Below are 72,089 nucleotides of genomic sequence, written 5' to 3'. Positions count from 1 at the left end.
AGAATGGTAGCATATGACAAAATTTTTAAAAAGTTCATTTTAGAAACTAGGTCACTACTTACCGGAGTGAACTTGTTGAAAAGTGGCGCAATTAAAACTGGATAAATTGTCATCATAACAAGAGATACAACAAGCATAAATGCCCACAGATATAATGCCAAGTACGGACCTCCTATCTGCAGTAAAACAGTTATTTCTCAAGGCTGTCCATATGTGAATAGTCACAGAAAGAAAACAAAACTACATTGAGCATAAAGTAAATAAAAAATCAAATATAGCTCCAATGCAGTAATTAATCTTAAGATGCTTTAATCCTTCCTTTTTCTCTTTTGGGTACCACTCTTTAAGGATGGTCATGAAGTTATACATATGTACCTGAACTATATATATGATAGCAGCAACAATAGGGGGACCAATCACAATAGTTAAGGCAATTCCTTTGATCATATCCCTAAAGAATAACCATATTGTTTGCTGCAAATAGAGTAAGGAGTTCAAGGTGAGGAATGTCAGACGAAAAAGTAGCATTACATGCAGAAGTTTGATAAATAGAGGGGAAAAAATGATATGATAGATGCAAATATGACCAAAAGTTTAATGCAGATAAATACCTTGTTGAAACCATGTCGAGCCTCAATCACAAAAGTGGAGTATAAAGAAAATGGCAAATCAGTTATCTGCAGGGTGCACACAGGTTTCAAAACAATTACATAGCTGAAACGACATGAGAATGCATCCTATCATCGAAGTGGGGAGAATATCGGACGCAATATGTAGTGATCTGATAAACAAATCCATAAAGCATTTGCTTAATCTTCAAAAAAAGAGTTGAAGCTTAGGCTTATACACACCTGTGACCAAAACATAACACCAGCTAAAAATGCAAGAGTGTGCAAAATCTCATTTTCGGCATTGAGACCAGCATATACCAAAAATTCTCCAGATCTCTGCAGTTAAAGAGACAATAGTACACAATAAATAAATAAGTTACTCAAATGGAGGTTCCAAATCATCAAAGAAGGCTTGTTGAAAAAGCATTCACCTTCCAAAACCAGGGTAAGATCCTAAAGTACAGAATTCCGGAATCCATGACTATGGTTAAAAATTCATGCACAAAATGGAAATAACTGTCAAAGACAAAATAGAAATACCAAAGATCAGTTATTCACATAGAAAACAAGTGTCACTATCATAATCTAAGAGGAATGCATAAACAACTGCTCAAACCTTTTGTCAAGACTATAAGCACGAGATTTTTCGAACTTTTCTTGACTGATTACTCCTAACAGAGGTTTTGGAAGAGTTGGCAACTTAAGAGCAGCATGCTGCCGCCGATCAAGATATGTCTCAAACATATACATAAGTATCATAAAACCTGAACCATCCAAAATTCAAATCAGGAATAAGAAAGCAAGTAACCCATTTCAGTGCATTTATGAGCTGCAGATTATCATCACTTCAAAAACAAAGTAAAATTATTGAAAAATGAAAACCAGAAAACAAAATGAAAGAAATTTCTAATAAACACAGTAGTACTATATTATCTTGCAGCTAAACCAACTAAAAACTTTGAACTCATGTGTCCTAAATCCACTCTCATTCTCATGTACATTAGAATGCCGCATATTCGATAACTCAGTAATTTTTACCCAACAAGGACCAAAATTGTCCCATCAAGAATAAACTCATAAGCATTCCAAACTGAAATATAAACCCACTTCACTAACCCTAATATATATAAATAAACGAGGCTCATTAAATTCAACAAACGACAAGAGCTGACAATCCCACGCTGGCATACATGGACAATAAAATAATAAAAAACCCTAACCCCCACTACCCAAATACAATCACACGCACACGCACAAAAACCGACTAAAGGGAAAATATCCCAGCTCCCGACGGGGAATAAAATGTCACAAAAATCCTAAAACTAATTGCTGCAAGCGTGTAGAACCCTAAGCTCATCCAAGCTGCGGTAACACAAAATCAAAGAAAAACGAAGCTGAAGCGCGAATATGTGCGTGCGTCAATAAGTATTGAGTATGGAATAAGCATTCGAAAGAGAGGAGCAAGTGGATTGAGGGATGCCATTCATACCGACTACTGCCTCCATGAAAGGAAACGCCATGACGATTGACAGGGAGAATCGCTTGGAGTGGTTCTGGCCTCTTTCTTCAACTTCTTTTCAGTTTATGCAGATTTTCCAAGCCAAGCCAAGTATTTAAATTTTTAATTAATTAATTAATTAATAATGATTATTATTATTAGGAACTGCCATAGTCGGTGTGATTCGGATCGGATCCAAAATGATAAGGGTAGGCTTAGGAACGGTAACGGGTTGGGTCTGTATGACCGGACCCGAGACCCGACTAATTAGATGAAACTATATCCGGATCCCACCTAGACTCGATAGACTTGAGGGTGTTTGATAATTATTTATCGGCTGGGGCTCAATCTCATTGTGCTGAACCGTACACGCTAAAGGTTAGTAACAACATATTATTTATATTAATATAATACAAACACAGCATATAAATTAACAGTATATATATAGCTAACAAACAACACACGGTAATATTAATGATACTATATTATTTATATTCATATAATACAAACACAACATATGAATTAACAACACATCATAGAGTCTCACACAGTACATGCAATAATTAATTTCATCACATAATATATACATGTACAACACACATGTAATTATAAACAAACAACACATGTCATTATTACAAACATCACATGTCATTATTACAAATATCACGTGTTCGACATACTTTTAGTAATTTTTGAGTATTTTTTTCACATTTATGTTTCATTTGAGATGTAGATATATGTATCACCTATAATTAGAGACCTAATTTGTTCAATTTGGATATACAATAAATTTAAGAAATTTAATGTATATATTTACTTTTGGCACAAATTTTGAAAAATAATGATATTTTAATTATAATATTCAATTTTAAAATATTACATTTACCTATAATAATATATTTATTTTTTGCACTTATTTTTTGTGTAAAAGTAATGATGTAATTTGATCTAGTTACTTTTTAATTGGACAACTCAAAATAGAAAATAAAAATATGTATTTGTGAGTAACGAAAAGAGTATAATTTTCTAAAGTTACACACTTTATTTTTTGATGGAAAGTCTGTTTAGTTTGTGTAACTGGTTTTATGCTCTTTCTGAAGTTGTTTTTGTATTTTTATTTAATTACGAATATAGACATATGTGTTAGCTTTACTTAAAGAACAACTTTGTCCCATTTCAGTGTAAAAAATATTTTTAATGATTTTTACAATAAAATTGTTTTAGTTTTCGGAATTGAACAAATTGTGTGAGTTAAGATGATATTTTAGATGATTCAAACGATTAATTGAATTTTTAATCTTTAAAATAAAATTTAGGGATGTTAGCTTCGATTTGGAACAAATTTCATAATGGTTGGGCTAACAATAAATTTACGGTGAATTTTTATAAGATTTGTGTTAAATTAGAATAAGTTGATTGATCATGCTTAATGATTAAATGAAGTCCGATCGAATCATATTCTACGAGTACATGAAAATTGAATTAGTTAGCTTAAAATTGATCAATGAGACATTCTCATAATACTACAACTTTAGGGTTATAATAATGCTTCTACCTAAAGAATTAGGTCAATACAATAGTTATATAATTAACTAGTGGTTATACAACGGTTTCTATAAACTATTGAAGTGATATTATGAGATACTAATTTATTTTAATTTTAAATAACAAATAAGTAATAATAAAACTATCGATTTAAAATTATAAAAGTATTAGTAAATAATCAAAACATCAAATCGAAACTATAAAATTACAAATATAGCAAAACAAATAATTACATGCACAATAAATAACAAAATATCTGCAATATATATACATAGTATTAATAAGTATCAAAACAACAAAATCAAAATGGCGGAATTATTAGTAGATAGTTAAAGCACCAAATCAATATGGTAAAATACAACAAAATAAAAAAAAAAAAAAAAAAAATTACTTGTCGAACAAATGACGGACTATATGCAAAATAAATATTTAAAAATTTTGAAATAATTATTAATTTAATGTATAATATTTAAATTCACATTTACAATTATAGTTATTAAATTTTACATACAATAAAAAATAAAATATCAAAATTAAAATTAAAATTAAACTGCTAAGTATTTTTCTTTCTTTCTTTTGCTTTCTCTCTTCTTCTTTCTCTGCATTCCCTTCCTTCCTGCTTTGAAGGTTTGGTTTATTTTATTTAGTTTATATATTTATACATATATTATTATATTACATTATTATTATTTTTAATTAAAGTCCAAAATAACATATCTAAATATTACTCCTTCTGTCCCATATATTTTGGGTGCGTTAATGTAGATACGAGAATTTAGGTAAAGTATAATTAATAGATAATTAAGAAGTGTATTAGTAGAAATAATTGTTATTTAGTAAAAATAATTATAAATTAGGATTAAGATAAGTAAATAGTTTAATTAAGATTTAAAAAATTATAAAAATTAAAAATTAAAATGTGATTAAAGTGGATAATCATATTTCCAAAAAAGGAAATAACAAGTGATGTGGGACAGACGAAAATAGAAAAATAGCGTTTTTCACTTACCGGTCCACCACCGTACTTCTGGTTTCTCTTTGACCTATGTGATTAAAATAAATAAAAAAAAAGGAAAAGAAAAATACAAGACAAATATAATAGTTAAAAATTTAGGAAGGCAAATTCAATATAATTGTAGTATTTTTTATTTTTATATTAAAAATATTTAAAAATAAAAAAGTAGAGTTTAAAAAATTTAAAATTTAAAGGAGACAAATTCAATATAATTATTTTATTTTTTTACATTAAAAAATAAAAAAGGATAATTGGGGCTTAGGGGCAACTACCCCCAAGTCCCAATGTAGCTACGCCAGTGGTTCCAATTGCACCTCTACACAACGCAAGCCTCCAAATAAATAGAGACCCTCAACAAGTTCCCCCGAGACGAGCACCTGTGAAATAGCGTATGAACGTCCGCCTGAGCCAGAATGAGTTGACCATGAGGCCATTGCGGAAATAGTTCAACAGATTTACGGTCATCCTTTGCACATGTGTGCACGGCCACACTATCAATGGTCCTAAATGACGTATTAGACAAGCATCTTCTCCTACAAAGTGTACTTATTACAGAGTTTACTTTTGTAATATTCTATATTTTAAAGTATATAAAATAATATTATTATATCGAATAAGCATTTTGAAAATTTTAATAAGAATAATATATTTCTAATATGTCATAAATTTTATTAATATTTTATATATGAAGTATAATTAATGAGTAATATTCTCTAAATTTAATGCTCAATATAAAGAAGACTATTATTTTGGAATGAAAAAAAATATTATTTACACTCTTAAAAATTATTTAATAGTTAGACATATCAAATACAGTGTTTACTTTCCAAATGATAAATTCAATCAAAAGCATAACAAATTTTACACAATATAAACTCTTCCAATTAAGAAGGTAATAAAAAAATATATATGGTTAAGAATGAGAAAAAATATTCCGCCAAATTTTACACAATAAATAAACTCTTCCAATTAAGAAGATAATAAAAAAATATATATGGTTAAGAATGAAAAAATATATTCCGCCAAAATTATGTCAATATTATTTATTTATTGTTTGCTAAATATATATATAATCTATTTATAATAAAATCTTTTATCCACTAATAATTCTATTAGTTTACATTACTAAATAATAACAATTTTGGCACTATATTATTCACCCATTTTTATTTTTTTTACCAATCTCTTTAATAAATTTTTCATGATATACTCCTATTACTTTTAGGAGAATGTATTTAATTATGATTTTATAGGATTTTATTAGACTTTTTTTCAAATTTTTAGAAGTCTTTTATAATCCGGAGGTATTCAATTCAGATTTTTAAATTTTTTTTAAAATATGGAGGTATTCAATTCAAATTTTTAAAAGTTGTTGTATTCAATCCATAGACTTTAAAAGCATGTGAATTTTATTGGATTTTAAAGGAAAGTTACGTATAAATTGTATAGTATAAAATCTCTCATGATAAGCAGAAATTTTGACAATGAGATATTATTCATCTCCAAATCCATTTTATCTTATTGTCATTTTACATTTGTTAAAGTAATAATACATACACATAATAAAATTATGCTAAAATTCTAATTTATTAAAACAAATTAATATATTGAATAATAATATAATAAAAAGGGTAAACTGTTTTTTTAGTCCCGTAACTGGATCTTATTATCATTTTAATCCCGTAAGTGGAGCCTGTCGCAAACTAGTCTCATAAGTGAAAAATTTTCGTTGTTTTAGTCCTCCGGCGCCGGAGACGCCTGCGTGGCTCGCTGGAGACCACGTGTCCGCCAGGTCAGCGACACCTGGGGGACACGTGGATTTTATTTTTTATTTTTATTTTTTAATTTTTTCTAAAAATTTATTTTTAATTTATTTTTAAATTTTATTTATTTGGTCCAATTAAAAAAAATTAAAAAAATTAAAAATAAAATAAAATTCATGTGTCTGACAGGTGTCGCTGACCTGGCGGGCCACCTGGCAGACACGTGGCTTCCGGCGAGCCACGCGGGCGTCTCGGGCGCTGGAGGACTAAAACAACGAAAAATTTTCACTTATGGGACTAGTTTGCGACAGGCTCCACTTACGGGACTAAAATGATAATAAGATCCAGTTACGTGACTAAAAAAATAGTTTGCCCCTTGTATGCACTCACCAAAGGGTAATAGGATTATTCACAAACTCAAAGGAAGCTAAAGAGTGATAAATAGGACAATGGAGCTTTTATTTTCATGTTTGGAAGGATGAGTATTTTAATGTAATCTTCTATCCAAACTCCAACATTGTTTCCTTTGAAAAGCTCTTTGTTGAAAATCAATACAACTATAAACTGTAGTCTCTGTTAGTGTTTGTTCCTTGTTTCACTCTCTTTTCACTTGCTATATAATTTGAAAATAATATCCATTTACATTTGGATCGTGAGTGTGCGAGATTTTTCAAATGCAGGTTAGAACTTTATATGAGAAGGCTAAGGAGGTGCTAATGTTTGAAAGTAATGTCCAGGTATCTTTTCTTCATGATTTTTTTGTATTGTTAACATTATTAGTGGATGAAAACAATGTTATGGGTATGCCATCTTTAGCTAATGCATATACAAATTAGTTGATTCTGAACTGCAAGGTCACATATTGTGTATTGGTTTTTATTAATCAACTCAAGAGCTAATGTCTTTGATTTATAGAAATGTGATATCCCATTAGTTGGCCATGGAGCACATTGCTCTTAACAATGACAATCCTTGTGGGTTAAACAAACTATGGAAAAAACCTAGGTAAAATGAATAGCATTGTTAAATACTCAGGAAATCCAGTGGATGTGGGCTCATGGTGATGAAATGTATATTTTAACCCAATTTTGATAAATGTAAAGAGTATTTGAATGTAAGATAATTGCCACAATTATGCGTTTTATCCTTACTTTTGTTTTTGTGTAAAACTATTTGCTTTGCACATGATTCCACTTGTTTATCATGTACTTTCCAAAGATTAAAAATCATTATTCTTGATTCCATAGAAGTATGCTTTCTGCCTATATATTTTATTATTTGTAATCCCATTAGGGATACTATATTGATATTTTCTATTGTGTTGAATGCAACATGTGAAAATCCATATCACAATTTTTGGTAATATACATGCCCAGTTCCATGATCTTGCTGAACATTTTTGCATTGGATTAAAGGTATTTTGGATGTTTTCGACATTTATGAGTTATTATATTTCTTTCCCCCCCAATTTCTATGTGCTAAACTAGAATAGGTGAATCTTTGAGGGCAACAAAAGGATTGGACTTGAGAATGGGCTCTTTATTGTCAAATGATAAAGCGTTGAAATTGTATATAGTTATTTTTCTTGATAATGGACGCGTGGTTACTAACATTCTTGTTGCATGAATTTTTTAAAAAGAAAAATTCCTACTTTGTCAAGTCCCGGAAAACAAGAAACTAAAATGGGATTATTACTTACAGTTCAAGACTTTAATAATATGATTGTGATGATTCCTTCTGAAACCTTCTCATCTTTCCTTGCTATGATTATTGTTTAGGTTCTTTGATACGCTCACCACTATATCTGAGTTGTTATCCTCTTATATCTTTTTCAAATTCTAATAATAAAGGTTTTAGATTTTTTTTTCTTATTCTGCCTCGTTAAAGAGGTGCAAATACAGTGTTATTGTTTATATCTTATTTTGGAAGTTCTGATTTTGTCGTCTTTCTATCCCTTTAACTTGATTTTGGGGATTTTTGTTACTATTAATGTCTCTTTTTTAATTTATTATCTTATTACTTAGTGTTGCAATGATAATGTCTCTTTGTAATTTATTATTATGCAACTATGAGGAATTGTGAAGCGCAATGTTATGTTACATTGACTTACAAATCTTAATTACCTATCCTCTAACTTATCACTATAGCAACATAATTCAATTTTTGTTATATTGTTTATTTTACATTTGAGTAATCTTAAACTATTTGTCATTTTTTTCGTCTATTGTACTTGAATCTATATTTCCTTTTTGAAGTAATGGGATTACAACCCTTGAGGAACAACTTATCAGATTTAGTTATCACTGTGTCAACGAGAGATTATCAACACTAGGAAACATTCTGAATCTTGACAAGGTAAGCAATTGGTTAATTGTTGAATTGCATTTTAGCTCATGGTTTAGTTATGGTAAGTTTGAGGTATTCATTCTTATGGATGAATATATAATCTTTACTTTAGATTTCTACCTTATGTGTTTCTTTTAGGTTTATATTTAGTTTTTTTTTATTATTATTATTTGGACTCAATATTCTTAGAAAATATACACTTGTTTTTTTTAACCGTATCATGCTATTTGAAGAAGATAGTATTTGGTTTTTGATAGGTAGGCTGAATTTTAACTTTTTAAGATTAGAGTTATAAATTGAAACATGATTATCTCTCTACCCATGCATTAAGTGGAATGAAAGTTTTTAATGAAGTTAATTCCAATTCACCCTACTTAGTTTTAGTTGTTTTGTTGTAAGCTTATAAAGCAACATTATAAAGTGTAGGATATGATATTTAAATAAAAAATAAATTTTTATTCTATTTTTAAAAAATTACAATAAATTGCATAGTACGTGACACAATTAAATACATTATGGTGCCACCGGATCGTAGCTCATTTACTAGTGATGGTCGTACGCTTTGTGCTCAAACAAATAAGGAGAGTCAGCTAGTGCACTTCAAGGAGCAGTTTGATCGTTTTGAGAGTTACGCCCTGACTATTATGCAACATCTTGAGAGGATGAATGTCTGACAGGACCGTTGTGACATCAATAGCGATTCTGATGCACCACATGTTTGTTGATTTTCATATTAAGTATTTAAACTTTAATAATGTTTGGATTTTACTATTTCAAATATACAGTTATGTTAAACATATGAGTCAAGCACTTAATAAATATATTTAAACCCATTAAAATTTAATAAAGCACTTAATAGACTTAATTTGATTGATAGCCCAAATAATTTATATTTAACCCACAATTGAATTTTTAATCAAACACAATCTTCTAAGTTGTTCAAGTCTTGACAGATGACCTCCAAATATTTCATGGCCCAAGGAGAACAATTTCTTCGTTTTTTTTTTATCGGAAAAGAGAACCATTTCTTTGGCCTATTGGGATGGCCCAACAATTTCATAATTGTGCTAACAGTGGAGTGAACTTATTACGATTCCATAACTCTATTGCCAAGACTTTACGGAGTTGGCCTCTTTATCATGAAGTTCAGGCCATGGTGTTTCAAATAATGTGAAAGGGAATTTGTTGATTGTGGCTTTGCCACCAAAAGAGATAAAATAATATAAAAAAGGAATGAATGTTGAAATATCGTCACACTAGTTGAATCGAATTTTCTAGGTAATATGTTGATTTTTGGGAACACCTAAATTCATATTCATCTGATTAACCTAAAAGAATTCACAAACTGAATTATATCATATAAGGTGTGGCGTAGGCTGGGTAACTGATAGCGCCAACTCCTGGCACGTCTTGTTATGGCCTTTTGATAGCCATGGGAGTTCACATTCGATACTGAAGATTTGTGGAATGACATCATATTGGTTGTTGTTAGATTTTCAAAGCTCTCAATTTTCTTTTCAATATTAATTATTAGTATTTTAAAGTAAAATTAGCAAAAGTGGTTAGTTATACATATAGGATGGAAAATATATCTTAATTTTTGATAACTTTGATAAATTCTCTATTAAATATCCAAAACATCAGTTTTCACTCTCATATCAACTATATAGTTACAAACTGCTTGACTTCTCCAAGAAAATTGCGCATTCACAAAAACAACATCAAGAAACATTCATGGCATCTTATTCTCCATCTAAACGTTCTTCATCTCGTCGTGCTGTAAGTTCTCTTCACTTTTCTTGTTTCCCACTCTTATCTCCATATCTGTTTATTTCGATCTTGATAACTTTCGATACATTGTATCATTCTTCCAATCTGTTCGATCATTTTCTTATTGATTGGATTTGCACATTCAGTCTGACTTATCTAGTCTCAATGCATTTCGTTTTCAGTTTCTTGAGAATATGGTATCTTGTTCGAAAGATTGTATGTTGCAATTTTCTTGAATTTTTTTCAAGGTATGGAATCAGAGAACATATGAAGTTAACCCCCTTCCCTTTACTAACAATGAATGACTGCCAATATGATTACAACAATCTGGTTTTAACTTCTGTCGAAAATCTTGATTGGATTTGCACAACACCGCCTGACTATTCTTATTAAAACACAATTTATTTTTTAAGTGCATTGAGAATGGTTTTCGTTCAAATGCGGGTTAATTTCAGCCGTATGTATATTTTGATTTCATGTTTCTAAATGTTGTAGCAGAGAATGCATGATATTGAGCCTCCATACATTAAGGACGACGAATTGCTGCCCTCAGCTACTTCCATTCAGCTGTCTTGCTTACCAAAGGTCGATGCCATTGTCATTCCCCAGTATCCGAGTGTCATTGCATCAGTGCCGCCATAAAGGTTTTCGGTTCTTTTTAGGATAAAGGCGCCATCAATGTCAGAATATTCAGATTATCTTTCCCTGAAGCTGCTATTGATCTTTTCATAGTACTAGATTTTAATTGATACCTCGACAGGCAGTCATTGGACCATGTCAGAAATGTTGTTGGTCTTGTTATTGATCACTTGAGTTCCTCAGACCAACTTTCCATAGTGTCGTCTTACCCTGAAGATTAGAAGGTTTTTCCCCTCCGTTTAATGACCGAGAAAGGAAAGGAAAACATCAAACGAACTGTTAGTAACTTGTCTTTGGAGAAGGTCCAACTGACGCTGTGAAAGTTTTAAAGATGGCAACTCGGTTTCTCGAGAAAAAGAGATTTAAGAATACAATAGCATTTTTTATGCTTTTCAAATATGGCATCTTTCCCGTTTATGCCTACGGTATTGGTCCATACCACAAGCCAGTTGGGTTGCAAGCGTTATGTTCAGCACTTACTTGTTATTGGAAACCTCTGAGCTTCTGCTAGATGTGACCGTTTGTTGCCTCGGAGGCCTTCTCAGCGTAGTGACGGTAGAGTTTAGTATGATGTTCACACAAGAAATAGTCGATGTTGAGATTCTCGAACTTAATGCCAGGGACTTCTACAGTATCATTCACGATATGGAAGGGACTTCAGCCGATATCAAAGTAAGGAACCTCTTCGCCGATGAGGTGAAAGAGTTTCTAATCCAAGTATCACTCCCTACACATGAAATTGATGTCCTTCAATATGAATCGATCCTAAACTTTCTTTGGGCATAAAAAGATGCAATGACATATAGCAGTAAAGTTCTGCTGGAGAAATAAAGTGGAGTGAATGAAAATAAGAATAAATAGAATTTCACAGGGTATACATGATCTTAGATATACTTTTGAGTCACATTGATTCGATTTCCTTATAGGATTGTTGAGATCTTTTAAGTATTCGGTTTTAGATTTAGTATATTTATATTTAAATTTGGTCTTATCTATAGATTATATTACTTAGATTTGAGTCTATCGAGTCTGTTTTGTATTTCCTATATATAGGCCCCTTATTTTGATAATCAATAACACAATCTCATTATTTTTCTCCAAAAATTCTAACATGGTATCAGAGTTCGATTTTCCAAAACCAAAACCTAGCTGCCGCCGCTGCTTTTCGCCGTCCATCGCCGCTCTCTGGTCGACACTGCCTATACCGTTGGATCCGCTGTCGTCTAACAACCTTGCCATCGAAAAATCAAATCGCGGCGGAAAACACTTTCGCCGCCGCCGTCATTTTTTGGCCGCCACCTCCTGCTTTGGTCCCTACGTTATGGTGTGGTTGGTTTTGTTATCAGAGTTGATTTTATTTTGCAGCTGTTACCGGTTGGATTGTTTGATTTGATTTCTTGATTTATACCGGCGTGATTGGTTTTGTCATCGGAGTTGATTGGCTTCCTCAGTCCAGAATCTTGTGACTCTCTTGCATCAAAATCTTGCTTCCAACTCCCCTTATGACTGCTAATGAGAGTCGCATGGATATCACTCATTCAGATTATGTATCTCTACCATTTATATCTCTTCCTGATACTTATTGTATTTCTAAATTGACTTTAAATCTTGTATCAGTTGGCCAACTAGTTGAGCAAGGACTTACTGTTACGTTTTATTCTTCTGGTGTGCAGGTTCAAGATCCACGTACGGGTCAAATTCTTAGGATAGGTCGAAAAGTGGGTCAACTATTTGAGGTACAATCTTGGAAAATTCCTCTAAGTAATTTCTCAGTTGCTACTACTCATACCCCTCTTAATACATTTTCTTCCCCTAGTCTTCAATAACACCTTCGTCTTGGTCATGCGTCTTCCTCTAAAATTCAATTTCGTTAGTAAGGGTCATTAGAGTCCTACTCATTTGAGTTATTTTATTTCTTACACTGTCATTTGGGAAAACAATCAGCCTTATCTTTTTCAGAAAATATGTCGGTCGCAAGTAAACAGTTTTTCTTAGTTCATTATGATATTTGGAGTCCTTTCCATGTTCCCTTTGTGGGTGGGTGTCATTATTATGTAATTTTCATAGATGATTACTCCCGTTTTGCATGGATATATTTTTTGAAACACCATCCATAATTACCTCAAACATACATTCAATTTGCTCAAATGGTTCGAACTCAATTTTCTTCCTATACAAACCCTCCATACTGATAATGCCCTTGAGTATAGAGATTCTACATTATTAAATTTTCTCTCTAATCAAGGTACATAGATTCAACGTTCTTGTCCATACACCTCTCAACAGAATGGTCGCGCTGAACACAAACATCATCACATTCTAGATACTGTTCGTGCGTCCTTTTTGTCTATTTCTTGTCCTGATAGGTTCTGGGGAGAAGCTGCCCTCATTGTTGTCTATGTCATAAATTATATTCCATCATCTATCTTCTATAATAGCACCCCTTTCGAGCGTCTATACGGTCAGCCACCCGATTATAATACCCTTTGTCCCTTCGGTTGTGTCAGTTTTGTCGCTATCCCTCCGCATAAACATTCCAAATTGGAACCTTGTGCTCATTTATGCTATCTTTTTTGTTATGGGTCAGAGCATAAAGGTTATAGGCTTTGGGATCTGGTTTCTAAACGGTTTCGTATATCTCGTCATGTTACCTTTTGGGAAAGTGTCATGTTTTCCACCATGTCTAAATTCATGTCTCATATATTCTTGGTTCACCTTCCTTCCTGTCGGCATGTCCTCATTTGTTTTCTAATCCTGATCCTACGGCTCCATCACCGCCTCCGGATCCTATTCCAGTTGAGGCTTCTGATCCACCTCCAGTTGAGGCTTCTGATCCACCTCCGACTTTGTCTCTAGATGATAATCCGTCTGCGATCCCGGGACCTGTCATACCTCGTCGATCGCATAGGGTAGTCACCCTCCTCCTCATTTGTGTGATTATCATTGTTACTCTGTCTTATTATCTCATCATAAGCCTAGGTCATTTCGTGAGGCGAGTGTTGATCCATTATGGCAGCAAGCTATGACTGAGAAATTGGAGGCTCTGGAAAAAACTCACATTTGGGATTTAGTGGATTTGCCTTCTGGAAAGACACCTATTGGGTGCAAATGGGTTTTCAAAATTAAGACTAATTCTGATAGTTCCATTGAGCGCTACAAGGCTCGTCTGGTGGCCAAAGGTTATTGCAAGGAGTATGGAGTTGACTATAAGGAGACTTTTGCTCCTGTTGCTCGCCTCACTATTGTTCGTTGTTATTTTTCTGTTGTTGTTGCTCTTCAAGGGTATCTTCTTCAATTAGATATCAAGAATGCATTCTTACATAGCTCACTTTCTTAAGAAGTTTATATGACTCCCCATCCACGATTCTCGTCCTCTGGAAAGGTTTGTCGCTTACATCGCACTTTATATGGGTTGAAGCAGGCCCCTCGGGCTTGGTATGCCACATTTAGTGTTGTCCTATTGGAGTTTGGTTTTACCACATGCGCTTACGACTCTTGCCTATTTCTTCGTCGTTCTTTATCTAGGATAGTTATACTCTTGTTTTATGTTGATGATATGATTATCACGGGAGATAATCGTTTGATATTTCTGATCTATAGGCATATCTTAGCCAGCAGTTTGAGATGAAGAGCTTGGGTCCCCTTCGTTACTTCTTAGGGCTTGAAGTCTTTGATTCTTCCGACGGTCTCTTTCTCCCTCAGGCTAAGTATGCCTCCGATCTCCTTGCTCGAGTTGGTCTCGCTGACAGTCAGGTAACCTCTACACTACTTGCCTACGACGTTCGACTTACTCCTCATGATGGATCTCTTCTTGATGACCCTACTCTTTATCGTCAACTTGTAGAGAGCTTGATACACTTGATTGTCACTCGACCAGACATCGCTCATGCAATTCATATTCTGAGTCAGTTCATGGCCGCTCTGAGAACCTCTCACCACTCTGTCATCTTACATATTCTTTGTTATGTGAAAGATACTCTCTTGTATGGTTTACACTTTTCCTCTCACTCGTCTTTGACTCTCAGCGGTTACTTTGATGCGGATTGGGCTGGTGATCCTACTGATCATCGTTCGGCCACTGGTTTCTGCTTTTTCCTGGGTGATTCTCTCGTCTCTTGGTGCAACAAGAAGCATACTTTAGTTTCTCGATCGAGTGCCGAGTTAGAGTATCGTGCCATCGCTGACTTTACGTCAGAAATTTTATGGCTTCGTCGATTACTTAATGATCTTGGTGTTCCTCAGTCATCTTCTACGGCTCTTCACTTCGACAGTCAAAGTGCTATAAATATGGCCCACAATGATACCTTTCACTAGCGCACTAAACATATTAAGCTTGGCTATTACTTCATTCGACAACATGTCGTCAGTGGTGTTGTCCATTTCGTTTCGGTCTCCTTCGCAAATCTGACAACAAATATCTTGACTAAGTCTCTTCTTCCCAGTCGCTTTTGATTGCTCTTGGACAAACTCAAGTTGGTTTCTATGGCACCTACTTGATTTTGAGATATTTTAAATATTCGATTTTAGATTTAGTATATTTATATGTAGATTTGGTCTTATCTATAGATTATATTACTTAGATTTGAGTCTATCGAGTTTGTTTTGCATTGCCTATATATAGATCCCTTATTTTGATGATCAATAATACAATCCCATTATTTTTCCCCCCAAATTTCTAACAACGATATTTCGACCCTATTAACACCATGGGTTACACGAAATTTGTACGATAATAAAACAAAGCAAGATTCGAATTTTAGGAAAAAAATCGAGCAAGTAAAAGGTTGGAGATTATTTGCGTATGAAGAATATATTTTCCACAATTCTGGAGAAAGAAGAAACCTGAGAGTATTTCTGCGTATTTTACCTAGTGACTTTCTGTCACTGTGTTTTCTCACATTTTGTTTCTCTTCTCAATTATGTGAAGACTAGAATATATTAATAGATTTTGAAAGTATTTTTTCTTAAAAGATTTGAACTTGAATTTTAAATCCAAAAGACACAATTTTTTCATAAAAATATGCAACTTTAATTTTAAATTGAAAAGATTCAATCTATTCATTAAAATACTCAGTTCAAATTTAAAATCAATTAAATTTGAATTTTTTGAAGGTTAAATGCAAGAATGAATTAATTAAATTCATATATTGAAAATAATAAATTTCAAACAATATGTATCATAATTTTCACCTTCATCATATTATTTCACACTCTGTTCAATATTGTATAGGCTTTTTCGACCCTTCCCAAAAATAAATCGATACAATATTTCTTTTTTTCGAATAAATCCAATAACAAAAAAATAACGATTTTTCAAAGGAATTATTAAAAGACCAAACCTCAACCAAACTTTCTTGCAAGTCCGAATACACTATTTGGGATGAATAAATCACGTGTGTTTCAATCCTTTAAACGTGAGCTTTACTCATTGAATTCATCTCTCAGTGTTGTATTAAGAGGGTATTGAGTGTCTCACGCTAAGACAATTTAATGGACTTCAACCATCTCGATAACATATTGTATGTAGTTTCTGGGCCAATGCATGTGAGTGATTCAACTTTATACAAATTGACATACAAAGTTCCGGCTTCATGATAATTCAAATAGTGCTAACATTACAAATGATAAACGACGGCCTCACGCCTAACTGCAATTTGCCATTCTCATGAGCCATCAAAATATTACTTCCAACTTTGTGCATTAGTAATAATCCCAAGAAATCTTATTATGGTCAAAGCACATTTGACATACTCCACATTTAATTGAAGTCAAATTATATTTGACAATTTTTAAAATATGCCCAAGTGATTATTAAATAATCACTAATGAACAACTCTCGTAAAAGAAATTGTGAACCAACCCTTTACAAATTAATTGATACAAAATTAATTCTAGAGACACTAAAATTTATTCCATGTGTTTTGAAAACACATCAATTAATTTAGTTAAATTTATTACATGACAATTTGGTAAAACAAATATAGGTTTAATTTATAATATTCATACATATATATATTTATAATATTCAACCATTGGAATTGTAATAGAAAAATGCGGAATAGATCAAAAAGTTTATTAACGAAATCGAGTAATGTCGCAAATATTAGACTAGTTTGGTTAGGCTCAGCCCCTAACCACTCAAAACAGTCAATCGACACACAAAATGCACCTACTAGCGACTACACACTTTAAACCGGCCCGAAACACACAACTCACGCAAAAATCAACCCCCACAATCACATACAAGGCGAAACAAAAGAAAATACAGACACCTACAAGTCGAACGAGCCCTTTGCGACTACGAACAAAAACCAAGGGGTGAAACACTACGCCAAATAACCTCCACAAGTTACATGAGGGAGGCGCCGCCGTAAAACCGCCGGAAAAAGTCACCGGAAAGGCAAACAGAGAGGTCGAGAGGAAGAGAGAGGGGAGAGTTAGAGAGAGAAAGCTGTATAGAGAGAGAAACGTGAGTGAGTGGAATAAGAGAAACCCTTATCTCTCTCAGTATATATATTCAACCCACTTAAGCAACGGACGGACCAGATCAAGATCCACAATCAGACGGCCAAGATCAAGGCTAGGGAAAAAGACGCGGATCCAAGACAGATCGGGTCGTGGGTCGCGGGTCGCGGGTGCAAGGTCCGGGTCGTGGGTCCAGGCGGTTCTGGATGGCGGGTGCGGGTCGTGGGTCGGGGCCAGGTATAAAGCGGGCTGCATAGTAGGTGTGTATCTTGTATTGGGTTAGATCTAATTGGATCAAAAAATCCAACAAATCCTCTACTTGATTTTTTGTCTGAGTAGAATAGGGGTTCATCATTGCCCATAATTTTGGATTATTTACCTGCACAAAGAAAAAGATAACTAAGTTAGACAAATAATACATTAATTTAGCCTACCATCTACACATGTGTAGAACACAGCTAATCAAATGTATCAAAACATATAATTTTCAAACAAGATACAAATTTCTTAATTTTCCACAGTATTGTGTCTTCAACAGCAGGAATATATTCAAATCCAAACTTCGACAGAACTATATTACATTGTAAATATGTCATACAACCAAAACATGTAGCACAAAATATACAAACAAGAATAGTAGCAAACTTCACAAGTTTCATATCATTGACAACCAATGGAAACACAACGCAAAGAAACCAATGACTAAACCTAGAAACTGATTTCAAACAATTATTATCAACTAATGAACTCTTATATTCTTTTACCACTAAACATTGAGACTTACTTTCGGGATTAAACAATTTTCTATCACTCATAGGTTCATCCACATCTAAGTTCTCAAACATAATTCTAGATAAAGAAGATAAATTAAAATTACCGAATATAGAGAACACTTTAGGACTATTCCTAACCCCATCTCTAACAAATAGGTAATTTTCAATCTCATTACTATTATTTGAAACAATTCCAACATTGCTTTTAATTTCAGAAACTGTATTTTCAGATTTATTCACAACATGCTGGCCAGCAACAGATAAGATTCGAAAATCACCAACAAAAATATCAGTTTCATTATATAAAGCAAACTCCACCTCATTTTGAACACTAACAAAAACAATATTAGTTTCTCCCTCAAATTTGATATTATCAATTTCAACATCAATTTGCACAACTTCAGCAGATTGAGCACAATCAGAAACTGAATTAATATCATCACATTTAAAAACATGATCTCTCACTCTCTCCACCTCTGCATTTTCGTTTCTTAGAACAGACACACTTTCAGCAACATTACAGTTAATTACATAATCAATTTCAGCAATTTCAATGTCAACAAATTGCACATTTTTAGATTCACAAACAACATGTTGAATATCAGTAGATTCAAAATGAAAATCAGATTTTACAGATTTAATTTCTCTGTTTTCTATATCAATCAAATCATACTCCACCTTATTTCCTCACACTGATTAATTCTCAGAATTGATTCTAACAAATTGATCTTTAAAATAATAAATTCTAATATCCTCAAATTTGGACATCATTCCAAACTTAATTTTCATGTCCGCCAAAGTATTGCATCCAAGATCTTTCGAAAATATCGTATAAGATTGTAAAGAAATAATCTGGATTGAATGAAATCGAATTTCGCAGGGTATACATGATATTGGATATACTTTGAGTCACGTAGATTCTTTGTTCTTATATGATATCGACCCTATCAACGCCCCGAGTTACATGAAATTCCTACGAGAATAAAACAAAGCAACACTTCAATTTTAGGAAATCGAGCAAGTAAAAGGTTGAGAGATTATTTGCGCATGAGAAATAAGAGACCTAAGAGTATTTCTATCTATTCTTCTGTCACTGTGTTTTCTCCCATTTCTCTTTCTCTTTTCTCTTTCTTTTACCATTTATTATGTGAAGGCAATAATATATTAATAGATTTGGAAGTGTATTTTCTTAAAAGATTTAAGCTTGAATTTTAAATCTAAAAAACACAATTTTTCATAAAAATATACAATTTTAATTTTAAATTAAAAGATTCAATATATTCATTAAAGTCGTCAATTCAAATTTAAATTTAATTTGAATTTTTGAAGGTTAAATGCTTGAATTAATTAATTTAATTCCTATATTGAAAATAAAAATTTTCAAATAATATGTACCATAATTTTTACCTTCATCATATTATTTCACATTTTATTCAATATCGTATAGGCTTTTTCGAGCGTGCACTCCACGCGACCCTTTTCCGAAAATAGCTCGATACAACATTTCTTATCTTCGAATAAATCCAATAACAATAAAATAACCAACAAGTTCAATATTTTCATGTTGTTGACATAGATCGACCACTCTCTTTGCCCTGGCCTATGTTTCACTACGAAAGCTACGAAGTTAAGCAGCAGAGTCTATGCCTTTTTGTTGCAGACAGCATAAAAAATGCCTTATATATGGTGGAAGCTAGCAGAGTGAAAACTGCAAGGAGACTTCTATTAAATACATCATCAGAAATAACCGAAAGAGATTCTCCAGACAACAGCCATAGTCGTCTATGTCTTTGGAGGGAGGTGAGTTGGGACTTAAAAGAGGTGGGCACCCATATGCTCTAACGATTCTGAGTTCTTACGACACAAAGAGGACCACCATTACAGGCAGCCCAATCCCGGCACAATAGATCTCCACAACATCCATTCCAAACACCCAAAACAATTGACACGGTGAGGAAGTCGAGATTCGCACAACAAGTTTGCGGCATTCAAAACTCGTCCTGAACCTACCTGTTGTCATCCCTACCTTCATAAATATAATTAAAAGGCTCGAAAGTCTTTCAAATTTTTTTATAATTATACACATGGCGAAACTACAAGGACAAAAGGGAAAAATAGAGAAAACAACCACAGGTGTGAAAACAGAAAAAAACAGAGTAGCTGTTCCACAGTTCTATCTTCCCTGCACAGTTTTTTATTTTTATTTTTAATTTTTGATCGATCAACATAGCAAACGTTTTTATTATAATTTTTTTTATTCTTTCTAGCAACCAATGCCTCACATCCAATTGGAAACAATATGTTTTTGTGTAATAATTTGATTGGACTGCATGTCGCAAATAATGGATAATGCATTGTCAAACACAATATTGTAAGTTGTGACCCAGGAACAAATAGGAATAAATCGACACTCGTACCATACTAGCAAAATTGAGAAAGAAAAATATATTATAGATATGGTTTAAAAGAAGGATACACAACAGTGTACTTTTATTTCTTATGGGAAGAGTGTCAAATATTGTGTATTATTACTAGTGAATATGTCGCTCACTAAAAATAAAGTTAAAGAGGTATTTATAAACCTCTCGTACTGACCCGATAAAACATAAAATTAACCGAAAATTCAAATAATAGCTACCCACTCTCCCTAAAATTTGGGAGCAATAAATATATAAAAACGTTATCAAAATGACCAAGTCTAAGACTAAGTCCTGTTGCGGCAGGATTATTTCTAACAAATATAACACCCACTTGACATTAATTGTCACACACCTAGCCGATTATGGGCTAAGGTTGGGACAAATTGCACATTATGGAGATGTCTAACATCACCTTGTATTGTGTTGAAGGATATTGTTCCTTTTGCTTCCGCATGCATTAGGATGAGTAGAATTTGTAATACCGAAACCAATCAAAGACTATGAGAAGATCACATTAATCACCAGTGGATGATATCGGGAGGTGAAAATATTTAAATTTCAATGCAACTTGTATTAGTGTTTAATATTGCAGTAGCGTCTTTAAGCAGAAGGTTGTGTCTGTTATGTGTACAGTTTTTATGTATGTTTTATTCTATTTACTTGCTTGTCGTAAACTTGTCGGCTTGTGCTTATTTCCATTAATCCGGTCAAAATTTGGGTGGGTTATCCATTTTTTTTTGAAAAAGTGTCTGAAACTGTGTCAATTGTCTGATCATATCATAGATAAAAAGGAGTGGTAAATCAATTATTGAGAAATAAAAGTTAGGAATTGAAATACTAGAATTGAAATTGAGCTCAAGGCTAATAATAAGAAATCAAATTGAAATTTTACTTACAAAAGAAAATGAACTAATTCAAAGATAATTTAAAGAAAGGAAAATTGATTGGTGTTCAGATTCGATGATCATCTTCTTCTTTCTAATGATATATTATTTTTTTAGGAATTAGAACAACTAAAAAGTTCGACTAAGATTAAAAATAAAAAATAAAAAAATAATAAAGAGAGAAAAAATATATTATTGAAGGATGCCTTTTTGCGGTTGATTATTACTTCCTTTGTCCCACATAATTTGTTCATATTTTCTATTTTCGTCTGTCCCACATGATTTTTCCTTTTTCCGAAAAATTAATTATACACTTTAATCATATTTTAAAATTTAAAATTTAACATTTTTTTAATCTTAATTTATAATTATTTTTACTAATATATTTTTTAATTACTTACTAATTATATTTTACCTAAATTCTCGTATCTACGGTAATGCGCTCATCCTATCTAGGACGGAGAAAGTATTAATTTTTATCTCCCCAAATAGTAAGCTAATATCTATTTGCGCTCATCCCAACATAGATTGGATTGGTTCGTTCAATTGGGTTGAACTTTGGTCTGGGCCATGAGATTATGTCTTTTGGGCTCGACTGATGGGCTTTGGAAGGGTTTTTTTTTTTTTTAATTAGGATCCAAAATTAGTACCAATTTTGACCCAAAAAAATATTTTTGGAATAATGGTAAATTGAAAATCTTTTTTTTTTTTTTTTTGGTTTACCTGGGAGTAGTTATTCTCATTGGTTAACTCCGCATGACTGGGAGTTCACACTCCACTTTAGATCTTCTAGAACGAAAGAACCATGATAATACATGCCTTAATTTTACATATTAAGATGATTTTTTTATTTTTTTTTAGAAATATGGTGTTTTTTTTTTCGGTTAAAAAAACACATTTTTTAAAATAAATTAATATATTATACATATTTATTATTTATATAATTTTCTATACTTTATTTGAAAAAATATTCATTTGCACGGATAAAACATGATAAATATTTGGTTGATCACATTTCAAAAATCATGAAATATCTAAGTATGTTCTTTTGGACTTTGATTTAATAATTTTTACTGTATAATTACTGTGAATTTCTATATAACTCTATTATTTTTTCTTATAAAATATTAAATTTATACTACTATTTAAAGCAAAAATTAAAAAATAAAATAAAATCAAACTAAAAGAAATACACTCTTAAAAATTATTTAATAGTTAGACATATAAAATACATTGTTTTTGTTTTCCAATGGAATATGATAAGTTCAATTTGGCGTTTGATTTTGGGATTGAGATTTGAATAGGAGAAATTATAAATTTAAATAGTTGTATGATATGATATAAATAGGTATTGATGTGATATTTTGAATGTAAAATTGATTTTTTTAGCATAAAATATATATATATATATAATAAGAGGGTGTTTGGGAAACAGTTTTTGGAAGAGCTTTTAGCTTATTGAACAACTTTTAACTGCTTGACCAGTCAAAAAACTAATTTAGGTGTTTGGTCTATTAGTTTTTTGAAAGAGCTTTTTGGACCAAAAAAGCTAATTTCTGTAAAGCTAATCTATCCAATATTTTGAAAGAGCTTTTTTATTTTAATTTTGGTTATTCGTTATTTACCCTTAAAATTTAATTATTTATTTTATACATATAAATATATTTTTATAGCAGTATTTATTAATTATTTTTTAATATATTTAATTTATTAAATTATATTTTTATTTTTGTAAATTTAAAATAATTACTATTATTAATTATTACATATAAATTATTTTATTTGTAAAATATATAAAATTTTAAAACTAAATCAAATAAAAAAAAACTAAAGTTATTAATTTATTTATATATATTAAACAAAAATTAACATAATAAAAATATATATATACGAAAGATTTATTATTTTATATTTTACATAATTTTAATAAAAAATTATTATTTTTTATTAAATATAATTTTCTCAGATCTAAATAATCAAAATAAAAATAAATATTTTATAATTTTCAATTATTAATAACACAAATTCTCATAATTTTCAAATCAAAATGAACAAAATTAAATATGTTAAAAAATGACATATCAATGTCCTTAATAGTCATTTTATGTATAAACAGCTAAGGTCAAATAATTGTTTTACTAAACACTTTAATATAAACTGCTAATTGAATCAGCTAGTCAAATCAGCTAATTGAATCCGCTAAAAACTATCAGCTAATTGTCAAACGCACCTAAGTGTTTGATTTGATATTTTAAAAAGAAAAAATTAATAAATAATAAGAATTAAGAGAAATCTTCCAAAAGAACACAACCAAATTAAAAAAAAATATATATATTGTTAATAAAGAGAAAAAATATTCTGCCAAAATTATGCCAATATTTCTTATTTTATTGTCTGCTTAATTTATGCATAGTCTATTTATAATAAAGTATTTCACCTACTTAAAATTTTATCACCCCAATTTTACTAAATAATAATAATTTTGCCATTTTTTTTACTTATCCTACTATTTTTTTTAATAGCTTCTTTAATAATTATTTTTGTAATGCATTTATTTTACTTGTTATCTATCCATTTTATTATTAAAAAATTATTATTTATTAATTTTTGTGTCCAACCTAACGTACGTACGTAATTTTTTCGGACGAACGGAGTATTATTTAATTAGTGACCACATTTTTTAGAAAATGAAAAAAATATGGATGTGTTCTCTTTGATATTCTTTTTAATTAAATAATATTTGGAACATCTATTTTATAATAAAAATAAATTAATATGTTTTTATGATTTCAAATTGAACTCATATTATTCATTATTTATCGTTTTTAATTAAAAATTGTTATTTTTTTTTCAAAAAATATAACATCAAAATACTATTTAAACAAAAATTCAAATTAACATCTTATAGTTTCATTAAAATTTATAATATTAAATAGTAAATGTAATAACAAAAAGTAGAAGAACAAAAACTAGAATAAAGATTTGTCTTATTAAAATAATTTCATATATTTGATAAATTTTTATTGCATTCAATACAATTTAAAGTTATTGTAACGTTCATTAATTAATTTATTTGGAAATAATTTCAAAATAAATAAACATAAACAGAATAAAAAGGGTGGATTGACTTAATCGAAATTTTATATACATTTTTTATCATTATTAATAAAAATATAATAAATACACACAGTATATACTATATAATAATTTTTAAAAAAAAATTATTATTTTTTATATTATCAACATGCTTTATATTATTTATTATAAAAATATTTTAAATTGAAAATATTTATATAAACTGAAAAGGTATCATTATTTTATTTTTTTTCAAATTTAATATACAGACACATACTTATTTTTACAATTAAATTCTAAAAGTAAATTATTTTATGATTATAAAAATTATACTTATTTTCAAAATATAATATAACATACTAATGCTGAAAATAAATACAACCCACAATATAAAGGATTTAATGTTTGCCTGGCATGTATTGCTATTTTACATTTTCAAACAATAGATGATGATAAATCTCTGTGTTGCCGAAAAAATCAAAGAATGACTTCATTGGTGAATTGCTTAATGTCTAGTATTTACTACTCACTTGCTTATTGTTTGTTTTAATTTATTTTTTGCCAAATAAATCTCAAATTTATTGTTGTTGATGGTAAAAGTTCAACAATAATAAAAAGTAAAATTCGAAAATATATTTCGAACGTGAGTGAAGAGTTTGAGATTACGGATCTCTAGACAGTCAATACATAATATTGCTAAAGAAAAGAAAATGCAAAACTAAAAAGGATAACCGAAAAACTAAAAATGATGATTACCAATAAGAATTTCTCTAAATTTTGTCTGATTGAAAATGTCCATCCTTTTTCACTGGGATTGTTTATATACGTATCAAATTAAACCGTCCGAAAGGCACTTTCATGTCGGTTACTGATCTGAACCGTCAGAAATTGCTCCCACGTCAGTTACAAATTTGAACCGTAAAAAACTGATTCCACGTCAATTACAAATCCGAACCGTAAAAAAACTGTTTCCACATCAGTTACAAATCTAAACCGTCAAAAATTGCTTCTACGTCGGTTAATTTTGAACTACCCAAAAAACCATTTCCACGTCGGTTACCTTTGAACCGTAAAAGAACTGCTTCCACGTTGGTCACCTTTGAACCGTCCAAAAAACCGCTTCCGTATCGATTACAAACGGTCCAAAAAAAACTACTTCCACATCAGTTCTAAACTATCCAAAAACTGCTTTCTTGTTGGTTACCATTGTAACCAACTGCCCCAAAGTCCGAACTCGGATAAAGAAACAGTCTGAAGGGCTAACCGTCCAATCGGTTAGGTCCAAAATCATCTCATCCGAATGGGTATGGCCCACCATTGGACCACCACTGGGCCCATTCATTCATCCTTCCTGGACTCCAACCCTAATCTTATTTTTGTACTCAACAACTTGTCTCCTCCTCCACGGACTCCCAAACATCACCTTCGATCAGCACTAGAAATCACGGATTGGAGTCTGCAATAGTAACAGTATAATCATTATGTTGTTTCAGTCAAACTTTCATCGTCTTTCTTTCAAAACCGAACCCCAGACTGTTGAGCCTGTTCGCGAGTGGTGGTCGGTCACATGGTATCTGGCTCTTGCATCCGACCAAATGATTCCAACTTCTTCAAGTCGTCCCAATACGGGCCCTGCGCAAGAGGCAAGTATCAACCCCATGAGGAACCACCGATGATTGGTTGGACCAAGGAACCGACCAGGAGGCGAACTTCATCACAATCGACATACCCTGAGAACCAATTGTGCTGCTTAAGACATTGTGGTCTTCCGACCAATATTTTCAACTTCTTCTGAGCAACCACCAATTGACCAACCAGCAGCCGACCTTTCAGCCACAAAAGTTCTGGCAGTTGGGCCCCTGTTTTTGGGTCTCCCTGCGGCTAACCCCTCCGAAGCCGGTTAGCTAGTGGCCGATCCTTCAACCGCAGATTTTACTGAAGCCGACCGCCCGACCAATCGTGACCCGATGCCTAACTTTGTCCTTTGCTAACTTGTAGCCTAAAGATCTTCGAGTCACAATCGATTTGTTGATTCAACATCCTTCCGAATTGGCCGCCAATCCAGTTTTGCACCGAATGATAGAACGGATCACCGAACTCCAAGCCGATCTTGCAGTGATCCAAGCAGTCGGCCCGTCTCAGCTTCCGTCCCAATCTAAGTCCGCTGCTATCGAGGTGTCCTTATCCAAAACTAACGAGGACCTTAACCAAGCCGACGCGATAAGCGACAGGATAATACCATATTCACCGAACCAAAGGGAGAACACCCTTGCATCACCCTCTCAGACGACGAATAAACCCTTCAAAGGGTTTGAACCCTTGATGGGTTCAAAATAATTTCACTGGATAACTATTCATTGCGATCAGAAAAGACAAGATAATACATTTTTAGATACTTTGCATTAATCTTATCATGTACCACATTTCCTTCTTGATCCATAATCATAAATGCTCAATTTCCAATTTCCTTGTAAACTACGTAAGGTTCTTCCCAACTGGGGGACCATTTCCCCAACTGGTCCACCTTTTTGTAAGTTGGCAAAATAGTCTTCCAAACCAAATCACATTCCTTGAAAATCTTATAGAGTACCTTATAATGCCTGGCATGTATTTCACTTTGCCTTACCATTCGATCATGTTGTTGTTTTGACAACAAACCACTTACTTTGACCATCCTTGAAACAAGGTCAGTTTCTACATTATACTCGATCAGAGGGGTCCTAAGCTGTAAATGATGGTTCTTTCTTCTCGAACAAATCTGGCCAACAAAATTATTCAATGTCTGTTGTTATAACACTTGCGTTCTACAACCTTTTCTTAAGTTGCTTTAAGTAATACTGATTAATTATCATACTACATTCGCTTAGACTGGTACTTTCCATAATCAACTTAGTCAAATAAAAAACGCTTTGACTATCACAGAGCCATAACACTTTAAGCAAAAATTGTTTTATTAAAAGAACATGTAACTTTGATCGGTGAGTCTGCAACTGCGCCATGGGTACACGCTAACCAAAGCAATTTACGAGATTAGTGGAATGTGCTCGGAATAAAGCACAGATTCCTCCACAGTTTCTGAAACACCAAAAGAGTTGTCACTAGCTTTCATTTTGAAAACTCGATTACCTTCCGAGAACATCAGTTGTTGATGCAAAGATGACGGCACACATTGGGACGCATGAATCCAATCTCTTCCTAGCAATACTAAATATGTGGTATCTGCATCTTTCGGCTTGGTCGGCTCACCCGTGAAATTTTTCATTTCAATGTCCACGGGTGATAGATCAGAAACCTCATTGCCTAGTCTTTTAAGTGTTTTTAAAGGCATAATATTAAAGACTGCATCATTGTAGTTTAATCTTAGTATTTTAATATTAAAAATAATTAATATAGGATATTATTTAATTTAATATTATAATATATTTTTTGTCTTTTAAATTTATGTTTATTTTTTCATAAAAATAATATTTTTTAATAAAAAATATCACTTTTCTATTATAATTTTTTTATTATTATTTATTTTTATTAAAATTTATACTACTATATTTAATAGACGTAATTTTAGATGAGAGAGAGAGTATTAATTATTTTTTAAATTAATTTTATTTTAATTCATATTAAATTAATACTAAAAGATATATGTTAAAATATTATTTATATTTTGTATTAAATAAAATAATAAATCTGTTGATAAGAAAGAGGAAAAAATTTAAAAAACAAATTCTACAATGTCACTAAAAAATTGAATTAGTTCTTCACTGATTTTTATAATGATATAGATGAGAGAAAATATGATAAAAATAAAAAGTTCAATTATGCATTTTATATGGTCTAAAATACAAACGAGAGAATATATAATGGGTGGGGCCATATGAATTTTATTTTTTTAAATAAATAAAAAAGGAAAATCCCTTTTGGTATGAGCCCATCCACAACAAATTATATATATATATATATATATAATTTTTCTACACTTTATTTAGTGTTCTACTGTTATAATTTTCCAACAAAATTTTTTATTTTTTTTATACATTATAAATAAAATAATATTTAAATAAAATTCTAAACGAAGTACAAAAAAACACGTTCCTAAAACTCCATATTTATTTTTTATCTAAAATATTAAAGAATTACGCCGTGTTTCTTTGTAGATTTTCAACCCGTAGTTTACTATTTATATTATTTAAAAAAATTGAAAAATATATCACATTAAACTCATATATATTATTTTTATATTATATTAAAAATTAATTTTATATTTAAAATATAAAAAAAAATACTATTTTATATAACATCTTAAATCATTATTACAATACAAAATATTACTATTTAAAATTCAAACCAACTTCAAAATCTATGGACACACTCTAAAATAACTTGTATTTTTCCCTATTTCAACTGTTCAATTCATTTTTTTTTTCTTGTAAGAATATTATATATATATAAGTTATTTAAAATTTTAAATCAAGTAATTATTTTTTTAATATATTTATATAATAAAATAAAATTACAAGTACACAATAGAATAGATAGGTATATGCACATGAATGAATGAATGAAAAGTGAAGGCTGAATAAATGTTTCCCCACAAATCCACTAAAGCATATATATGATCATATTTCATTTAATTCTTTGCCCCACAAAGTGCTTCTTAAGATCTACAAAAAGTAGTCCTGTCGGTCCCACTTCTTATGTTCACTTTTTTATTTAATGTCTTATTTATTTTGTCACTTTTCTTTTCTAAAAAAGAATTATAAATTTTAATCTTATTTTAAAAAATTTAATTTATAATTTTTTTTAATTTTAACTATACTAATCATTTATCTTTATCTTAATCTATAATTATTTTTTTTATACGATAATTATTTTTACTAATATATTTTAAATTATTTACTAATTATATTTTTCCTAAATTCTCGTGTCTAAATTAAAGCGGACAAAATATCCGGGACGGAGGTCGTACATCTGTATGGCAATAGAACAACCTCAGGAATATCAAACTTTCTCTTCATTTCTACATTTGACTATCTATCGAAATTTATTTTGGGACTTTCATTTTATTCCTCTTTAATTAAATTATGGTTTACATGTAAATAGTAACCCACCATCATATCATCATATATATATATATATTTAACCAAGGATTTCAATTTCCGTGACTATAATTTTTAAAAAATTATTTTATTTTTTAAAAGTTTATATGATTTTTTTGGATAATTTGTAAATTTTTTGGATCGAATTACAATTTGTTAGAGAAACAATTATATGATAATTTATGACTTCAAATTAAACTCATTATTTATTTAAGCACAAAATAAATCATGATCAACCCCTAAATAATATATATATATATAAACAATCAATTGAAAAATGATCTAGACATACGTATATTCAGCATTACTGTCATACCGTCCGAGAGCGTCGAGTCTGTTGTGAGTTGATTTGTTTACTAATTTTAGAATGAAATTGATTCATATGTTTATGTTTTTTTGTTTTATTATTACACTAGAAGAAATTATCAATTTTGTAACAAGATTTTTTCGTTCCTAAATTCACTTTTTCTGTTACTAATGATATTAGAGACGGATTTAGAGATAAAATTACGTTAGCTACGTGAACTTTAGTAACGGAATTCCGTTACAAATATACTGTTTTTTTTTTGTAGTGAATTAAGTCCAATTTTAGTTTTGATCGATTTATTGTTAAGTTAAATTTATTCAATGTTTACTTCTGATAATTAATCTTATATTTTTTTTGTGTTTACAGGATATTACTTTTTCGATCAATACTTTATAAATACAAAATTATACGAACTAACTAACGGGAGCAAGGCAATAGATTTTGGGGTTTGTTTATCTATTTATTTAACTATAGTTGATATTTTATATTATTTGTATTATATATATACAATAGCATTAATAATAAAAAATACTTATTTGTATATATTATAACTAATTTTATATATTAGTATCTTAAATAATATTATTATAAATTATTTATTTGTATATTTGTATTCAATTTTATAAATATAGTTTTTTATTATAAAATGAAAATATATTTATATTTAATATAATTTATAATTGTACTATATTAATGGTTGTGAAGGCTATTTGAAAAGTGTGGTGAGTGTCGAGGGAAACAGTGTCCTACTGTTGGTGATGTGCCAGTACTCGAGAATATTCTGAAGTATTTTTAAATGATCTTCCAGGACTACCACCAGATCGCAAAATTGAATTTGTGATTGAGCTACAACCTGGAGTGTCACCTATTTCTAAATTACCATATCGAATGGCGCCGAATGAATTGAAATAACTGAAACTACAACTGCAAGAACTACTAGATAAAGGTTTCATTCGTCCTAGTTTCTCACCTTGGGGAGCACCATTCTTGTTTGTTCGAAAGAAAGACGGCACGTTGAGGATGTGTATCGATTACCGAGAATTGAACAAAATCACGATCAGGAATAAATATCCTTTACTCCGAATCGATGATTTGTTCGATCAACTACAAGGTACGACTATCTTTTCGAAGATTGATTTGCGATCTGGGTATCATCAATTGAAGATAAAGGCAGAAGACATTCCCAAAACAGCATTCAGTACGAGATACGGGCACTATGAATTTCTAGTAATGCCATTTGGAGTGACAAATGCCCCAACAGCGTTCATGGATCTGAGGAATCGGGTGTTCAAAGACTTTCTAGACAAGTTCGTTATTGTATTTATTGACGATATTTTGATTTATTCCAAGATTGAAGAAGAGCATGCGATGCATTTGAGGAATGTGTTAGAAGTTTTTAAAGAGAAACAGTTGTATGCAAAATGTGAATCTGGCTAGATCGAGTTGTATTCTTGGGACATGTTATATCGGAAGTAGGAATTTCAGTTGACCCAAGCAAAGTTGAAGCCATTAATAACTGGCCACAACCTACAAATTCATCAGAAGTGCGTAGTTTTCTCGGACTGGCAGGATATTACTGTAGATTTGTGGAAGGCTTCTCTAAAATTGCTTCTCCTTTGACACAATTGACCAGGAAGAATGTGATATATAAATGGACAGAATCATGTGAACAAAGTTTTCAAGAATTGAAGAGACGATTGACATCAGCTCCTATCTTAGCAATCCCAACCGGGACCGGAGGTTTTAAAATTTACAGTGATGCTTCGAAGAATGGTCTTGGGTGTGTATTGATGCAGAACGATAAAGTGATCGCTTATGCCTTTCGACAGTTGAAAGAGTACGAAAAGAACTACCCTACACATTATCTGGAGTTAGCAGCCGTGGTGTTTGCGCTAAAAATCTGGAGACATTACTTGTACGGTGAACGTTGCGAGATCTATACCGATCACAAGAGTCTGAAATATTTCTTCACTCAGAAAGAAGTGAATAAGAGACAACGAAGATTGTTAGAACTTGTGAAAGATTATGATTGTGTGATCAACTATCATCCTGGTAAAGCTAATGTCATGGCAGACGCATTGAGTCGAAAATCAGTAGAAAGAGCGGCAGCTATGACTTTAATTCAGAAACCTGAACTCCTTGACCTACAGAGGATGAACCTCGAACTTATTGAACCTGGACTTGTAACAGCAAAACTTGCAGCTTTAACACTCAAACCGACATTGCTAGATCGAATTCACACAGGACAACAACATGACGAGTATTTTGCTAAGGTGAAGAAAGATATCACTTTAGGTGAACCCTTTGATTTCCAGTTAACAGATAATGACGTACTCCGATACAGGAACCGGTTATATGTCCCAGATACTGATAAAATTTGTGAAGAGCTGATGGCTGAAGCACATTTGACACCTTATTCTGTACATCCAGGAGCCACTAAAATGTATAGGAACTTGAAATTGAATTATTGGTGGCCAGGTATGAAAAGGGACATTGCTCGATATGTAGAACAATGTTTGACTTGTCGGTAGGTCAAAGCAGATCATCAGAGACCAGAAGAAACTTTACAGCCCTTGTTTATTCCAGAGTGGAAATGGGAGAATATTACAATGGATTTTGTTACAGGGTTTCCCAAGACAGTCAAGGGTTATGATGCAGTCTGGGTAATTGTTGATAGATTGACTAAATCAACTCATTTCCTACCGATCTGCACTACATATTCTATGGACCGTTATGCTCAGATATATATACAATAAATTGTTAGACTTCACGGTGTACCCTCACTATCATTTCAGACAGAGACTCCAGATCTTTATCTAATTTCTGGAGGAGTTAGCATAAAGCATTAGGGACTCAGTTATCTTTCAGCACTGCGTATCATCCACAAACAGATGAACAGTCAGAGAGAACGATACAAATTCTGGAAGATATGCTCAGAGCTTGTGTGTTAGATTTCCAAGGTCAGTGGAGCAAATTCTTGCCTTTGATTGAGTTTCTTACAATAACAGTTATCAGTCTACTATCGCAATGGCACCATATGAAGCACTTTATGGTAGAATGCGTCGATCTCTAGTACATTGGGATGAAGTTGGGGAACGAAAACTTTTGGGTCCAAATTTGATTCGAGAAATGAGTGAAATTGTAGTGCAAATTTGGGAAAGAATGAAAGCTGCTCAAAGCCGACAAAAGAGTTATGCTGTTAAAAGAAGAAGAAAGCTAAAGTTTGAAGTGGGTGATCAGGTATTTCTAAAAGTTTCTACAATGAAAGGGGTAATGTGGTTCGGAAAGAAAGGAAAGCTTAGTCCAAGATACGTGGGTCTATTCTCCATTACTGAAAGAATTGGTGAAGTGGCCTACAGACTTGAATTGCTTACATCCATGTCTCAAATACACAACGTATTTCATGTATCAGCATTAAGGAAGTACATAGCAAATCCATCACATGTTTTGAAAAATGAACCTACAGAGCTAAAATCATATCTGAGTTATAAAGAGGTCCTAGCAAAAATTCTCATTAGAGAAGTGAAACAACTTAGAAACAAAGAGATTTCATTAGTCAAAATACTATGGAGAAATCAGTCAGTAGAAGAAGCTACTTGGGAAAGAGAGGATAAAATGAGATTTAAGTACCCAGAACTCTTCAGGTAACTTAAATTTCGAGGACGAAATTTTTATAAGGAAGGGAGGATGTGATACCCGAGGTTCTCATTACTCATTGGCCAATACATATTTCATATTTTAGGTGCTGGTAAATTACTTATATATTAATTTGTGGTAGTTTAAATATACTTCATGAGTGGCATACACTAGTTTACTTGAGTATAATTCATGATTTGAGTGCACTTCATATTATTTATATGTCACTGGTGATGTTAGATTATTTATTTTACTATTAAATGTTAAATTGTTTATAATTTGATATATGTTTTACCTGTTTATTAATAAGAAAATACTATCATAATTTATCTGAGATTCTAATAGGATACAAATAGGTTGGATAAATTATTTGGATATTAGTGGTGTAAGTTAAATATAGACCACTTGAAAATTTATTGTAGTAATTAAATAAAAAGAAAATTAAATAAAATAATAATTATGAAAATAATAATAATAATAAGAATAATAATAATAATGATAAAAATAAATAAATAAATAAATAATAATAATAATAATAATAATAATAATAAAGAAAATCTAAAGCGGTGGGGCGGGGTAATAACCCCCACCCCCACCTCATCCATATCAATTCAATTTTAAGAGAATAGGGAGAAAGACAAACGCGAAGAAGAAAAGAAAAATATATATTTTTACGCCGAATTCGTTAAAAGCCTAGTTCAGGTATTTTTCCGTGTTCACGAATTATTGCTATTTTACTAAGTAGATGAAGTTTTTTGTAGAAATAATTATTTAGTAAATTGGGGTAATATTTGTAATTAATTGTTGTTAGATACGATACTGGAATCGTGAAAAGGGCTTTAGGAGTTAGGGTTATTGACCTTTTTGGTAAATTTCAGGTAAGTAGAAATTCATTTACAATTACAATGGATAAATATATTATTTTGTGAGTTATTTATATTTGATTGATAATATGTGAATATTAGAAAACTTAATATGTGATTAATATTCTATGATTATGTGGTTTGAGCCTGCGAGCTCCGTATATAAATTGGTTTCAGCCTGTGAACTCTGTATGTGATATGGTTGAGCCTGTGAACTTTATATTTGATGTTGAAGGAGTCTGTGAGCTCCAAAATTGATGTGGTTTGAACCAGTGAGTTCAATAATATCTGCATATTGTGAAATATATTGCATTGCATTTTCATTAAGCATGCATATCATGCATTGAAATAAAATAAGATGGTTTTACTATGTTAGACCACTGATTATACACCGAGGGCAGGAGAGGCGACCTGGGAAGAAGCGACCTAGGGAAACCTGGTGTAGGCCACTGTCTATTATGACTTTACATACAATGCATTCAGAAGAGACGACTTGGGAAGAAGCGACCCGGGGAAACCTTACGAAGAAACCCGGTGTAGGCTACCTGGTGTAGGCCACCGTTTGATTTGAATATATGGATATTGAGCTCTTTTTGGTGTATAGCAGTGTGTCTAGGGGCCCTGGAGAATATTTCATAAATAAATTGGTGATTTCAAACGATAATATTCTGCATAGTGAGAATTTTGAGATAAACTTCACATAATGTATAATTTCTACTTACGGAGATTTATAAATCTCACTCAGTTTATGCATTGTAGGTAATCCAGATGATATATGACGTGATGGTCAGACTGGAGTAGCCGTGGCGCTCTTACAGGCATTTTGAGTTACCGTGTACATAGATGACGACCTGTGGGCAGGACCGTGGCTTGTTTTGCTTCTGTTGTTCTATATTACGTCTATTTTAGAAGTTGTATGGTGTTGTTATCAATAGTATGTCGATTGTCTAGTTTTTGATATGGTTTGAGCTATGTTATGTTTTGCTGAAAAAAAGAATATTTATAGCAATTTAACAGGTTATATATGTAAGTAATTAAGAGGGATTATAGCAGGTTTATCATTTACTTATATGTAAATTGGCGTTAGTAGTATAGTGTAAGCGGGGTCGAATCATAATTTCAAACGGAATATTTGAAATTATAATAAATTACAATTGTTTCAAACGTAAGGTTTAAAATTAGAATAAATTACGATAGTCACAAAATGAAAGTTTGTAATTAAAATCAATTACGACCGCTTCAAATTTAGAATAAATTACATTGATAATTAATGTCGTAATTATGATCGTAATTGATCCCCTGTCATTTTGGCCTAGTGGAGACACCTATACAAAGGATCTCTCCGCTTCATTCTAAACACCAACACCAACAACTTTGTCTTCCTTCTCTCATCTTTTCTAATTTTTTGGCAACCTCCCCAACTCAGTTCCTCTCTCGTTTTTATTCGCCGGAGCTCCAACGATTAGAGGTGTCACTCTCATTGGAGAAGGAAACCATTTTATCTTTAGGTTAGAACGCCAGCCACCAGAGGCACTATCCGGGCGTATCTATTTTCGGAAAGAGGATCCATCATCAACTCGGTTTCACGGTAGAGTTTATTCTTGCAATACGCATATATTCCAACATAGATGATGATGTGATTTGATAGTATAATGTTAACAGAAGACACTCAAAACATGGAGAATGAGGAATAACTCTGTGTGTGCTGGTACTGTGCTTAATTGTCAGAGTTTGTTATTCTGTTTTAGATTCAATGGTCCCTACTTTGTACTGGTATACTCTGTGTATATAAGTTGCTCTTTCCAGCCTGATTTCTAATGAAAAAGTAATACATACATAATTTAGTTTCTTTCTATCTTTTTTCTACCTCAACCTTCAAAATCATCATGGTATCAGAGCCTTGAAGGCTTTGTTCATCACCATGGCTTCTAACAACGAGCGTGGTGCTGAAACTCCTCTTCTTGCACCTCTTCAAGATACATCAGTGGCAGCTATACAAGCAGCAGCAAGAATAGCAGCTCAAGCCTTAATTTCACCTCAGAGCTCCCTTCCAAAAGCTCTCCAACTTACTAGTGGAGACCAGCCACATCTAACACTATCATCCATCCCTCTCAATGGAAGCAACTACTTCACCTGGTCTCACAGGGTGTGGAATGCACTCATGGTCAAAGGTAAAATCGGTTTTCTAACAAGAAAGCAACTCAAACCAAATGAGGTTGATCCTGAGTATGAAGTTTGGCTAGAGGTGGATGCTCTAGTTCGCACATGGATTATTAACTCAATGAATCCAGATCTGCAAGGAGCCTTTGTCTTTGTCACAACAGCAAAGGACCTTTGGGACAGTCTCAAGGAAAAGTATGGTCAATCTAATGGCAGGTTTATTTATCAACTAAAGAGATCTCTCACATCTCTTAAACAAGGTGAAGATACCATTTCTACTTATGCAATTAAGTTACAGAAGCTTTGGCAAGAACTTTTAACCGTTGATCCACCATTTGTTTGCACATGTGGAGCCAAATGCACCTGTGGGTTGCACAAAAAATTTCAAAGCAGAATGGACAGAGATATGGTCATTCAATTCTTAACTGGTTTGAATGACAACTATGAAGGAGCTAAGGGGCAAATATTGATGATGGACCCTTTGCCAACAATGAGCAAAGCCTACTCTCTAATTATACAGTTTGAAAAATAAAAGAAGATTCATGTTACATTGGAACACAATGCATTCAATGTTGCAACAAAGGTCCCATTTCAGTCAAAGTTCTTGACAGAGAAAAAGAGGCAGCAACTTGAGAAGAGGAGCATGATTTGTCATTATTGTAAGAAGAAGGGACATGGAAGAGACACATGTTTCTCATTACATGGTGTTCCTACCTGGTTCAAAGAATTAAAGGAGAAAAGAGCATCCACAATGAATTGTGCTTTGGTTGAAACAAATGAGCTTAAAGAAAAGAGCAACAATGAAATCAGAAATGCAAAAGGGAATAATATTGAAATAAACATTGAAGCACTTATTCGAGCTGAAATCCAACAGATTATGAAGCAAAGGCCAGAAGAAACTGCTTTCAATCAAGCCAAATATCAGCTTTGAATACTCAGGTACCTTTTCATGTGTTGCTTCTGCTTGTATGAGATAATATTCTTGGTTAATAGACAGTGGGACTTCATGCCATATTTGCAAGAATGCATCCATATTCTCTACCCTTCAACCTCTTCTCACCAAAACTCAAATCCATTTACCAAATGGTTCCTGGCTTATGGCTGAATATGCAGGAGAAGTCATCTTGGGTTCTGCTATCATTCTGTCATGTGTATATTATATACCTACCTTCAAATTCAACCTTCTTTCAGTTAGTAGTCTTCTTAATCACACTGATTGTAATCTTGTGTTCACCCATACTGCTTGTCTTATACAGGACAAGAAAACTAAAGCCACTTTGGCAACTGGATACCAAGAATAGAACCTATACATTCTGCCTGACTCTTATTTTCCTACTAGGTCTATTGTCAATTATGTTACTGAGGATTGTAATCTTTGGCACTATAGACTTGGTCATTCTTCTACTGAGAGTCTTAAAAACTTATCATTTGTTCCAGCCTGTAACTACAAGTCTTGTGATACTTGTCACAAGGCTAAACAATCAAAGCTATCCTTTAGCAGCAGTTCATCTTGTGCAAATGGTGTTTTTGATCTTGTTCACATGGACACTTGGGGTCTATATCGAACTCCCACCCTAAATGGCTGCTCTTATTTTCTCACTATTGTTGATGACCATACAAGAGCTACTTGGACCTATCTTTCGCCAAACAAACAACATTTGAACCAAGTGATTGAAAATTTTATTCATTATGTGAAAAATCAGTTCAATTGCAATATCAAAACTGTTAGAACTGATAATGGTTTTGAGTTTCTTAACTCTCAATGTAAATCCCTTTACAATAAGCATGGAATTATTCACCAACACTCTTTCCCTCACACCCCTCAACAAAATGGAAAAGTAGAGATCAAGCATAAACACCTGTTACAAATGACTCGAGCTCTACTTTTCCATGCTTCCCTTCCTGAAAAATTTTGGGGTGATGTTTTATTGCATGCAACATATCTCCTAAATAGAATTCCTTCTTCTGTGCTAAATTGGGAAACACCTTATCAAAAACTCCACAAATCTGATCCTGACTATATTCATCTCAAAGTGTTTGGGTGTTTGTGTTATGTTTCAAATCCTTCTCCTACCAAACATAAACTTGAACCTAGAGCCTTCAAGTGTCTATTTCTTGGTTATCCAGTTGGCCAGAAGGACTTCAAGCTCTTTGATCTTGATCATCAAAAGAGGATTGTAACTAGACATGTGATCTTCTATGAAAAAGTCTTCCCTTGCTCTAATTCTGCGGTTCCTCAAACCCAGCCAGGTCTGTTGTCATACTCTAATTCCCACCATGATCTTAGTGAGCCTCAACCCTTCACCTATACTCATCCGTCATTACCTGTTAATGGTGAGACATTCAGTTCTGAACCTTCTCCAGCATCCTCATCAATCAACCACCCTACTTCTCTTGACTCACCAAACATCACTGAGGTGGAAACCTCTGATGATTGTGCTCTTGATCAAGAAAAAGTCAATCCTCCTGATCCCATCTCTGATCCTATAGTTAACTTACCTCCAAGAAAAAGAATACCACCTGCTTGGCTCAAAGACTATGTGTGCCCTCTTGTTACAAAAGAGCCAAACAACACAAATGGTGCTATCTTGCAAGTATGGAATGTTGTTCCTGTTGCTCATGATCAAGAACCAACCTCATTCACTCAAGCTCAACAAGATAAGAAATAGAGTGATGCTATGAATGATGAATTGAGAGCTCTTGAAAAGAATCATACATGGATAGTAATTGATCTTCCCAAAGGTATAAGGCCTATTGAAAGTAAGTGGATCTACAAAATAAAAAGAAAAGCAGATGGAAGTGTTGAGAGATTTAAAGCTCGTTTGGTGGAAAAAAGATATCTCCAAGTTCATGGTCGTGACTACAATGACTCATTTGCTCCAGTTGCCAAGGTTGTCACAGTAAGAACTCTTCTGGCAGTGGCCTCTTTCCGGGAGTGGACTGTCCACCAGTTAGATATCAACAATGCCTTCCTTCATGGCCATTTGGATGAAAATATGTACATGCTCCCTCTTCAAGGTTATAAGCTCCCTGATGGTTAACTATGCAAGCTAACAAAGGCCATCTATGGCCTAAAACAGGCGCCAGGAAAATGGTACAAAGAATTTGTCTCAAAAGTGTTGAAATTTGGATTCCATCAATCTTCATATGATCATTGTCTATTTACCTTAAATCAAGACAAAGATCTCATCTTGCTGCTGGTATATGTGGATGACAATCTTCTAACTGGAAGCAACCATTCCTCCATTGAAGACATCAAGCAATTCTTAGACAAGGAATTCACTATCAAAGATTTGGGCCAAGCAAATCTGTTTCTTGGTATGCAGATTCAAAGAACAGGTACTGGTCTTGTTGTATCCCAACAAAGATTCATTGATGATACATTATTGGAAGCTGGCCTCTCAACAGCTAAATCATGTGACACACCTTTTGTGGTTGGTGGTAAATTACAACATGGGAAGGGAGAACCATTCTCCAAGCCTAGCTTGTATAGAAGGTTTGTCGGAAAATTGCTCTACTTGACTATGACAAGGCCGGATATTTGCTACTCAATTCAACAACTTACTCAATTCATGAACAGTCCTACTACTCACCATTGGAAGGCTCTTCAAAGAGTGTTAAGGTACTTAAGAGGCACTGCAAACTTTCAGCTCTTGTTTCCTTCTAATGTTGAACCATCTCTCCATGCGTTCTGCGATGCTGATTGGGGGAGCTGTCTGGATACCCGAAAGTCCTTGACTGGGTTTTGTGTGTTTTTTGGTTCGTGCTTAATATCTTGGAAAACCAAGAAACAATCAACAGTAGCTAAATCTTCAGCAGAGGCTGAATACAGGGCCATAGCAGCAACAGTTTCAGAGGTGTTGTGGGTAAGTTGTTTGCTCAAAGATTTTCAGTTGAATGTTCAGTTGTCAATACCTATGTTCTACGATAATAAATCAGCCATACAAATGACTCAAAATCCTGTCTACCATGAGCGCACTAAACACATAGACATTGATTGTCACTTTATTCGTGATCATCATGCCAAAGGTACTATTGCTCTTCAAATTGTTCCTTCATCTCAACAATTGGCAGACATGTTCACAAAAGGGACTAGTGCTGATACTTTTAAGCATTTGTGTGTCAAGCTCAACTTGGGATGTATCTCCCAAGTTCAGTTTGAGAGGAGAATGTTAACAGAAGACACTCAAAACATGGAGAATGAGGAATAATTTTGTGTGTGCTTGTGTTGTGCTTAATTGTCAGAGTTTGTTATTCTGTTTTGGATTCAGTGGTCTCTACTATGTACTGGTATACTCTGTGTATATAAGTTGATCTTTCCAGCCTGATTTCTAATGAAAAAGTAATATATACAAAAGTTTCTTTCTATTTTTTTTTACCTCAACCTTCAAAATCATCATATAAAATTATAAAATTATCATCCGTCGTTACCGAAGATTGTCCAAGCGCAATTCTGGCCTTTTGTCCTTTTTTTTTTCTTTAAATTTGATAAATAAAAAGATGGGAAAAAAATAAAAAGTAAAAATAAAATAAAATAGACACGGAAGAAGAATAAGAAAGTGTGACTGCTTACAGTGATTTTTTCTAGCTTTTTTTTTTTTTTTTTTTTTTGTTGGAAATAAATTTTACCTTTATATATGTTTAATAAACAAGTTTCAATCTTTATTTTGTAGTTATATATATGTATATATAATTTTTCATTCTTCTATATGTCGGATTTTTTATTTAATCAAAAGTTTTATTATTGATATATAGTAGGGATAAAGAAAGATTTGTTAAGATAATAAACAACTTCGATAATAATGATATTATTATATTTGAGAAATATGTAGCAATTTAAGAAAGAAATTCAGAGAAAAAGGTTTATGAAGAGTATTTTTAATTTGTAATTTATATTTTTTTAAATTTATAACAATTAAATACTCCCTCCGTCCAACCGGGCTTTTGAATTTTATAGTAGATTAAAAAATAATAGTATTTTATTAGTTAATAAAAATATGTAAGAGTTTTTAACATTTTTGTTCTTTGACTTTATATATAAAATAATTATATGTGTAATGTTATATTTGTAACTTAAGTAAAAATTAAAGGTATTTTGATATTAGTGTATGATTTTTTTTTCCTAAAATAAAAAATAAATATTTAGAAGTAGGACACACGAAAATGATAAAAATAGTACTTTTGAATGCTGACGGATGAAATATTTTTATTTTTATTTTTTTACTTTTCTTATTTTATTCAAATACAATTTTTTGTATAGTTTTTATTTTTTCAAATAATGGAATCAAATGAGGAAAATGAAATTTAGAAGAGAAAACCTAAAAGAGACTAATGATTATGATAGTAAGTATTTTATTCTTTAATTTGTTATATGTTTCTAATTAATTATAATTAAATGCTATTTATTATTTATTATTATTTATTTAAATATGATTTTATTCAAAGGTATGAAATCAAAATTTTATGTTTTTTTTTTAATATCTAATTTACATTTGTTATGTCTATAATTTTTATATATATATATATATATAAATATAAACTTATTTGGCTATTTACATATATATATATATATTATATTCTCTTCGTCCCGACGAAACGAATGTACCTTTTCGGTTTTTATAATAGATTAATAAATCATAGTATTTTATTATTATTGAAAGTATGTAAGTATTTATAATTTATGCATATACACAATTATATACTCTCTCCATGCCAATTTAAAGTAATGTTTTTACTATTTTTTTCTATCCTACATAAAAGTATTTATTTTTATTTTAGTAAAAGTAATCATACACTAGTATTAAAATACCTTTAATTTTTACTTAAATTACAAATATATTATTACATATACAATTAATTTATATATAAAATCAAAAGATCAAATTGTTGAAACTCCTTACACACTTACATTAACTAATACAATATTATTATTTTTTAATTTAATACAAAACCCCAAAGGGGTACATTCATCCGCAACGGAGAAAGTATTTGTAATTTATATAAACATTAAAAATATTTTTATATTAATATGTGATTATTTTTACTGTAATATAAAAAAAATATTTTGAATAGAATCGACGAAAATAATAAAAGTATATAATTTCAGTTGGAATGAAAAAAGTATATTATTATTAAAATAATTATTGTTAACAATTTAAATTAAATTAAATATCATATTATATAATAATTCGTGCACAGAATTGCATTCTAGTGTGTATTTATATATATATGGATTTTAATTCCTATGCTTTCATAATTTTGAAAATTTTTAATTTTTTTAATTATTTTCAAAGGATTTGTATAATTTATATATTTTGGATATAGTTAAATATGATAAGAAATAATTCAAAATTAGAGATAAAATCAGAGTTTGTTGCATATGAAAACTAAGTATGTATTCACATTATTCAAAACTATAGATTTGTTTTCCTTTTTCTTCTTTTCTTTTCAACTCTTTTTTGTTTTTTCTCTTCTATCTTCTTCATTGAGTTTGGCAAAAAAAAAAAAAAAAAGAGGAAGGAAAAAAATCCGCCCCGAAACTGACCCACCCTATAGAGATATAACAATTCGACAACTAGTGCCAAAAAAAAAAAAAGAAAGAGGAAGGAAAAAGAAAATTAAAGAAGAAGAAAAAGATTCATGGGATTCAAAAGTATAAGATCGTAAATTTATCATTAGTCGTTATCAAAGATTTTTCATGCTAATTTTGACCTTTCTAATTCTTTTTTTCTTCTTCTTTTTATTGGTTCTCTTTCATACATTTTTTTTCTTCATTTCTATTAATTTGGTAAATAAGAAGACGAAGAAAAAATAGAAATAAAGAAAAAAAAGAAAAAGAATGCAAGGGAAGAAGAAACAAAGCGGCTTGCAATGATATTTTCTACTCCTTCCGCCTTAGATAAGATGAATGCATTACTGTAAATACGAGAATTTAGGTAAAGTATAATTAGTAAGTAGTTAAGAAGTGTATTAGTAAAAATAATTATTATTTAGTAAAAATAATTATAAATTAAGATTAAAATAACTAAATAGTTTAATTAAGATTAAAAAAGATTTAAATTTTAAATTTTAAAATATGATTAAAGTGTATAATCAATTTTTCAAAAGAGAAAATAACAAATTACGTGAGACGGACGAAAATAGAAAATATGAACAAATTATGTGAGAGAGAGAAAATATTTTTTTTTCTAAATAAATTTTACTTTTATCTATATATATATATATAAATACATATACAAGGTTCAATCTTTATTTTGTAGTTATTTTCCTTTTGTATTTTTGTATTTTTTTTTTTTCATTCTTCAATATATTGGGTTTTTATCTGATCGAATTTTCTAAAAATTTTTTTCCTATTTTTATATTCTACTCTCAATGTGATGACGTGGAGAGGGTAACACATGGAGGCACACATAAAGCACGTGACCTCTTATTCTTACACAAGACTAACACACTTGCTCCCACATTCTACGGTAACTCCGCCATTTTTAACCGCCGACACATATGCATGCCACTTGTAGCGTTACGCTGCCCCAAGTTATTTCAACTTTACTAATATAGGAAAATAAATATATTATTTAATATATTAACAAATATATCCCAACAAGTATTTATTTTGCTGCAAAGTTTAATAAATATTATATTAGATTGATAGTTGGTTGATATTTTTTATATATAAATTTTTTTTTGCTTTTTATATATTAATTTACTATAATTATATTCATATAAATACTTATAAATTTAAGAATATTTCTAACAGTGACAAATAAAAATCGCAAAATATATGTTTGTGAATGGTGTTTATAATGATAAAAAAAAAAAAGAAAAATTTATGTGTAAATAAAACAATATTGTGTTTGGCTTAGATTTTAAACCCAATCGATATTATTAATACTTATATTATTTTTTCTTTCCAAAATATAATAGTAAATATTATTTAAATAAAAATTTCAATAAAAACCAAACTCTATATAGATATATTTATATGTATATATCCGCAGTGTAGCATCATGTAATGTAAACATCCATCCGTCGGTTGCAAGATTCATGCAGCTAAAGGGCCCCAAACAATCTAAGTGGCTAGATGTTGACCCTTGAAAAATGTCGACTTCCATGCATTACCCGCTAGTCAACGCTCCAATATTCTATATATACATATATATATATATATATATTTCATCCGTCCCAAATAGAAGTATCTATTTGCTTTTTGCACGTAATTTTAAAAATATTAGTATTATATTGAGATATAGTAGGAATAAAGTAGAAATGACTAAAATAACCTTATTAGTATGTGTGATATAAAAGTAATAGCATTTGTGTAATATATTGTAAGTTGTAAGGGTATTTATAATGTTAGGTAGATAGTACAGGGAAATGGATACTTTGTTATGGGATGGACTAAAATAGAAAAATAGATACTTTGTTATAGGACGGAGGGAGTATATATAAAGAAAATTCTGCAATACTCCATCCGTCGTTCAAATTTATACTCACTTTTCTTTCTGGGTTGTGATCGAAAACTATTCTCGTTCCCTGTTAAGTAAAAAATTTATTACATTTTTGTATTTTTTTTACTATAAAAAAGAAAAAATAACAATTATTACTCACTTTTATTAATCCCCGTCTCTGATCAAATGAGCACAAATTTGCAGGACAAATGGAGTATTTTATATCAATAATTTTATAATATACTTTTTCCATTTAACCATCAAATTCTTTTCGGTTTTTCTTTTTTTTTTTTTTTTTTTTTTTTTATTTTTTCTGTAACTTACACCATGTATGATTTTATTTTATTTTTAAAATTTTAAAACTAAGGTTGAGTTTTATTTATTTATTTTTTCAACTTTTATATTATCTCCCTTGATCCAAAATATGCTATTGGTTGGACATGTGTTTTAATAAATATAATCAGTTTGTTCATTCGGCATTTTTTGATAAATTGATTTTTTTTTTATATGGTTTGAAAAACTGTGTTGTTATTATAAAAAATAATATTTTGTACTAAATAATTGACTTTTTATGAATGAATGATTATATATATTATATTAATATGTATATTTATATTTATTTAATAATATTTATGCAGAGTTATTCCATTGAGAAATGATGAGTGGACTTATATTGATTTATTATGACATTAAGGGTGTGTTTGTTAAAAATTTTGAATTTGAATAGTTGTATGATGTGATATAAATAGGTGTTGATGCGATGTTTTGAATGTAAAATTGATTTTTAAGTATAATATAAAAAGTGAAAAATAAGTGTTTGATTTGATGTTTTTGGATGAAAAAAATTGGATGAATAATGTATTTAAAATTCAATCCCCCAAACAAACACATCCTAAGTGGGAATATTTTGAAAAAAATATACCATTAAATTAATGAAGTAATAAAATTTTTAGTAGGTTGAATGTATAAGTAGTTATGATATTTTTGTAAATAAATATAATATTGAATAATATAAATTAAAATTATGTAGAATTATTTACCATATATAAAAATACACTCCCTCCATCTAGTTAAGAAATATAAGTTTACATTTGACACAGAATTTAAAAAATGATATTTTTGTCATTGTTTTTTGGTATAAAAATAATATATTTATGGAAAAAAATATGGTATTTAATAAAATAATTACTTTGTAATTGGACGTCTGAAAAAAAAAAAAAAAAGAGTATATTTTCTAGCCTGAATGATTATATTTTTTTTAAAACAAAACATAAATTTAATGGACAAAAAAATATCCGATTTTCTAAAAAGAAAAAAAATGAAATAATTATTTCATATATATTTTAAATAAAAACATTACTTAATTTGGTATTTAAAAAGTAAATAAAAAATTATGACAGAAATGGGAAGAGACGTCACGTCAGAAATTCCCCCGGCTATATATAAAGCCTGCTGCTGTGCCTTTCACCAATATTCTCATTCTCCCCATCTCTATACAATATTATTTCTTCCGTACCTCCCCTCCGAGATTTTCTCTTTATTTTACTAACCAAATAAAATAAAATAAAAAATCGATTTTATTTTAACTTGCTTATGGATCATCAGCAGATTTTTCCGTCTGGCCGCGGCGGCGGCGGCGGCGGCGGTAACAATATTCTCCGGGCGGCGGTGTTGGCGGCGGTGATGGTGGTGTTGGGCGGATACCTTCTAGTGTGGGTGATGATGCCCACAACTGCTTACTTTCAAACATGGCTGCCGCTGCTCAGAGCCAAAACAGCCACCACTTATTTTGGGACTACTCAGGGTTCGAATATTCTCCCCTACAATATAACTTTTTTTTTTTTTTGCATAGATGTTATCGATTTTTTTTTTAATTATTTGTTAATAATAGTATTATATAAAAATATATATTTTAAATATTTAATAAATTATTAATAATAAATTATCATAATTTTTATTATTTTTTATATGAGTAATATTGTTGGTATTTAAATATTTTTTAATAATATTTCAATAAAATATATGCAATATGAATATCATTTTGTAAATAATAAAATTTTATATAATACAAATGAATTTAAAAAATTATATTTATTTATTTATTATTACCGTAAATTAATTTTATAAAAAAAGAGGAGTTTTAAGGTAGATAAAAATATTTATTAATTGAGGAGAAAAATACCTATATAATGTTAAAAAATTTAATTAAATTGATTTATATTTGTTAAATATATATTTAATATCAATAAATTTACCAAAAATAAAAAAGAATATATTTTGCGGGATGTAAAAAAAAAAAGTATAAGGTTATATGTGGCTAGACAAAAACAACATTTTATATATATAATAAAAAATTGTGTTTCTCTTGGTTTGATTTGATTTGATTTGATTTGATACTAAAATAGTTCAACAACTATTGTCCTATTTTTTTAGACACAGATTTTATATTTTTACCCTTACTTTATTTATTATTTTTAATCTCTATCATACACTTAAGGGCAAATTTGTCTATTCATAAAAAAAACAATCATCTGAAAAACTGTGCAAATATACTTTAGAACAATAGAAATTGGATGGAGGAAGTATTTGATAAGATATTTTATAAATAACACAAAAAATTATCAAAACTTCTTGCTAAACAACTGATTTGATTTTGGTTTTATTATTTTAAATTTCTCTGTAATATTAAATTAAATTAAATTAAAATGAAATTAATAATAAAAATTATTGACATGAAAATGGAATTGCAGTGGAAAAAGTTGTACTGCAATTGATTTTATATGTTCTTGTCTTACCTATATATTTCTAAACTTAGAAAATTTTATTTTAATAAAATTTACTCTTATTGAAATCATATTGAATATTCCTATTTCAAAAGGGAAAGTAATTATTGCTTTAAAATACGATCCGGTTGTAATTTTATTTTGAAATTTCCTTCAAATTTAGAAAGAAATTTTTGTAATGTGATTTATTTGGATTGGTAATTAATCCCTTTAGAAAGAAATTATTATTATTATTATTATTATTTATTTATTTAAATTTTAATTTAACTTATACAGGTGCAACTTGTTTGGTGTTCACTTCGCCTGTCCTCTTTGTGGCTTTGCTGGGCTGTGTGTATCTTCATTTTGGCTCTGCCTCTGTTAAAGGGTAAAAACAAATTATGTATTTTTTTATTTTTTTTTATCATATGTATAATTATTTTTTTAGATATTAAATTCTTTTACTTTAAATTTTTTCTCAAAAATTTATTATTTATATTTTAAAATTATTATATTTTATATAATTTTTCATTTCAAATATTAGGCCATTGATATTTTTATCTTAAAAGCATATTAAAAACAAAATTATAAAAGACAAAGGGTGTGTTTGTTTTGTGAGATTGTTGGAAAGAAATTTTTTTATATAAAATATAAAAAAATATGTATAAAATATAAAAATAATAATGAATAAATCACTTAAAATCAGTGTGGTAATTTTTATTTTTTCTTTGTTACGGTATATTTATTTTTAAAAATGATAGTATCTAATAATTACTTCAACTTCCTGTCAATTAAAATTGTGCAACTGAGCAGAGGTGCGAAGGTCGACGAACGAGTGCAGATATGGCGGCGACCGATGATCATCAAAGGCCTCGGGATCGTGTCGCGGATAGAGCTCGCCTTCTTCCTCATGTTCATGGCGCTCCTCGCTTGGAATCTCGCCGCCTATCTGCGCAACAGCTTTGCCGCAATCACGCCCAAATCCGCCGCGAAATTAGGGTTGAAACTGTAAGCGCATTTCAATTCAATTTCAATTCGTCGTATACGATTATGATAGAACAGAAATTTCTCTCGATTTTATCCGCAGTCAGTTATCAGAGTAATTAGATCTCATTAATTGTGGCGATGGATCGATTAACTGAATTGAGTGATTGCGTACAGGTGGGAAATCCGGCTGGACACGGCGGCGCTCCGCCTCGGTCTGGTCGGAAATATTGCCCTAACTTTCCTATTCTTCCCGGTGACACGTGGCTCGTCGGTTCTGCCTCTGTTCGGCCTCACTTCTGAAGCGAGTGTGAAGTATCACATCTGGCTTGGCCACATTGTCATGACCTTTTTCACTGCTCATGGAGTCTGTTACGTCGTTTTTTGGGCTTCCACCAACCAAATTTCAGAGGTATCTTTTTATATATTACTCTCTCACTCTCGGTCCAGCTATTTTGTCTCATTTATGGTACACATCAAATTTTAGGTAATATATAATTAGTAAGTAATTTAGAAGTATATTACTAAAAATAATTATAGATTAATATTAAAATTATTAAATAATTTAATTAAAATAAAAGAAATTATAAATTTTAAAATATTATTAAAGTTTATAATTATTTTAAAATAAACTATATGGACGGACGAAAATAAAAATAGTGGGACGGAAGGAAATAATATTCTGTGAATAATTTTACTAGTTAATAGGGTGTTCTTAAATATATCTGATTTTTAACAAATGCCAGGATATACCATTAGCACATAGTAATATTTAAAATGGACTTATTTTATTACGTAAAATAATCAATAAATATAGAATTATTTGGATTTGGAATTTAAATTTATATTTAAATAATAGTGTGATTAATCCTCTGTTAGAGAAAAAATATATGTTTAAGAAACATGATTAAGAATAATAAAAATTGGAAAAATTATGTGAAAGAAACAAAAAATATATATTTAATTTGATAAATAATTATTAAGGTTTGAATTTATCTCTTAGGTTCAAGAATAATAAAAATTTGAAATAGAATATCATATGATTAATATAAATAAGTGCCTAAGATGATATTTTGAATGAAATAATAATTTTTTTTTATAGTATATTAAAAAAATATATATACTTTCTCGGTCTGATAAATTTAGCTTCATCCTTTTGTATTTTTTCAAGATTAAATTTATGGGATAGAAAAAATATGTAATTAGATAATTTTTTTTAAAAAAAATATATTTAAATTAATGAATAATGCTGTTGATTCCTCAGAGTCAGAACTTGTATGATTTTTTCTCATTACAAGACAAAAGGAAAACTGCTTTTAGTTAGAATAAAGTGGAAAGCGTGGAAGCATGGGCAACACAATTTCTTCAAAATTGTGGTGCATTTGCCGTTTCTGCTGTTTAGACATTTTTAGTACGAAGAAATGAAATGTAGCCTAGATTTGTTTTCATTCATGGACTGTTGTCCCTAAACATAAAAAGACTTTTTAGAGTTTTGAAGTGTAAAAAAAATTATAATAAATTAAAATGAAGACCAATAAAATATTAGTATTTGATCCGATAAACAATAATAAATATTTGATATAATACTTTTAAAAATTACTATTAATAAATAGCACTTAAAGTTTAAAAAATATGTGTAAATGAAGCATAATTAAACAAGCAAATACCTTATAATTTAGGGAATGATCAATAGCGTGCACAATGCATACATTTTTTGAAAGTGGTTTTGACATAGTTTAACTATTGCTTAGGGTGATGGTAAGTTGTTGGGAGTTTATAGTTTTTGAATTATAATTTTTTCAGAGTATAAAATAATTATTTGATTTAATATATTTTATTCTTATTTTGTATAGTACTTATGCCAAAAAAATGTGCATAACTGAACAGAGTCGAAGGCATCGATTACTTTCATTCAGGTCAAATGCATTTGTATGATTATGTTTCAGCATTTACATAGTTTTGAAATAGAAAAATTTTGAATGAAAAGGGTAATCGCCATAGTTTGGAGTGTTCATCGTGACTACAAGTATTTCGAAGATATTAGCCTTCTAATTTGATATTTTGACTAGAAAATATATTTGAATCAAACATTATTAAAAAAGAAAAATCGTTTGTTTGTTTACAAAGAAAATCATTACAGACGAAGATAATGAAAATAGAGGTAAAAATTCAGAAAATAACAAAAAATTGTTTGAAGTTAAATTTTATGTAAATAATATGATGCAACTTTGGGATAAAAAGTACTTAAAAAACATGGTTTGGGAGCAAAAGTATTTCAAATATCATGCACAATCCAACCATTTAGTTTATGTATGTATGTGTATGGTTTGCAAGTGATGTTTGCTATCTTTTACTAGCAAGGTTAATTGTTTCTATGAGCAAAATGATGTTTCAGTATAACTATCAAGATTTGCTGTGTTGTTATTCATATTTTGGTTTCTATGGTTATATATATATATATATATAGATGTTGGAATGGAAGAACACAGGGATCTCCAATGTAGCAGGAGAACTATCTCTATTAGCAGGATTAGTCCTCTGGGCCGCGACATTCCCGCGTATACGGCGAAAGATGTTCGAGCTCTTCTTCTACACTCATCACCTCTACATCTTATTCATCATCTTCTTCGTGCTCCATGTTGGCATCAGCTACGCCTTCATCATGCTCCCGGGCTTCCTCCTCTTCCTAATCGATCGCTACCTCAGGTTCTTGCAGTCGAGGCGAAGCATTCGCCTCATCTCCGCTAGATTGCTCCCTTGTGAAGCCATGGAACTCAACTTCTCCAAAAGCAAAAGTAACCTCTCTTACATGATGACGGATATATATATATGTTGTGATTATTTTGTCGCAATTAATTATGCCTCGATTGATTTTTTGTTGTGTGTTGATAGGTTTGAGCTATACACCGATGAGCGTCATGTTTGTGAATGTGCCAAGCTTATCGAAGTTGCAATGGCATCCTTTCACCATTACTTCGAGTACTAATTTGGAGTCGGATAAGATAAGTGTGATGATCAAAGGGGAAGGAAGTTGGACTCGTAAGCTTTACGAATCGCTCGGTTCTTCGCCTTCTTTGTCAAATCACCTTAACGTCTCCGTCGAAGGCCCATACGGGCCTTCATCGACGCATTTCCTAAGGTATATATGATCGATCTAATTCATTTTACACGTCTATACTTAGATGAATTTGCACTCCCATCAATGTCGATTTTGTAGGCACGACGTGGTGGTGATGATAAGCGGGGGTAGCGGGATAACCCCATTCATATCCATCATCCGCGAGCTCGTCTACACGAGCGAGATACTAAAATGCAAGATCCCGAAACTTCTACTCATCGCCTCGTTCAAGAAATCGGTTGATTTAACCATGCTCGACCTCATTCTCCCGATCTCCGGCATCCCAACCGACCTAATCACAACCGGATTACAAATCGAGGCCTTCGTGACAAGAGAGAAACAACCAAACCCCCAACAAAAGAAGCCCATCCAAACCATATGGTTCAAGTCCAACCCGTCCGACGTACCCCTAACCCCCGTGTTAGGCCGAGACAACAATTGGCTATGGCTCGGCGCCATAATCACCTCATCTTTTACTATCTACCTCATTTCCATCGGAATTTTGACTAGATATTATATATACCCGATCGACCACAACACTAACAGGATATACTCCTCCGCGGCTAGAGGCGTGCTCCATATGTTGTTCCTTTGCATTGGCATAGTTATTGCCGCGACTATAGCTTTTCTTTGGAATAAGAACAATAGTGCAAAGGAGACAAATCAAATTCGGACCACGGAAGGCCCTACACCTATGGCCACGCCCGACTCGTCGTGTTACAATGTGGATAGAGAGCTCGAGAGCTTCCCTCAACAATCGCTCTTGCAATGCATCCAAGTGCATTACGGCGGAAGGCCCGATTTCAAGAGTAAGTTCTCTAATTCTTGCTTCCATTCATTTTACAAAAATTATTCGTTTCTTAAGCGCCATATATACATTTTCGATTACTTTATATATGCACTTCGTTGTCGACACCTCCTTTTTGCATGTACATTATGTTCGAATTAGATTACATTAGACTCCTAAAAGTCATATTTCAAGCTTTGAATAACTTCTTAGAAGATTTATTCTTTTAGATGATGTAAAATGATCGTCTCACCTAAAATTTTAAGGTTTATGGAAACATATTTTATAAGATAGATAGATAGTGATCATTTCCCTTTTCGATTGATACATAAGCTATGGATATGAGTAGTTCATTCATGTTAACTAAGTTTGTGTTTGATTGGATTAAGAATATCTATTGGATCGGAAGGAAGGAAGCGTGGGAGTTCTTGCTTCCGGGCCGAAGCAATTGAGGCACGACGTGGCGAGGATATGTTCTTCGAGTTTGGCGTCGAATCTGCACTTCGAATCCATCAGCTTTAGCTGGTGATGAGAGATATATATAAGTTTAGTATACATACAATACATAGATCAATACATCAAAAGATGGGTATTTGTTTTTGTATGATGGATGGGTTGAAGTGTGTTGTTTTTTTGTGGTGGACTGGTGCTGTTTTGGAATGGATGTTTCTGTGCTTCATTCACCTTCTCATACATATTGTGTTGGTAAGTTTGTTCGTGTGAAAATATTCAATTATCAATAATGAGTGAAATCCTCCTCCTTCCATGTTTTGAATTATTCGGAATTTTTTTTTAGGTAAATATAACTGTATAATACTCCCTCTGTCCTATTGGAAAGATGTTATTTGCTTTTTACAAGTAGATTTTTGAATATTAATATTATATTGAATTGTAGTAAAAAAGACAAACATACCTCTATTAATATAGTGTAATATAAAAGTATTAATATTTGTGTAATATATTGTAAGTTGAAATGGTATTTATTATGTTAGTTAACAGAAATAAAAAATGATTAGCTTTTAATGGGATGAGAGGAAATATGATACTTTAAATAAATAAAAAATGAATTTTTTATGTTGTACATATAGATATATATGTAAATGGTTTATTTAGAAGTATGATCATTATAGCCATTAAAATGGACTAGAAAAATAAGTTATCCACAAACCTCTATGACTTCTTAGACCAAGCAATGTGAATGATTTTTATATAGAGAATTTTTTTTTTTTCGTCGATTGAAGACTTTTTCTCAAAGTTTTTCAAAAAAATTAAATCATGAATTTTGTTTTGATAGAAAAAAATTGGCTAGGCTTGACCAGAGGCGCAGATGATGTTTGATTCTAAGTACTTTTATTCACTTTTTTTTTTTTATCTCTCTTCATTCTCGTATTCTCTTTTTCTCTCTTTAATATTATCTTTTTTTTCTTTCCCCTCTTGTCATTTTCTCTCTATATCCTGGTTCAAGGTAAGTGATATAGTTCAAATATTCTTTTGGTCTTACTTGAAAATATTATTTTGATTTTTATAGTAAATTGAAAGATATTAATATTTTATTAATTACTGGAAATATATAAAATAATTTTGACATTTTGTAGTTTATGTATAATTTTAATTATATATATATGTATGATATATTTATAATTTATTAAAAATTTAAAATATTTTAATATTAATATATGATTTATTGTGACGTAGAAATTTGCAATCGCTACTCAACTAATGCGCTTTGGATACACCTATAGTTGAACCTAAATGTGTGATCACTTTTACTAAACAAAAAAATAAATATTTTTGGATGAAATAAACGATATTATCAATTAGATGAAGATAGTATTTAATATATTTTTTCTTTTTAGCCCATAAATCTTTTATATTTATAGACACATTAATTGTAATAAATTATATAAACACAAAAATATTAACAAGATATTAAAATTTACTCTTTCCTTACAAGATATAGTGTCAAAATTACTATAGATACTATAATTTATGAGAGACGTAATTAGTAAATAAGTAAGAATATATTAATAAAAATAATTATAATATAATAAAACTAATTATAGATTATTACTAAAATAATTGTTTAGTATAATTAAAATTAAAAATATATAAATTTAAAAATTTAAAATACAATTTAAGTGTGTAATCCTTCTTTTTTTTTAAAAAAAAAATATAAAATGTGAAATAGACATAAACAAAATTCATTACATGACACGTGTGAGGCGGAGGAAGTATTAAATAAAATATTATTTATTTTTATTTCTTTTCGCAACTGATAGATGATTATTAAATTTGAAAAACAATTCGATCAAAAGATGGAAAAATTGCAATAAAAATTTTGTACTTATAATCAATTATCAAAACGCCTAAATGATAAAGAATTTAAATCCATTTTTAAGACTTGGAACCTGAAGAAATTTGCACGGGTCATCCGAAATTACCAAAGAAACCAACGAACACTATTGTTTTGTCTATTCAAGGTCATTTAAGGCCATAAACTCTAAAAATTGTACACTCATTTTTAAATTTAGAATTACACGAAACTCGCACAATTAATCTGAAACTACCAAAAGAATCAATCTATGATATTGTTTTATCCATCTGAGGTTAGGGATGTCACTGGGGAGGGTTCGAGACGGGTTTTGCAGGCCCCGGGACCTACCCCGCTAGAAAATATTAGGACCCAAGACCCGCCCCGCTCCACATCACCCGCCCCGAATCCTTCGGGTGCGGGGCCAACCCGATTATAAAGAGAATCATAGGAGAAATAAGATAAATTTAATTTAGAATTAAAGTTCTATTTTATATTACAATTTTTTTAAATAAATAAATAATATAGTTTATATTATATAAAAATGTAAATAAATTATAATAATTATTAAAACATTCGGGTTCGGATCCGGGTCCGGGGTGAGACGGGTTTATAGTAAAACCCGTTACCCGCCCCGAACCCAGCCGGGTCTAAAACTCAAAACCCACAACCCACCCCGAACCCGCTCCATTAAGATCGGGTACGGGGCTAACCCGCCCCATTTGACATCCCTATATGAGGTCATTTAGGGCCCCCAAAACCCAAAACGCTAAACACATGTACACCCATTTTCAGACTTAGAATTACATAAAACTAACACGGTTAATCCAAATTGAGCAAAGAAACCAATCGTTGATATTATTTTGTCAATACAAAGTCGTTTAGGGCCCTAAAGACCGTAAAGGCTAAAAAAAAAGTAAAATCATTTTTAGACTTGAAATTGGAGAAATTTGAACGTATCTTTTGAAATGATCTAACGAATCAACCAACGATATTATTTTGTCAATCCAAGGTCGTTTAGGGCCCTAAAGACCCTAAACGCAAAAAAATATAACTCATTTTTAAAATCTAAATTGAACGGAACTTGTACGATTTATCCGAAATGACCAAACAAAATGTAAACCCATTTTTATACTCCCAATTAGAATAAATTTGTACGGTTCATCCGAAACGACCAAACGAACCAATCAACGATATTTTCTTGTCAATCTAAGGTCATTTTGTCCATAAAAATCCTAAATGCTAAAAAATTCAATAAATTTTTATACAAGAACTTAAACAAAATTTGCACAATTTATCTAAAACGAGCATACGAACGGACCAACAAAATTTTTTGTTTGTTTGAGGTTGTTTAAAACCCAAAAAAGCCAAGACGCTATAAAAATATAAACTAAATTTTGGACTTCGAATTGGATAATTATTAGTCTTGCCTTTTAATGTCACTTTGGCAAATACATCCCAAATGTGTCACTTTTTTGTAAATTTTGTTTTCTAGTCGCGCTTCAAGTTTATGACGGTGTCAGTATGAATGAGATTGTGCTAAATATGATGAAAATGACAAAAAAATGATATATGTAGAATATATTTTGTCAGAGTGACAAGATAATAGAAATAATTGACCATAGTTACATAATATTTATTACACTATTTTCAATCAAAAGGTGCAAACAAATTTAAAAATATAATCGATAATATTAATTTTCTTTTCGAAATGATATAATAATTCTTCTTATGTAAAATAATAAATAATGTTATTTCTCACAGTTGTAAAGTGAACACATGAATCCCCGACGGACTGAAATATGAACAATATCAACCAGTGGTGGAACCAATACTTTTTATAGAGGGAGGGAGGCTAATTATCAAATTTTTGAAATAATATCATATATTTATTGTCGGCTAATTTGAGTATTTGGGTTGTTTTATGTTGGTACATGCAAAAACTCTAAAAGCCTTTTTGCTATTTTTGGCAATGAACATGCATCTGACATGTTGTCGTAGCTACCCTGTAACACGGTTTTGACACTGTTGATGCAATGGCTGAGGAAGCAGGTTTGTAAGGGTCTAAAAATTCAATAAGGTGTATGCTTCCATGTTTTGAATTATTCGGATTTTTTTTTAGGTAAAAGTAATTGTATAATACGATATTTTAAATAAATAAAAAAAATAAAAATTTAATGTTATACATATAGATATATAAATATATAAATGGTTTATTTAGTAGTATGATAATTATAGCTGTTAAAATGGACTACTAAAATAGGTTATCCACAAGCCCTTATAACTTCTTAGACCAAGCAATATCAATGATTTTTATATAAAATATTTTTTTTGTCTAATTGAAGACTTTTTTCTCAAAATTTTTTCAAAATAATTAAATCATGATTTTTATTTTGATGGAAAAAAATGGCCCTTATAACTTCTTAGACCAAGCAATGTCAATGATCTTTATATAAAAGATTTTTTTGTCCGATTGAAGACTTTTTCTCAAAAATTTTTCAAAATGATTAAATCATGATTTTTTTTGATGGAAAAAAATGGCAAATCCCGACCGGATTGCAGATAATGTTTGATTCAAAAACTTTTTTTTTTACTTTCTTCCCTCTCTTCCTTCCGATCCTTTCTTTTTCTCTCTTTCATATTCTCTTTTTTCCTCTTCACTCTTCTTATTTTCTCTCTTATATACGTAGGCTATTATAAACCTAAATGTGTGATCCCTTTTACTAAAATAAAAAATAAAATATTTAGAATAAAATAAACGATACATTCAATTGGAATTAAGAGAGTATTTAATATATTTTTTCTTTTTAGCCCATAAATCTTTTATATTTATAGACATTAATTGCAATAAATTATATAAACACAAAAATATTAACAAGATTATTAAAATTCACTCTTTCTGTACAAGATATAGTGTCAAAATTAGACTAGATACGAGAATTTATTAAATGTGTAATTAATAAATAATTAAGAATATTTTAGATACAAGAATTTATTAAATGTGTAATTAGTAAATAATTAAGAATATTTTTTTAATAAAAATAATTACAATATAATAAAATTAATTATATACTCCCGCCGTTCCATAACAAATTATCCATTTTTTCATTTTAGTCCGTCCCATAACAAAGTATCTATTTCTTTTTTTACTAACTGTACTATATACCTAACATTACAAGTACCCTTATAATTTACAATATATTACACAAATGTCATTACCTTTATATTACATAATACTAATAAGGTTATTTTAGTCATTTATATTTTATTCCTACTATATCTCAATATAATACTAATATTTCTAAAACTCCGTACAAAAAATAAACAGATACGTAGTTATGGGACGGAGGGAGTATTATTAAAATAATTGTTTCGTATAATTAAAATTAAAAATTTAAAATATGGTTAAAATGTAATCCTTTTTATTAAAAAAAATATAAAATGTGAAACGGACATAAACAAAACCCGTCCCATAACAAACTATCAATTTTTCCATTTTAGTCCGTCTCATAACAAAATATCCATTTCTTTTTTTAGTAATTGTACTATCTACCTAACATTACAAATACCCTTACAACTTACAATATATTACACAAATGTCATTTCCTTTATATCACACAATACTAATAATATTATTTTAGTTATTTCTACTTTATTCCTACTACATCCCAATATAATACTAATATTTCTAAAACCCCGTACAAAAAGCAAATGAATACATAGTTATGGGACGGGGGGAGTATTTATTTTTATTTCTTATCGCAACTGATAGATTATTAAATTTGAAAAACAATTCGATCAAAAGATGGAAAATTACAATAAAATATTTTGTACCTATAGATCGCTCTTAACTTTTAATTGTCATGCTGCAAAATATATATAATATGTGCCACTTTTTTTTTTCGTAATTTTTGTCCTCTGGCCACTTGTTAAGTTCCCAACGGAAACAATCTCACGCGTGCGGAATGAGATTGTGCTAAGAAAGACGAAAATTGCAAAAAAATGACACATGTGAAATATATTTTGCTATGATGAGAATAAAAAAAAATGATAATTGTTTGTTTCTGGCTTTTAAAACGCTTAAACGATAAAGAACTTAAATCCATTTTTAGATTTGGAACCTGAAAAAATGCGCATGGTTCATCCGAAATTACCAAACAAACCAACAAATGCTATTGTTTTATCTATTCAAGGTCATTTAGGGCCCTAAAAGCCCTAAACACTAAAATATGTACACTCATTTTTAAAATTTAGAATTACACAAAACTCGCACAATTAATTTAAAACAACCAAAAGAATCAACCATTGATATTGTTTTGTCCATCTGAGATCATTTAGGGCCCCCAAAACCCTAAATACTAAACACATGTACACATATTTTCAGACTTACACAAAACTCACACGGTTAATCCGAAATGAACAAAGAAACCAATCGGTGATATTTTTTTGTCAATACAAAGCCGTTTAGGGCCCTAGAGACCGTAAAGGCTAGAAAAAATGTAAAATCATTTTTAGACTTGAAATTGGAAAAAATTCGTACGTATCATTTGAAATGACCAAACAAATCAACTAACGATATTGTTTTGTTCATCCAAGGTCGTTTAGGGTTTCGTTTAGGGTCCTAAAAACCCTAAACACAAAAAAATGTTACTCATTTTTAAAATTTAAATAGAATAGAACTTGTACGGTTTATCTGAAATGACCAAACAAAATGTAAGCCCATTTTTGTACTCGCAATTAGACGAAATTTGTATGATTCATCCGAAACGACCAAACGAACCAACCAATCATATTTTCTTGTCAATCCGAAGTCATTTTGGGTCATAAAAACCCTAAACACTAAAAAATATAAATTAGTTTTTATACAAGGAATTAAACAAAATTTGCATGGTTCATCTAAAACGAGCATACAAACCAACCAATAATTTTTTTTGTTTGTTTGAGGTTGTTTAGAGTCCAAAAAAGCCAAAACACTTATCTTTTAATTGTCACTTTTGTATTTTGAGGTTGTTTAGAGCCTAATTTCAAATGATGTGCAATCTCATCATATCTAGTCAAGAAGCAGCTAGTTCATCTCGATGGTATTTTGATAGTGGATGTTCGCGCCATATGACGAATCATAAGCATCTATTGAAGGATTATGTAGCTGAAAAATATGGAGAAGTATTATTTAGAGACGGAGCCAAAGGAAAAATTGTGGGCTATGGTTCTCTTGAAGCCAAAGGTATACCGAAGTTGTCGAAGGTATATTTTATTTAAAACTTGAGTACTAATCTCATTAGTATCAGTCAGTTATGTGATGATGAGCTGCAAATGAAGTTCACTGAGGGCGCTCATGATTGTGATGATGACGATGGTGATGGTGCGTAGGAACATGACCCTTAACCACTTTCTTTTTTTGGCCTCTGCTGCAAGGCAAATGAGAGAAACAACATGTCAATAGGACCTTATGCTAAGGGGGAATGCTTGGAAATGTTGGTATATGCTATTTGTTTTTTTGACTTTGGTTATTTTCTGCTCGTTTTATGAACTGCTATTGTCTAATGGTTGTTACAACACTATTCTGATGAGAAAGCCGTCTGTGGCTTGGTGGATTTATGGCCTATAATAATTATAATTGAATTATGGTTGGATTGTGTTTTGCTTGTTATTTTTATGCCTTATTTCATTGCCAAAAAGACAAAGATTATAGGTATATGCAAAAACCCTAAACCAGGCATTTGACACACTGTCCCAACTACCCTGTAACACAGCTTTGACATTGTTTGATGTCCTGGCCGAGGAAGCGGGTTTGTAAGAGTCAAATCTGTTAAACATTCAATGCTTTAAGCAAATGACTTTGTCTGATGAAGAAGAGATGCATGACATGAGAGTGGAGTGTAACATTCGTCATGCATGACATTTATTGCCTTGTACACATAGTCATAAAGTTGCATTAGTCAACTTTGTCCTTTTGTGAAGTGTGTATGTGTTTTTGTTTGTACGTATGGATGTTTCGTGGATATATGACCAGAACTTAGAGTGTGTCATCATCTCCACCTGTTAGAGTGTTGAGAGACTCATCCATGGAGGTTTGAAGAGTTGAAAAAAAGGATTTTTTGGAGTCGAAGCCAAAGGAGATAACTATCCGGTATGCAACCTTATTCTTAGCTTGGCTGCTGGTCTGTTGAAGTTGTTACGGCGTAGTAACAACTAGTTTATGAGAGTTTGTAAAAACTAAATAAAGTTTAGGTAGACGATAGGTTGAGTAGTTTTGTATGGTGTCTTATATGGTGTAAACTAAGTGTTTGGTTTAGTTAAGACTCCTGGATTAGAATTCCCTAGACGTAGGTTGAAAAACCGAACTAGGTAGACAAATTTTGTGTGTGATTTTTTTTATTTAGAGGCGTTGGACCTCTCATTCGATCGGCCACCCGATTTCCAACATTATATATTAAAATTTTTTAGAAATTACAAAATTAATGTACAACAACTATGTATCATAATTTTCGTTTTTTCATTGTTTAAAATTAATAAAATTTCATTCTTAAAAAATCATCAAAATTATTCTTTTCTTTTATTGTTTAGTTGGAATTTTTTTTTTAAGGTTCTTTAATATTTTTCCTTTAAAAATTAACTAAAATCTTATTTTTAAAATCTTATTTTGTAAATTTTATTTCATACTAAAAACTAATTTTACATTCAAATATTATATGAATATTTATTTCTATCATTTTAAAAAATTATTCAAAACTTAAATATGAAATTAAAACTCCAAACAAATATATTTTTACATAAATTTTTAGCATTATTTTGATTTATTTTAGTTATTTTTTTTTGTATATTATATAAATATATATTAAAAGGCCAGGGAGTGAAGTGTACTTTCCATCGTTGATTCGTTGCATACTTTATGTATATATATATATCCAATATATTTATTTGAAATTATTTATAGAAGCTGATTAGTATGGATGAATATGATTGGTTGAGATTTTGATAGAATTATATTTGATTGATGAATTTTTTTTTTTTTTTTTTAAAAAAATCGAGTTAGAAAGAGTTTTTAATCTCTAAACCCATTTGATTTTTTATAATGTTTTTGGGTAAGTGTAGAAATATAAAAAATAATCACTATCTAATATATTATTTTTTTTTGGAAAATATCTTTGCTTGTTTTGATAAAAAGAACACATTATTTTATCAATTTTTTTGCATCTTTATTGGCACTAAATTCAATCTCTATCTTATAAATAAGATCTAATAATCGTGGTAATATAACAAATAAAAATGTCATTGCATAATCAATAAGACACTTCTATTTAAAAACAGTAAAAAAAAAAAATTAAATTATTACATATTATATTCTTGTGATACAATCATGAAAATTATAATAAAATTTAATGTTAATGAGAAAATATTGGGGAAAAAAAATCACTTTAATATTTTATCTAAATGCATGCTTTTTATTATAATTATTATTATTATTATTATATATAGAAAATTAAACACTGCTACGAATATTATATAGAAAAATAGCATATTCTTAAGATTCACTAGCACGATTTATGCTTTTAATACATAATAATATGTTTCACATTTACTCTTACTTAAAATTACCGGAACATGATTTTTAATCTCTTGCACATTAGTCGATCACATTGTTGATTAAAAATAATCAACATCGTATTAATAGCATAATAATTATATATATTACACAATATAGTAGATACAAAGTTACAAGTTACAATACACGTAATAGGACGGTATATACTAATACTTTATATAATATGTGCTGTGTGTTATATTTTTATATGCTATTTTATAGTATTTTCATATATAAATTGGGAAAATTACCATAAATCCCCAATTGACACTCTAACTGGAAAGACACACGTATAAAATTATGAGTTTTAAAGTTTATAAACAAACCTCTTAAATTGAGTAAAAAATTAAAATTTTTATTAATTAGTCTAATTTGTTAATACTTGACCGGTAACGAAATAATTTCATTAGATGTATAATGAATTTGATTGATATAACTCCCTTATCAATATGTTCACTTTGATCGAATATAGATTTTTGAGTATTTATTTGTGTGGGTGAATTTGATCTCATTGGATTGGCATTCAGGTTGTCTTTCCAATGCGATTAACAGAGAGCTGATTGAATGTCAGAAAAAAAAAATATGATCAATTTAGTAAGAAACTGTTTGTTAAGAATTCATGTTACAACTGTTAACTTAAAAAATTCACCATACATAAATAATCAAATAAATAGTTTGTTGTAATTGAATGTGCAACGTGCAGTAGAACGTGGATAGTCTTTTTTCTCTACATGTAATTAAATATAAAATAAGTTGAAATCTCCCCTTTTTTCTATAGAAGACGGAATATCATTTCCAAAAATTCATTATGAAAATTTCTCTTATATTCTAATTTGGTTTGTGGAATATGTTATTCCGTTCACAATTCGTTCTATCCTGGGAGGCGATCGGTGGAGGGCCGAATTCATTTCAAGGAAATCGCGTGCTACGCGAGGCTCGAATTTGATTTCGCATCTATATGATTTTTTATTTTCAGATTTTGCCAAATATTTGTCAACAATCTTGAAGCGAATTCCTGTGAAATCTGAGTTGGCGTGGAAGAAATTCGGGGGTGTCCAGACATGACAGAGGATCGGCGTCTCATACTGCGGAACTTTCTGGAGATCTGCAAGGATGGGGAACCCTCCACTGTGGTACCCACGGCTGGTCTGCTTTTAGCAGAGACAAAGTTCACGTTACAGGTTGAATCTGATATCACCCTATATCTTGGTCTTCTCTCGGGTAATGATGGTATTCAGATTGGCGCAGATGCGGAGGAGAATGAGGAGGTTAACTCCAACGAGTTTCACACTCTTGTTCTCTATATTCCATGACCTCAACCACCCCGTCCAAACGGTAAGGCAGCCTAGAGGGTTGCTGTCGAAAAGGCTGCCAACAGCGTATGAACAAGGTCTTCAAGGCCACGATGGGGAGCACGACCTCCAACTAGTCTATTGTTGGATAGGAAAAAAAAAAAAAATAACGGGATCCTGATGATACCCGTGTGAAACAGACTTCCAACTAGTCTGTTGCTGGAAAAAAAAAAAAAAAAACGAGATCCTGTTGATACCCGTGTGAAACAATCTGTTGTTGTTCTGCCTAGTCCGCAGCATAAGGCTGCAGGACCTGCGCAGAGTCTCGTTGCGTCTGCCGGACAATAACCAAATAACTTGGAGGGTCTACAACATGTGCTGTTGCGGACCATGTACGCAGCCTGTTACTGCAACTTTCAGGCAGTCTCTTGCTTAAAAAAAAAAAAATGCCACCTAGTTGAGGTGATTTTAAGATTTACAAACAGAATGAAAATATACATGCCGAGATTGATCAATCATCTCCAAACTGAAGAGGAGCATAGGTTCGGGACATCTGATGCTCGGTAGCAAAGACAATGTAGTCGACACAATTCCATAACATAACTGATCACAACTAAGGTTATTGCAATAGACCATGTTACGTCAAAAGAATAACCTAGCGGATCCACTAACCAAAATGGTTAAACCGTGATGCAGTTTACAAACTGACTAGAGGATTGAGGCTTAAGTCTGTTGAGGAAAAAGTTTTATAAAAGAAAGCCTAACCTAGAAAGATTGGAGATCCAAAAAACTAGGTTAAAAGGGACAACCTGCCTATAAAACTTATCTGTGTCACTGTGGGGGCTAATAGCATCAACTCATTTCTGTCAACAAACAGTGACATAGTAGGGAGGATATCAAATAATTGCTTTAATGATCACTAAGTAAGTGTTGTATAACTTGAAAATTTAGAAAGATCACCTATGTGCGAGAGTGAGACCGCTTCAAAGGAGAACTTTTCAGGCTTAGTTCTTTAGAAACTCTCGCTGAACCAGGACGGGTTCCATGGCCAAAACGGACTAATCAATGAGAACCAAACTAGACACATGAATTCTGTGTTGGTATGTAGCCCATTTACTAGAAAATTGAACAGTTCAAGGACAACATGTCCACTGGACAATTGGTAAAGCTACATACTGTTCAAGAGAAAGTTCAAAGAAAATGCTACTTATCTATGCAGAATTCATCTTTCTTTCTTTCATCGAGTCATAGTTTTTCTCTTTCATGTGAAGGATTGTTGGGTATTTAATTAAATAGGTGAAAGAGGAATAATTATTTGTCCCACATTTTATTTGATTAATTTATTTTATTTGAAAAAAAATCAAAAAAATAGTTTGTTGCAACTAAATGCAACGTGCAGTAGAACGTGTGCAGTTTTTTTTTTCTACACGTGATTAAATACAAAATATATATTATATTTTTCTCTCCTTTTTTCTTTTTTTTTTTTCTATGGAAGACGGAATATCAATTCCAAAAATTCACTCTGAAAATTTATCTTATATTTTAATTCGATTTGCGGAATCTGTTATTCCGTTCACAATTCGTTCTATCCTAGGAGGCGATCGGTGGAGGGCCGAATTCGCTTCAAGGAAATCGTGTGCTACGCGAGGCTCGAATTTGATTTCGCATCTATGTGATTTTTTATTTTCAGATTTCGCCAAAAATATTTTCCAACACAATTGACCTAAAATTTTACAAGTAGATATTAGTTAGGGTTATCTATCTGTTGTCGCAAACAAAAGGTTAATTGGAAGTCGACGAGTGAGTTGCAGTCTGAACAACAATGTGCTATCCAAGTAGTACAGTTAAACGCTTTTGAAAAATCGTGTTTTGCACTTTTTGACAAAATAAAAGCTCCTCTAGCCCTTCTTTTTCTTTATTTTTGAGTTCCAACAATGTGTGGGAGATTTGGGATCTAGGAAACCTTTCTTATTTATTTCAAATCCGTTTTGAAAGTTAATTCTTCGATTGGTTATGATTTTCAAGTCTCCAATGCATTTTAAATTATTGTCCTACCTTTGTTTCAAGTTTCCATGCCTTAAATTTAGTTTGTGATGTTCTTGTGGTATTGAGGACAATATTATGGTTGTTTTGGTTGGAAATTATAATATTAAACTCCAATTATTGTTTATCGAATGTTTCCAAGGTCAATTTTGTAAAATTGTATCAAATTGTGTTTTCCCCAAAAGTTTCCTCCCAATTAGGGTTTTAAACTTCAAAATTTGTATGTTGGGGGTTCCAATTGATGAGATTTTTCATATATTATTGCAATTGAGCGTTAATTATACAACTTGATATTTTGATAATGTAAAATCGACATTGTTTGATCCGTGCCTTGATTTTTCAGCCTTGTTTTAAATGAAGTTTGAGTTGAAAATAATTTGTAAAAGTACCCCAAAGCATTGTGAATGATTTTGTTAGTTGTTGGGTTAAGTTGGGATCATTTGAGAGCCGTGTGTGATTTTATGTATGAGTTACCGAATTTTACGCGTTGTTGTTTGATTTTCGTGGCATAACTGTGTTTTAACTTTATGGTTTAAGATTGTCTGGAGTCCCAGCCGGCTTGGGGCTTTGCCATGTTTCCGTCTAATGAGATAAGTGTAATATCCCGCAAAAATACTCGCCAGAAGTTCACCAGAACTTGCCAGACTTCGACGCCGGAGTCAGAAAATATTATTTTAGGCCTAATTTATTTTGAGCTTTTGGTGTAAGAAATTAAGGAATTGGCTGTAAATTAGGAATAAAATTGAGTTTGGGGTAAAATAAATAATAAACTAGATTTTGTTTATCCGTATCTCTTAATTTAGGTATCTTTATCCATAATTTGTTAAGATATATCATATGTAAGTGTAGATTTGATAAGATATAGCGTATCCATAGTTTGTTAAGATATAGCATATCCAGGTTAGAGTGTCTTTATATATAGAAGATGAGTCTAAGTATATTATGTTAATAAAATATAAAATAAAATAAAATAAAAAGAAAATAACAGAGGCAGCACAGCAGCCAGGAGCCGCCAGTCCCTCCCCTCTTCTTCCTTGGAATTCTTCTTCACCAAAACTTTTCCTTTTGGTCTATTTTCTTAAAGTGAGTGGGATTAATCTTAGATAGATGATATGTTCTAATCCTAGACCCCTTCTATTGATATTTTTCAAAATTATTGTCAAATGGATTTGCCCTAAAAGTGTTAGGTTTTGCCTAGAAAGTTGATTATAATGCTTATGTGAAGATTATTATTGGATTTTAAATTGAAAATCGTTGAATTTATTGGATGGGTTTGAAACCCTAATTTTTCCCTAACCTAGTTATGGTTTTTGGAAAACGATTTACGATTATATTTAAATATTATGATTTTTTAAGTTAGACCATGCCTATTGTGATTGACATATTTTTCGAATGTTTACTTGGTGAAATAAAGTGAGATTATAACGAACTTATTAGGTCTAATATCCTACTTTTGCATGGTTAAATGTTGACAATTGGAATATTTTGAGTTTAAAACACTCTTTTTGAAATTTGCCTAAGAGCATGTTGAGTATTTGGTCAGATTGGTAATTGAAACTACCCATCGAGTCCGATCAACTCGTCGATCGTTTGGATGATAAGACATAGCCTTCCACCTCTGTGCCTTGCAAACACGTGAGGGTATACCGGTATTTTAGGATAACTAGCTAACCTTGAACTAGATCCTGAATGGGCTAGGTCGAGGGATCGAGATGGCGGGTTCCCTTTTTGGGTGATTCCGAGGTGCCCGTCATCCACGATGAAAAGGTCTTTAGACCGTCATCCGTGATGGAGGGATGGATTGCGTACAATCCCCTCTTGGTATGTTATATTGGAGACTAGAGGGTTGTGGGCCGTATGGCGCCCCTCGCAAACTAATAATAAATTGATTTACGTGTACTTTGGGTTTCGAACCCTTATGTACACATTGTGGAGTTTCCTTTGAGGGTTGTGATCCTATGTTTGTTATGTGAAACTATGTGACGTGTCATACGAAGTAATAAGGTTGGAAAACCGGGTCGAGCCGACCCTGATTAAGGCCTAGTGGAGTTTTCTTCGTGATGTGCTCATCACTATTATTTGAGAATGAAAAGGAGATATAAGGGAGGCGCTAAAAAACTCTTGTGTGTGAGTTATCCTTATGCGATAGTGTCATCTTATTCAAATTATGTTCTTCAAATGATTTTGTGGCATTATACCGTATTAATTTATCTTCGATTAATTGCGCTTACTCAACCGTTGTGTTGACCCTCTTCTTACAATCTTTTTGTAGGTGATCATGTTTATGTTATACCTAAATGATGCATCCACATCATATGATCCATCGGGGGAACTATAACTACTTTATCTTCTAAAATATTTTTGAAATCCATTATTAATGTTTAATAACTAATGTCTTTTGAACTATTTACAACTTATGCTTTTAACTCGAACATTATTTATTTAAATGATAAACCGGTGCGCTTTAATTCTAAAGCTCTAAATAGTTATTTTGTAATGGTTATTTTAGCCTTAGCGCCACAACGTAGGGCTAGTTGGTTGATGAACGAGCCTTACGGTGTGGCGTGGCGGTGACGCTCCGGTTTGAGCCGGCCGGGGTGTTACATAGGTCTTTGGTTAAGGTAAATGATTAAATTATGCTCGATTGAAATGAATAGACCCGTTATGATTATATTTTTGTAATATATGGTAAACTTGCTGTGATATGATAATACTTATTGTTAATAGAAGTTGATGTGATATATAGTGCATAGGATAAATCATTTATTGAGTTATTGATGTCGTCGTTGGACAAGTAATTGTTGATAGTTGATTTGTGAATACATTATCTATACGATGAAATATAGTCGATAATTTTATAACCCGTGGATTTAGCTAAGTTGGTCATTGATTGAAAAGTCGATTGGTGAATTTTGTAAGCTGCAGATTTGGCTAGACTTATCATTGATTAGCAAATCGAATGATAAATTGTATAAGATGTGAATATATAAGCTATGAATATGCTAGACTTAACTGTTGATTGAAAAATCGATTGATAAATTGTATAAACCGAGAATTTGGCTAGACTTAGACGTTGATTGACAATTCAATTGGTAAATTTTGTAAACTGTGGATTTGGATAAATTTAGTCGTTGACTGACAGGTTACTTAATAATTTTGTTAGCCGTAGATTTGTCTAGACTTAACCGTTGATTGATAAATGTGTAAGCCTTGAATTTGGCTAGACTTAGCCGTTGATTAACAAGTTACTTAATAATTGTGTTAACCGTAGATTTGTCTAAACTTAACCATTGATTGATAAATATGTAAGCCTTGAATTTAGCTAGACTTAGCCGTTGATTGACAAGTCAATTGATAAATTGTGTTAAACTGTGACTTTGACTAGACTTCGTTGTTGATTGACAAATCAATTGATAAATTATATAAATCGTAGATTTGGTAAAACTTAATAGTTGATTGAAAAGTCAACTGGTAAATTGTGATAATTGTGGATATGACCTAGAATAAATTGATGACCTAGACTTAACCTTTTGCTAATGTTAGTACTTTTTTGTCATGCATAATTAAATCCCAGACCTTCGTCGAGTCGATGCATCATACGTATTAACTTTTATCAAATATCCATGACCTTCTAACATTGCATATTTTAAAATATTTGTGAGTGTTGGTAAAAATATTTTATTACTTTCATAAAAAAGAAAAAAAGATGTTTGTACTTATTTTTATTATATTTTAATCTTTGCATCGAGATACGCATGCGCATACGTGTTGTTAAGGTGTCGGCATGCAACAGTCCCAGTAAAAAGTTTTTGAGGTGTTACATATTTTGTAATAAACTCCTTAAATCAAGCAATGCAATAAATAATAAATGCACATCTACATATAGCAGCATGTTGTTACTCATCACAACAGCATGCATATACACACATCAAGTATGCATTTAGCTTTATGCACCAATATGCCAACAAACAACATAAACACATACATACCTGTTCAATCCAGCATTGCCAAATTAAGCTTCATCACCACCTGTCCTGTTGTATGTAGATATAAATTTTTCCCGTAATTCTTACAAACCTGTTGTGTGTAGTGTAGTGTAGTGTAGTGTAGTGTAGTGCAGGCATGTTTTTACTACACTTTTTCCCGTTGTCGTCGCTCAAGAATTTTCCGTGATCAATCTAGTCAAGAATTTTCTCTCCGGTGGAAAACAAGTTCCACACTAATGTGCCTACGATGTACAATACAACAGCCACTTTGAAAACGTCGTCCCAAGAACCTGTTCGTACAAGTCGAGCATTATCAACATGACTTCGGAAACACTCACATGAATATAGGCTTGTGAATGGGTCATAATTATCGAATTTCTACTTTACTCCATCGAAGTCATTTTTACTCAAAACTTGATTACCACAAGTATTATTATAAACAATGAATTTGTACCAAAATTTACCTGCAGATAACTTAAGATAGATATATACGATACAACACAAACTTACTTAATTTGATCTTACTTGATTCAAAAATAACAGAAACAGTATTTTAAACATAATCGAATGAAATATTGACAACTAGTGTTACCTAGGGGGTGAAAAGGAGAGAAGACTTGTGGCTATCATTAGGACCCATATATATATATACAACCACACAATTTACCAAACGTTATGAATTACCAGCTAGAAGTATGAATACTTTATTACATGCATAAATACTGACAAGTTGACATGAGATAATGAAAAGCTTAAATTTGGTTGTACCTTTCTGGAGAATGTAACCAGTTGCAGCTGTTCCGAATACACCTGCAAGTACACCGGCTGTGTTGGACAGTCCCAAGAGTACTCCCTGTAATTTGTACAAATGTTGGAAACTCATTTACATGAATTAAGTTGTGTTCGAAAATTTTTATACATGTAACACATGAACATACATTTTACACACTAAATATTAAACTTATGCCCCTTTAGAGTAACTAAAATGAACTAATTTAAAAAGCTATAACATAATTGTATCAATCAAAGATTTATACCACTCTTTACTGTCCTATTTGACAACCTTTTGCCATCCAATAACTTTCGGTTTGCTTGGTTGTGTTTTCTCTATGTTGTTTTCACTATTCATCTATGTAATTTATTCTCTCTCAAAAAATCACATTGTACATTTATTTAATATTTGATATATTGCATTAAAAATGTACGAGTTTGTTTGGTGTTTTTTTAACAATAAATATTTATTAAACATGTTTCAAACATTTATGCCTATGCATCCAGGCTTCCAGCTTGCACTTGATTTAAGTAAATAAATAGCAATGAATTGTTGATTCAACTCACAGAATAACGAGGGCCAATATCCTGGTGATTGGAGTATAGGCCAGACTGCGAGAATGCATCTGAACCCTGTGCAGCCATAACTAAAGTTTACTATGTTGCAGAAAGAACAAAAACTAGTTTGTTTGGAGATTATAGAAAATAGATTAAACCTGACTGCAAGCCATGCATAGAACTGCCAAAGCAGGTGTTTTCACACGACTAAGCTGCGCTAGGAAAAAAGCAGGGCCAAGGAATCCAATCGATTGCATTATCTGCAGGAATAAATAATTGAGCAGTCATTATCCTCAGCAGAAGTTGGATTAGAAGCATTCATGGGCATTTTTTGCTCTCGGTAAGTCACTGAAGGCATACATGAATGAACGAGCAATGAATAATATTGGTTCCCATAAAGAAATGAGGACACTTGCCTTTCGAACAGATGTAATTGACAGACCTCTGCTCACAAGGGTGTCAGCAATCCAACCGCCTATATTCGCAAACACAGCCATGGTGAGCCATGGAAGCACACAGAATAATCCCGATTCAGTGAGGTTGAACTTCAAAACCTGTAGAAGTAATAACAATAAACAGGAA

General features: G+C 31.2%; 3 protein-coding genes across 4 annotated transcripts in view; 1 reads left to right on the top strand and 2 right to left on the bottom strand.

Moving 5' to 3' along the window:
• Positions 1–2,227, bottom strand: part of LOC127261041 (CAAX prenyl protease 1 homolog) — a 10,404-nt gene extending 8,177 nt beyond the window's left edge. The window contains exons 1-7 of one of the 2 annotated variants that reach the window (XM_051289186.1): positions 2,101–2,227; positions 1,228–1,375; positions 1,043–1,127; positions 852–947; positions 612–677; positions 376–474; positions 63–176 (exon numbers count right to left, since the gene is read on the bottom strand). In XM_051289186.1, coding sequence (XP_051145143.1) covers positions 63–176; positions 376–474; positions 612–677; positions 852–947; positions 1,043–1,127; positions 1,228–1,375; positions 2,101–2,131 — 639 coding nt within the window. In that variant the 5' untranslated portion in view covers positions 2,132–2,227. The remainder of the gene's footprint in view (positions 1–62; positions 177–375; positions 475–611; positions 678–851; positions 948–1,042; positions 1,128–1,227; positions 1,376–2,100) is intronic. The other variant, XM_051289187.1, reaches the window with a different exon arrangement.
• A 44,558-nt stretch (positions 2,228–46,785) lies between these two features.
• LOC127261344 (ferric reduction oxidase 2-like) lies at positions 46,786–53,727 on the top strand. Its single transcript, XM_051289658.1, has 8 exons — positions 46,786–47,114; positions 48,370–48,460; positions 48,886–49,080; positions 49,234–49,468; positions 51,524–51,851; positions 51,949–52,195; positions 52,274–52,983; positions 53,351–53,727. The coding sequence occupies exons 1-8, from the start codon at positions 46,904–46,906 to the stop codon at positions 53,488–53,490; spliced, it is 2,157 nt and encodes a 718-aa protein (XP_051145615.1). The 5' UTR covers positions 46,786–46,903; the 3' UTR covers positions 53,491–53,727.
• A 16,289-nt stretch (positions 53,728–70,016) lies between these two features.
• LOC127261164 (ascorbate transporter, chloroplastic-like) overlaps positions 70,017–72,089 on the bottom strand; it is a 6,526-nt gene continuing 4,453 nt past the window's right edge. The window contains exons 7-11 of the mRNA XM_051289392.1: positions 71,924–72,061; positions 71,666–71,767; positions 71,517–71,582; positions 70,947–71,031; positions 70,017–70,468 (exon numbers count right to left, since the gene is read on the bottom strand). Coding sequence (XP_051145349.1) covers positions 70,371–70,468; positions 70,947–71,031; positions 71,517–71,582; positions 71,666–71,767; positions 71,924–72,061 — 489 coding nt within the window. The 3' untranslated portion in view covers positions 70,017–70,370. The remainder of the gene's footprint in view (positions 70,469–70,946; positions 71,032–71,516; positions 71,583–71,665; positions 71,768–71,923; positions 72,062–72,089) is intronic.

This window comes from Andrographis paniculata, unplaced genomic scaffold, assembly GCF_009805555.1.
Source record: "Andrographis paniculata isolate CXL003 unplaced genomic scaffold, ASM980555v1 Contig62END, whole genome shotgun sequence".
Classification (NCBI taxonomy): Eukaryota; Viridiplantae; Streptophyta; class Magnoliopsida; order Lamiales; family Acanthaceae; genus Andrographis; species Andrographis paniculata.
The sequence above is the reverse complement of the archived record's forward strand: the minus strand, read 5'-3'. Positions and strand labels throughout refer to the sequence as shown.

What these genes read in the sequence shown, in the direction of transcription:
- LOC127261344 (XM_051289658.1), top strand. Translation starts at nt 46,904, where the DNA reads ATGGATCATCAGCAGATTTTTCCGTCTGGCCGCGGCGGCGGCGGCGGC. An exon ending in GGCTCTGCCTCTGTTAAAGG is followed by an intron (nt 48,461 to 48,885) that starts GTAAAAACAAAT and finishes GCAACTGAGCAG; the next exon opens with AGGTGCGAAGGTCGACGAAC. An exon ending in CGGAAGGCCCGATTTCAAGA is followed by an intron (nt 52,984 to 53,350) that starts GTAAGTTCTCTA and finishes GATTGGATTAAG; the next exon opens with AATATCTATTGGATCGGAAG.